Genomic DNA, 59,686 nt, shown 5'->3' with positions numbered 1-59,686 from the left:
TTTCCCGGCATCTAAAGCATAAATATTACACCACATCCGAGCACCAGGCTATCCAATCCATCAGGCGTCTGTTCTGCATTTGGAGCATCAATATTACAATACATCCGAGCACCGTAAACCTCCATGGAACAAGTATCCAAAGCTACCAAACAACCTAGCTGGTAGTTTTGAATGCTAATTGAAATGGGCATTGAAAGCCCCAGCTAATCACTATGCTACCCAATTTGCAGGCACAGGTCGATGCACTGTGGAACTCATGCATCAGACTCTTCTCACCGGAGACGAAGGACACAAGCTGGCCACAACTGGTGGAGGCAAAATCAGCATGAGCTTCACTGCTCATGCATCCTTGCTTGGACTGCAAAACAAAGAGTTAAATTCTCAAAAATATCTCATGGAAATGCAATACCAATATGCAAATGATACGCTGTCCTGAACTTCTCATGTCAGAATTCACAAAATTCAATTACACGTCTGAACATTCCCATTAACAGAGACTAAGTCTATCTCAATATAGCAGATTTCTCATGTGAACATAATTCTTCTTGTTCATTGATTCAACAACAATTCTTTTTTTTTTGAGATGGACAGTAGAGTGCATAGATCACAAGTTAAAGCAACCCGAAGTTCCGAACCTATGTATTGTTGGAGGTATGCCCTAGAAGCAATCATAGAGATGATGATATTCCATTTGTATTCATGATTTATATTGTGTTCCTTAAATATCCATTAAAGACTACTTGAATTGATTTGCAATTATGTGAATGTGTGTGAAACTCTTTACTTGTATGGTTATTCTAAAGTTGTCCCTAGTCGGAGTTCATGTGAGGACACACATGAATATTAGACTAGCACATGTATTAGTTGATGACTATATTTCACAAGTCATGGACATGGAGATGTTGAACTAATAATGTGGGCACATGTGGAGCATGTGCTAGGACTGACCCAACACAAGAAGTAGTTCTCTCTTTAAACAACATATACGCTTTGTCCTTAGACCTGAGATTGTCGCATGTATTCAAGATGTGGATCGACCTACTTAGGGGCTATCAAACGCTACGCCGTAACAGGGTAGTTATAAAGGTAGCTTTCGGGTTTGTCAAGAAGCATGCTATGAGACATGGTCAATCAAGATGGGATTTGCCCCTCTCTGATTGAGAGTGATATCTCTGGGCCCCTCGAGTGATCGGATCCGAAAATGCATGGCCATGCTACGTACGGTTAAGAGTTAACCTACAAATGGATTCCGAATCACAGGATCGAGAAAGAACGTCGGCTTGAAGCTAGACCAAATATCGTGAGGCAAAGGGAATAGCATGTATATTATGTTGTGATGGTTCGTCTGATATGATCTTCGTGTGCGTATAGGAGTTGGCACATCTTGCTGAGGCCGTTACCGACTATTGGGCCGAGTAGGAGTACTTGGGCCATGTCTATACGTATCCGAACCCATAGAGTCACACACTTAAGGGGCTGGAAGCCCAATTCGGATGTGATGCAAGTTGGATTAGGTTTAGAAGTACTAATGGGCCTCGGACCCAGAGGCCCATTAGGAACCTCTATAAATAGAGGGGTGGAGGCGCCCTAGGGTTTACACCTTTTTGGCGAAACACATCTGCCGCGCCTCCCACGTCCTCGCCTGTTGCAACTCGCGGATCTAGCAGTCCGGCTTGCGACGCTTCCTCCCTGCACGTGTGGATACCTTGGAGGTGTTGCGCCTGCAGCACTTGGACGAGCCACGACGAGTCGCCGACGAGCCACGACGAGCCGCGGCACGACGGAGATCTTGCTGTACGTGGACGAGCTGCTGAGGAGCTGCTGGACGTCGACGTGATCGACTACGTACGACTACGCTGATCCACTTCGCTGCATCGACGCGAATCTACATCTTCCGCACCAGTAGTGCGTCGAGTGGTAATCCCGTGATCCTTATACGGCAGTTTTCCTGGTTTACGCGGTAGAAAATTTTATTTTGCGCTAATGTAGCCTACCTCGTATCCCATCATGTATCACCAATACTTCACTAACCCAGCTGTACCAGTATGTGATACTTGCGTATCAAAGCCATGTATCGCTGTACTGGCAGTCTGGCACAATGGAAGTAACTTCATAAATGGGAAAATAACATAAAAAAGCCAACCTGGACCTTATCAAACGACAAAGGCAGTCACTTGCTAGCTTTCACACATTTATTATGTACATGTTTAATAGATCGCCTTTGGCTTAGAATTAGTGAACAAATAACATCTCTATTTTACTGCCTCAGCTGGCAAAATGGCATTGTAAAGAATGCAGTCGAGCATTCAATTTAAGAACACAAAAATTCTTTCAAACACAGTTAAACTTCCTCTATAGATGGTAAAAGCAAACTAAACAAGTAGCTGTTTCACTACTGCATTATTTAGGAAGTCAACCTTTTGACATAGACAATTGGACACAAAGACAATTATTTATCGAGTCTTTCCTGACTGAAATTCACTTTCCTATGCCTCTGCCGAAAGAAAACTCAGTTTATTATCATATAAGACAAATGAAGTCCAGATGTTGGGAACTGAAAAGGTAGCATATAACGAAGTCTGCAAACTACTATCCTGTCCCATTCCAAATTTAACTAATCTACACCTAGCTTGCATGACCCCAAGACATGTATTCAACGCAAGTAAAATGCTGCATGGAACTACCTATTCTGACCAGCGGCGTCTGCGCCGCCATCAGCGTCATCATTGTCATCTCCAGTCTCTTCCAGCGAACAGTTTCTTAGCAACTTTTTTGTTAGGGAATGAGCGAGACCTATAAGTTCGGAAATAAGGTTTTGCTTAACAATCAAGTGGCATAAGTAAAAATAGATTGCTGACAGTGTAGAAAGAATATATTGCGTATAATAGATGGATTGTATTGCATTGAGATCTCGGCCGGTATATATAGACTTGGGGGGCAAGGCTCCCCGGATACATATAGCAGTATACGATACATATATTTATAACTACCAAATATACTATAACATCCCCCGCAGTCACAGCGGGAGCACCGCAAACGGTGAGATCGGAGAAGAAGTCGAAGGCAAAAGCCGACGGACTTACATCCCCCTCAGTGATAACGTCGGTGCGATGCGGATGCTGCGACTGGAGAGAAAACTGGTGAGTAACTCATGCAGATGATAGCCCTTTGTGCCGATGTTGAGGTAGCCGACCATGAGGACGAGTAGTTGTGGTCGAGGATGCCGTGCGTAGAGTAGCCATGGTCGACATAGCTGTCGAGGTTGCCGAAGATGAGGGAGCCTCGCATGAAGCCGTGGGCACACGAGGAGGCACCGTGAGGATGGTGGTGCGTAGGGGAAGACGCTAAAGACGAAGACGGTGACATGTCAAGGCAATTGTAGAGGGGGTCGATGCCGAAGTCGATGTAGTCAAGCTATCGGGCGAGACATTCCCGGGTTTGCCAAGCCCGGGAATGCACCAGGGGCGATGGCACGCACCAACGTTGCCAATACCAGACGTGCAAGGGAGAGTGCACAACCAAGCGTCGTTGTCTGAGGAACCAGCAGAGAAGGCCTCCACGGCGGTCGCAGGCACAGAAAATGGCGAGGTAGAAGATGCCGATGCTGCCCGCGATTGTTGGAGTAGATGAACGAGGTGGAGATTAGACGGAGACACTAGCGACGAGGTGGTGCTGCACGTAGCGAGGAGGTAGACCCGGACGATCTGACGTACGGCCTGATGATCCGGATGACGCGGCGGCGGATCTCGAAGGAGACGGCGAAGAACTCGAACAGCCTGATGAAGACCATGCGTGCAAAATGCAACAACTCGTAGTCAACGACGAGGTCGTTATGTGGTCGGCGGCAGGTGAGGATGCAACGGCGAAGGAGACCACGGGTGGCGCCGCTGCTGCTCGAAGAGGCGATTCAACAGTAGCCCTCCATACTCGAGGAAGAGGCACGCAATACGACGACGAACGTCACGGGAGCTGGGTGGATCACGCACATCGGGTGATAAGACCGAGTATGCGCGAGGCGAGACGACGATGGGCGAAGTCGGCGGAGGCGTCCCGATCGGTGGAGGCAACGATGAGCCGACGGAGGTCGACATGAAGACGAAGCAGCGAGAAGGGCAGTGCACACGGGCATCCCCTAGGGCGCCGTCCATCTCGCCAAGCCACACAGTCGGAGACGGGGCAGGAGCTGGTGAAGTCAACGCCGATGTCGAAGTAAAGGTGAGAGTTCAACGGGCGGTGGGCGACGCAATCCCGATCAGGCAAAAGAAGAAGACACAGTAGCATCTCGTGTGTACCTATAGGTGTGCGTAGCACAGGCTCCTCATCCTCCTCTTATCTCTTTCCTTCTCTCACCAGTCACCACGGAACAGCATGCGAGAGAGGAATAAACAGAGGCTCAAGACGGTCGGTGGACGACGATAGGGTGGGCGGGGCGGATCCGCACCGGGGCGGCGGAGGATTCCGACGATCGGGCGTCGCGGGCGGCGATAGGGCTGGAATATTCGACTCTCAATGAGGAGATGAGAGGGAGGGGCACAGGAGCGACGGCCGCGCCCATGCCAAAGTGGAGGCGCGTGTTGCAAGCATCAGGGAGCGGCGGCGATGGGGAGAGGAGAGGGGCAGCGGCGCGGGAGGCGAGTTCGGCGCGGTGCGGGGCGACGGTGCGGGGAGGCTGGATCCACCGAGCAGGTAGGGTTGGCCACGGGAGTGGCGGCGGCACGGGAGGAGAGTGCTAGGGTTTGGGGTGTGGGTGGACTATGTTTGAATTTTAGATCTTCTCGGGGCTTTTTGCAAAACTGGCAGGGGATGCGGTGGGCGCTGGGCGTGCGATCCGGCGAGTGCGTTGATGCGCTGATCGACACAAACCGGGGCGGCTTTTAATCAAGCTGATAGCACAGAACAGCCAATTTCGTTTTCAGACTCTTGTGCAGGCACTGATCACACTCCCAGAGTCCCAGTTGTTTTGTTCAGTCAAACCAAGCGGGCACGAAAACTCGCGGGAAAAGAAAAGAATCCGGGTGTGAGATGGAGAAGAACCAAAAGAAAGGAACAAAGCGAAGCGCAGCAAGTTGCGTGGTTTGTTAGCGATAACGCATGGGATTAGCGTGTCTCGTCAGGGCCAAGGGCTGCGGCAGCCTTCCAAGTGGAGGAGCGGAGCGCCGGCGCGTGCGGGGCGGCTGGCTGGTGGCGCTCATCGTCCACAGCAATCGATTGGGAAAAGGCCAGGGTCGCGGTCACGACCAACACCACCACCTCGGCTCGGTGCCCCACCAATCCAATCGCCATTACCGTCCTGGTTAGGTTGGAAGTAAGTTGGGAGGGAGCTGGGTCCGCCCAATCACAAATGACTCTGCCACCACTACTTGAAACACTCCCGCAGGGTTTGCTGAGAGGGAAGGGCGGAAAAATCTCGGCCATGTTTAGTTACTCCCAACTTCCAACTTTGACACTATGCAAAAAGAAGATTCCCCATCACATCAAACTTGCGGTACATGCATGGAGTACTAAATGTAGATGAAATTAAAAACTAATTGCACAGTTTTGTTGTACTTTGCGAGACGAATCTTTTGAGCCTAATTAGTCAATATTTGGACAATAATTCACAAATACAAACGAAACGCTACAGTGTGCTACAGTGCTGTAACAGTAATTTGGCACCTCCCAAATTCCCCAACTAAACAATGCCCTCGTCTCCGTGGAAATTTCAAGGGCTTGCGCGGTTGCCGCATGACAGTTGACAGTGCTAGTACATGGAGAGAGCGAGGGGCATCTCACAGATTGTCAGGGTCTCAATGGACACTGGCGCAAAGCCAGGAGTGCTCCAAAGTATCTAAGAGCTAGGTGCTCGTTTTCACCAATAGCTCCGTTCAAGGCACAGAGGGTCAGAAGAAGCCATTACACCAGACGGGCGACAAAGCTTCAGAGTGTCGCCCAAAACGGCTCAATCAACCTGCCGCCGAGTTACTGTTCCATCGGTCCCTTCATGTTCATCTCCACTTCACAGCTCACACACATGAATACATGTGATCTAGCAAGACTGCAACATCAGCCTGATCCTTGCTTCCACACCTCGCTATCTCCACTCTGCTGCTCTCTTAACTAAGCGTATCATGTCGTTACAGGTGACAACACCATGTGATGTAGCCAAGGGTGCACGCAACATGCACCTGCCCCAATACATACAGTGCAAGGCGCCCTCTTGTTCCTCGGGCGATTGATCAGTCTCATCTTCTTTTTCCAGCACCAGGTTCACCTGCCTCTCAGGACCAGCCATCGCCATTGATGGATGGACCAAACAAGCTACACAGCTAGCTCAGAGAAAGAAAGAAGAAAGAAAAACTGCCTTTTTAGAAATGCTAGAAATTCAAGTTCTGCGCTGCTGCTGCGCCGCTGCTGTCTGCAGTAGAACCCTAACTGGAACCAGAGCTAATCCTAACCAGACCTAATCGAAACTACTAAACTCTAATTAACCCAAGGAACTACGACGACGACACTAGGAAGAGAAAAAGGGGGGAAATTCAGGTACGGTACAAGGCTATTACGGCCGGAAAAAATGTACAGCCACCGCTGGGTGGCCAGCCTCCTTGTTGTCAGGGAGGGGCAGCAACTAGAACGACGCGACGGCAGGCGCGGCGGTGGCGACCATGCCGCTCTCCTTCTTGCGGCGCATCTCGAGCACCTTGCGGTGGGAGTTGGAGTGGATGGTGCTCACGAAGGTGGGGCTGCATGCAGGGCGGTACTCCGGGAGCAGCCGCCCGGACTTGTAGCGGACGCCGCACGCATTGCACAGCGTCTTGGCGCCCTCGGGCCCCGCGCGCCACTGCGGGGTCTTCTGCACGCCGCAGTGGCTGCAGCGGCGGTCGCCCGGCGCCGGCTGCGACGCGACCGCGCCGGCGGCGGAGGGGTTGGGAGGGAGGTGCTTCGGCTTGCGCCCGCGCTTCTTGGGCTTGTGCTTGCTGCCCTTGCCGCCGCCGTGCTTGGACTTCTTCGACGCTGGCGCCGGCAGGAAGTGGTTGTAATAGCCCTCGGCCAGCTCCAGCCCGCTGCTGAACGGGGCCGAGTCCAGGAACAGGAACGGCGAGAACGAACCTGACGAGGAGCACGAGGAGGTGGTCGTGGTCGACGAGGACGAGGCCGAGTCGGACAAGAACGAGGCGCCCGAGAGCGACCACCCCGGTGCCCGCGACCGCTTGCTGCGCTTCGCCTTGACCGGCACCAGCGCCTCCGTTGACAGCGCGCAGATAGTCGGGGTCCGCAGCGGGCCGGGCGCCGGCGGCAGCGCACGGTACGCGCCGTCGTGCACATGCGGCTGCGGCACCCGCCGCTGCTGCGCCAGCGGGGGCCGCGCCGCCAGCGACGCCACCAGCGCCGCGGGTGGGTGCGGCTGCGGCGGCAGCTCGGAGAGCGAGTCGTCCATGATGCGGGAGACCCACTCCAACTCCTCGACGTCATGCGCCTGCGGGAACGCACAGCATGGCGGCATAAATTAATCAGCTTTGCCAAGGTAACGCGACGGAGAAGACTCGCGAAAGCCGCCGTCTTTCCGCGAATAGGAGGAGAAGCGGTCAAAGGTCCCCCCAGAAACTCACCGGAAGGTCAACCATCTCCGGCGGCGGCGGCGGGAGCTCGTACGTCACGACCGACAACGGCTGGGAGTCCCCGTTCGACTTCTCCTCGGCCGCCGCGGCCGGCGGCGGCGGCAGCGGCGCCTCTTCGTTGTCGGCGCCGTCCTTGTCAGGCTCGCCGAACTCCTCAAGGTCCAAAAGGTCCTCGACAGAGAACCCGTCTTTCTCAACAAGCGCCCCGGCGGCGGCTGCGGCCGCCGCGTCCTCCGCCGTCTCCTCCGGAGCGAAGCTATTATTACACTTCAGCGCGTCCGTCCTCCCGTCATCCTTCACCGCCGGGCCGGAAAAACACGCATACGCACACATCAAAACCACAAATTCCGAGTACCAGAACAACCAAGCAGCACGGTTCAACAAGCGTCCCCCCCCCCCCCCCCCCCCCCCTCTTTTATTCTCAAAAAAAGAAACAACAAAAACCACCCAGAGAATCTTTCTCCGCCTCCCTCAATCAATCATCCACCCGCAACCCAGCCGGCACCCTTCCTTACCAGGGGGCTATGGTGGTGCGCGAGGGAAGGCATGGCGGGCCCGCGCAGGAGAACGGGGACGGAGGAACCAGCCGGTGGTGCTGTGGCGGCGTCGGAGGCGTGGAGGAAAGGCGGGGAGGAGGAGGCGGAGACGTAGGGTGCAAAGAAGGAAGGGATGAGCGTTTGGTGGAGCATTGAATGGCTGCCGAAGTCCGTGGGCTCTCAACAAAGGGCGACGCGCCGTTTTCCCGCTCGGCCCCCTCCGGTTTCCCCAATTTTACACCGTCCTCGTCTCCTCCTCACCCCCTTGCTTGACCCTTTGGCGCTTTCCCCCCTCCGCTTTAATTTCCTCCCCCCACTGCAATATCTTATGGATTTTTCCGCGTTATTTTATTTCCACCCCACCTCGCTATCTGATACGGAGTGCTACCGCGTCCCCCTTTTGTATAGAGGCGGCCTCCACTTTCGAAAAGAAATGGAGCCAAAAACAAAGATGGAAAAGAGGGGGGGTGGAACGGCGCGTCGAGATGCGCGCTGACCCAGCGGACGGCCGGATGGCGTGCACGCGCCCGGGCCGAGGGCACGTGGTGGGTCCGGGGCCGGCCCGCCGCTGCGCTACGGATTTTTGGAGGTGGTGTAGGATGGAGGCTGGCGCGGCCTGGCGCCTTTTGAAGGTTGGGTGGGAAACGGGCAGAGAAGGGCTTCGAACTCGGCCCCGCGCCACGCAGGTTTCGCATGGGCTTCTGATTCTCAATTTGGGTCTGTACTGCTCGTGGATGCTGCGTGGACGTGCTTACGTAGTGTCAGTTTCATCTTCTTTCCTCACGAGATCGTTTTTTTTTTCTGAAGCCAATCCTTTTTTTGAAATAAATTCTGAAGCAAATCCTCACAAGATCTTCTCTAGCAACATTTTAAAATTGATTTTTTCTTTTTGGTTTTGTGTCGTTGCGTTTCAACGCTGCTGGTATTTTTTTTAAAATAATCAATGCTGCTGGTATGGGACGTGGACTGTGGAGTATCCTGTGGATACGGGCACGTATTCATGCAATGCGTAGGATTCTGGCGCCGTCCATCGATCTTGATCCGTGTCGATACGGAACGATATTGCACCGCCTCATACATGCGCCCTCCCTGGTGTGAAACTGTGAATCAATGCGTTCATTCCGGATTTGGAAGCGATTCGAGCCCCATTGATGGGTTCATCTCTTGCGAGCCCAGGGCCAAGGTCCAGGGATATCTGCCTGCCAGGAAGCCAAGCACGGGAATAGCATGTGCAGGTGATATAGACGTGGAAAGCCAGAATATGTTATTTCCTCGCTTGCGAAGCAAACTTGAGTTACTACTCCCTCACGTTCCAATCTACTACTCATTTTGGATTTTTAGATACGTAGCTTTTGTTATGTATCTAAATATATATTATATTTAAATACATAGCAAAAATTATGTATTTACAAAAATTAAAATGACTAATAATTTGGAACGGAAGAAGTAGAAAACCGATAAACAAAGTCGCGTACTTTAGTGATTCCTTGGCATTTTCTCGCGTCTTCTTTTACTACCAGGAGATATCGAGAATATGCCATGTTTTTTAGCCACACGGAATGGATGATATCATATTACTGTGTGCCGGTATTTTTTTTCAAAATTAAACGAAAATGCGAAATCCATGATTTTTATTCGACAACTGTTCCGAAAACGAGCTCGAAATGATTCCCCACCCCCCAACGCGGCAGCCCGGGTGGCTCCACATGACGAGCGTACGTGGAATCGCCAAAATTGACTGGGGTTTCTCCCTATCCAGGCGAAGTTACCGAAATGCACCGGGTCGAAAAAATCTGGGCGGCGCGGGCCACGGCGCGCCGGTTCCGCCCGCGCGGACGGGTGGCGAAACCGCAGTTGCCGCCCGCGGCGCATGGGCAGTTTCGGAAAGAGAAACCGGTGGCTTCCTGGCAAGGCCACCTCTCGCGGCGGGCGAAGCAGGAAGTGGGGCCCGGGGTCCGTGTGGTTACCGTGGCACGTCCCTTCCCTGGGGCGCCTCGTGATGCTGGCTCAGGGGACCCCTTGGCTCCTGGGACCACACGCCAGTGGATGATTGCAGGGGCAATGTTATATCCTCCGGACGCGGTTGCCGAGGTCGCCGGTGCCGAGTCGTCATCCGACCTGGCAGGCGGGCAGGACGTGGCGGCCGACGACTGGGTTGGGCGGCGTGGTGCATCGCCCAGGAGGGGGCACCAGTAGTCTCGTCAGTAGGGTGGGCTCCAGCCGCCGCGATTCGAAAGATGGACCCGGGTCCTAGTCCTGGGCCGGGCTCACCGCCCGACGACGCTTGGGCAGTTTCAAAGGCGAGGACGACGGGACAACCGCGCGTGCACCCGTGGGAATTTTTTTATTTTAGTCCTATTAAAACTAAAATTTTAAAAAAAAATCTACGATAAACTAAATTTTCAAAAAGTAGCCATTTTGATCATACCAAGTTCCATAACACGACTCGTAACTGAGTCGTACCACATGCAATAGCATGATCAAAATACCATGTTGAAGTAAATTTAACAGGCGCTGATGTGGCCTCACGAATCAAAGGCAGTGTCGCGTCAAAGGAGCTAATGTGACTGCTGATGCGTGACTAAGCTCCCAGCCTGCTAGCTTCTTCCGGGTGCAAAAAATTCAATTTAGTTAGCCTTATTTCCTCCTCTATTGTAATTAGGTGATGACCTTCGAAATTCTTCAAACTTAGCAGGTATAATATATAGAGTGTATATTTTTTATTTTAAGTGTTTGCACTTCAAAATATGACATAGAAAATGAAAGATTCAATTTCTAAATACGATAAGTGTTGTTGACACTTGTACTGCTTGATTCTCAAGTGCCATGCAATGATGCATGGAATATCTCCTGACCAAGACACGCAGGATAAGTTTATAACCAAGCTTAGCTTTTCATTTTGCCATCTCGTAGCGTTTGACTTATATAATGCGCTGCAATTTTCGTCCGGGATCAAGTTCTTTTTCTTGGTAGTGTCCAAAGTCTATATCGAGAATACACCCGTATTGGAAATCTCTCTCCTAAAATCCGTGCCAGCAATGCCACGGTGGTTGCCTGCGCCGACGTGCCTTTTTCGGTCGCACCCTTCACCCACGTATAATAAAGGTTCAGCTTCTGAGCTAAGAATGATGTAATAATTAACTTGGTTGTGTAGAATCGAAGTAGCCGGAAACTATTCCTTTTATCTAAAAATGTATAATAAATGTGTTTAACAAAAGAAAAAATGATTCATTTGCACTTGATGCTTAAAAGTGGATATATAAGAGTTATTATTTAAGTCTGCACCGCCTTGCTTAAATATGTGTTAACAAGATAGTTGAGTCAACCTAAGTACTACAATTATTAATGATATAAACAACCAAACATACATTTACGCGCCATCCACTAGGATTAGCCGACTTCGAGCTTCACGCAGTTCATAGGAAATTGAATCTTTCAATAGGCTAAGTGTCAATAACACTTATCCTATTTAGAAATTGAATCTTTCATTTACATCATATTTGGAGTACAAACACTTAAAATGGACCATATACACTCTATATATTATACTTGTTAAGTTTGAAGAATTTCGGAGGTCATTAGCTGTTAAAATACAGGAGGAAATAAGACTATCTAAATTGAATGTTTTGCACCCGGAAGAAGCTAGCAAGCTGGGAGCTAGTCACACCATGCATGGTGGCGTGACTAAAACAACAGTCACGCCAGCTCCTTTGGTGCGACTAGCCTTTGACTCGCGAGGCCACGTCAACACCACGTAATATTTTGATCACGTCATTGCATGTGGCGTGACTCAGTTATGAGTCGTGCCATCGAACTTGGCATGACAAAAAAAGATTACTTCTTGGAAATTTAGTTTGTCATGGATTATTTTTAAAATTTAGTTTTAAAAGGGTTAAAATAAAAAAAATCTCGAGGGTGCTGGTCCACGGACCGTTCGTAGACCAAGCGTCATCAATCTGCGTAGGGTTGCCCCCGGTGCAGGGCTGCAGTAAAAACGGCCATAAACGCCGCACGGCTGTTGGCGTGAAGACGAAGACTTTTGCCGTGCTGAGCCGCGGATGCGTCAGCGGACTGCGGTAGCGGCGTAGTACGTCAAATTTTATGCCTCGCCTATTGTTACTCGGGGGTATTTATCGTTGTTGCTGAGGTGTTTAGACCGGGTGCTAAATAAACGTGTGCAACTCCTTTTTTTTTTTACTGTAGGTGTAGAGTATACATCGTTCTTGTAATAATGTGGCAGTTTGATTTTAGGTTCATGCTTTGACATTACTTAGCGCATACAGCTCAGATGAAAAATTTACTAGAAAATTGAAAGGTTCTCTTAGGGTTCATTTGGCATAGCTCCAAAACCTTGGGCTCCTGAGGCCGGTCTCACTACCGGAAACAAGAAGTTTGCCGAGTGCCTGAGGCACTCGGTAAAGGTTCAAAAACTCTCGACAAAGAGTTCGCCGAGTGTTACACTCGGCGAACGACACTCGGCGAACTTTCCTACGGCAAACGGTGGAGTTGCTGAGTGTCGAACATCGGGCACTCGGCAAATGATTTGTCGAGTGTCAAAACGCACTCGGCAAACATTTTCGGAAAAAAAAAAACAGAAACAGCCGCCGGCCGCTGGCGCCGGCCACGGCCACCACCCCACCACCGGCCGCCACGCCCGCTGCCGCCCGCCACCACGCCGCCTCGCCCGCTGCCGGATCCACGCCAGATCCGGAGGGGAGAGAGCTGGGGGGCCGCCGGATCCGCGTCGGAGGGGAAGAAGGGGGCGCGAATCCGGCTGGAGGGGAGGGAGCCGGGGAATTAGAAGCCAGATCCGGAGGGGAAGAAGGGGCAGCGGCGGGCGGGGCCAGGCGCCGGGCGGCGGCGGGGGCGGGGGCCGGGGGCCGGGGCCGGGCGCCGGGTGGCGGCGGGGGGCGCCGGGCGGGAGAGAGGAAGAGGTGGGGGACGGGTGGGGGTTGGCGGAGGAATGAAGCAGATTCAAGGGGCCGGGTGCGGTGCGGGGACTAAGTCCTTAGCGGTTGGGGAAAAAAAGGTCACCGAGTGTCCTAGGTGTGACACTCGGTGAAGGGTTGTTGGCCAAGTGTCTAACCTAGGACACTCGGCAAAGTTATTTTAAAAAAAGTTTAAAAAATATCTAACAGTTTGAAAAAATTGTCAAAAATTTACATGAAATAATATATATTCTCTATTGACTATACAAAAAGTTTTGTAGTCAAATCAAAACTCGACCATCATTTTGACTCGAAATCTTATGCAATCCTTCTCAACGTTACTATTATTCTTCTAAAATCCTTCGGTTTGTAAACATCGTACATGACGAAATGTGCAAAATATTCTCAATTTTTTTCCACAACCTCCACATATGATATCATCACATCATGACAAATCTCATAATTTTCAGACTTTGCTTGTTTTTTTTATAATTTAAAAATACCACTGCCACACGTTCATGGTCGTGTTTCCTGAACAAGATGTTCGAAATTTCTTATCATTTCATGGGTCAGGTCTCAAATTGGGCCAAATAACATGAATATCATTTTTCTACTCATTTTATTCTATAATTTGAATCACTTGCGGTTCAAATTTGAATTATACCAAAAATTTTCTTGAAATACAATTAATTAAATAAATATAGCAAACAAATTAAAAAATATACTAAAATTTAACATTGAGTACCACATGTTGTATGTGGGGAGTAGGAAAAATTTCAAGGTGGAAAGAGGAAAAAAAATTATTTTTTTGCCGAGTGTCGAAAAAAACACTCGGCGAACCCCCTCTTTGCCGAGTGTTTTTTTTTGACACTCGGCAAAGCCCCCTCTTTTCCGAGTGTTTTTTTTGACACTCGGCAAAGAGGGTGGTTGGCCGAGTGTTTTTTTTGGACACTCGGCAAAGCCCCGATTTGCCGAGTGCTCGAAAAAAAAAACACTCGGCAAAAAAAATACACTCGGGAAATTTTAGCTTTCCCGTAGTGTCTGGCTTCAACGACTTCTAATTTATGTTGGTCACTAGCTTTACTATAATGCACTTTCAACTACCATACTTTTCAAATAAATTTAATATTTGCCCACCATAAGCAAAACATCGTAAGAGAAGATGACCAATTTTTCTGAACCTGAGACTCTAAATATTGGTCAAGCAACACTGATGTCAATCCAATTCCAGATAAGTGGCACCCGACTATCAGCTGGGACAGCCGAAAAATACATCCTTCTTTATAAAAAGGTGCTCGTGGGGTAGTGTATATACGTGTGCATATTCATTCATGGCTGAATGTGCATGCATGCATACACTTTGTTTCTATATTATTTTTTTTTAAAATACCTATTTGTACAATAGGATATCATGTTACTCCATAAAAAGGTCTATTTGATCTTCAAATACATGGTGAAAGGAACGGTGAAACTAGAGCAAAATCAAAGGCGGTGCGCCAATTTGCTATAGGTACAGCGATATTATCCATTTATCCGATTAGAGAACAGTTGGAGTGCACACGTCCGTTGGATGCACAATCAACGCTCCTGGATGCAAGCACTAGGTTATACGCTTTTTTTCATTTTAGCCCCCATTCTTTTCATGAATCTAACCCGCCGTCCAAAAGTGATGCACCTGACAATCAACGCTCCTGATGCAGGTACTGGGTTATGCGTTTTTCTTCATTTTAGCTCCCGTTCTTTTCACGAATCTGACCCGCCGTCCAAAAGTGATGTGCATCTCGGGACGTTGATTGTGCATCCAACGGATGCACCCGGCCCGGTGCACGCGAACTGTTCTCTACCCGATTTACATGGGAGACCATATCTCTCAATTGCCTTAAAACAGCAGCGTTGGATCGCAATGTATGATGCCCTTCTCTTCTTCTTCCTATGGCAAATCTCTTCTTCTTCCTATGACATATCCTCCAGCATGAAACAGAGAACCAATGTACGATGCTCTTCTGTTCTTCTTCCTATGACATATCTCCAACGTGAAACAGAGAGCTCTCCACTTCCTCCCTACCATAGCTCTCCATGGGCCTGTTCGCTTCAGCTTATAAGTCGGCTGAAAAGCTAAAACGGCTGATTTGTTGTGAGAGGAAAATACTATTTGGTGGCTGATAAACTAGCTAAATAAGCTGAAGCGAACAGGCCGCATGTCCTCGTCAGGACATCTATAGGTGCCGAGTTGCGGGCACTCGTTTTCGTTACTAATTTGGTTTGTCACCATCCAAGTATACCCACAACAGCTTTGCTCGCTGATCTGCCCGCCCAAAAGATCTTCGTTCTTGCAGGCTATTGCCGCAACAAGCTTGCGTACTTTGAAGTCTGAAATGACGACGGTTGAGCTGTGTAGAAATGGTTACAGTACATGTAGGACCAAAAACTTGCAGATAAATTGGTAATCATATAGTGCTACTGTGCTAGTGGGAAACGACCAAGTAGCACGAGAGTTGCCATGAATCCATGGTTTCAGGTTATCATGCAAGGAAGTCTTCTGAAGCTGACGTACTTTAGTACGATTAGTTACATGTCCGTTTAGTGTTTAATCGGCTGAAACTCTGAATAGCTAGGAAGCATTACCCCTGCATAACTGCTGTCTACTGCAAGTAATCTGCCCGGAATTGACGACCATAACCTCATCACGGACTCACGGCATCACGCCAACAGGACAAAATTGCTCCGGATGCGACCGATTACCTGACCACGGCAGACGTAAAGCAAGGAATTCACTCTACCCCAGATCAGGGAAGCGCTCAGAACCAACAATTAAACACACGACTCCAACAGAGGTGATAGTGCAAAAGACCCATGCTGCTAGGCAGGTGCAGTAAACACGGTCACACCCGGAAGGCCCTTTTCGCGCTCGAGATCGCCGTGACCAAGCGCAATCCTCGCCGTTTCTCTGATGTGTCGCGCAATAGCTCGGCCGCTATCCGCTGGCAGGGACCCAACCCAACCCAAGAGCGCCGGCCAGAACGATCGAAACGGATGGGTGGTGGTGCGCATGTTGATGGTGGGAGAGCGTGAATGTGATGATCCACTCATCCAAAAACATGCAGCAACAAAGCCAAAAGAAGACACCCCAAAAGGCCGCCGAGCTTTTCCCCCTCCCCACTCGGGCGTGTAGGCCTTTGACGCCTTGTTGCTCGCAAGGCACGTTATCTTCTTCCTAGTGGAGGAGATGGGGGTAGCGGCATCGAGTAGTGACAGTTCATGGTGGATCCTTCGCGCTGTCCTGATTCCTGAACGTGAACTGTGCTGCGTTGCACGGATGGAGTTGATGGGGCGATCGGTGGTGCCATCGAAATCTTGAAGCGTGACCCGACGTTCACATGGAGCAAAGAGGTCTTGGGATCGTAGCATCGAACTGTGGCAGGATGTAAAAAGGAAATCTTGTCCTCGACCACGATAAGGAATTAAGGATACATTTTGAGATCAATGGGGGCAGACCTCGAAGCCGCCATAAGCGCTTCATTGTCAAACGGCAACATTTGCAAATAGTTCATTTGAAAGTGCGAGCGCCTGTGCTAAATCAAAGATTCAAAATCAGGTTAACAGATCCGACCAGGAAACAACAGAATTTGCATTATACAGTGAGCCCTGTCTCCGCTTACATCACGCTGTCTTTAAACATAGATGAAGCACTGTAAACTTTAGATTAGCTGTTCCCCCCTTACGACAGGCTGAGAACGGCAGCAGCATCCATAATCTGGATTGCAAACATTGTTTGGTTACAGCAGAATACAACGATCAGGTAACTTATTCCTGTATGAAGTCGGTGTAAGGATGGAAACTGGGAGACAGCGCTTATAGCCACACGGAATGAATCCACACTTCTCATTGCAAACTGAAAAACGCCACATAGGATCTCATACACAGATTGATGATCATGCCTGGACCTCATTCGATGTAATGTACATATTGCATAACGTTGCACTCACAAACTGAACAAAGGAAAGAAGAGACTGAAACCACCATATATATATTTTTCAAAGTCTGCACATTTCAATCGAGTAACACACACGGGATATTTCAAGTGAAGGCTGCGGGTAACACAGTAGGGCCATTTCAGGCGATAGCTGCGGGGTAACTGGCAGCTTCTTTCTTTTCTTTACAGGTACTTGACGAGAAGCCAAACAATGACCGCGAGGATCACAATGGCAATGACCGACAACAGCAGGCACATGCATGAGCAGCCACCTTTGGTGCGCTTGTTCAGAATTGCAAGCCTCTTTTGCACGCGCTGAATGAGAGAAATTGTGTCAGTGTTCCATTCATGCAAACTTGAGAAAACTAAATATCAAATTGCAGCAAATATTCAAGTGGTAAAACAATAGTAACTATTTAAATCAAGGATAAATGATAACCTGAAGACGCGAGTTTGTAACATCAACATGATCTTCAAGGTCATCCTGCAAGCAAGAAGAAAACAAGTTACCATCAGGTGTTACAAACAAAAATGAAAATGGTTGTCAGGCGGCACTAACTATCAATCTTGTGTGCAGGGTAAGTTCTTCATTGACTGCTAATGCAATGTGTTTTGTGCTCAGCACTGTCTCTTCCAGCTTCTCAAGGCCCTCATCTTGCTCTGCAAAATGTTATGATTGAACAGTCAAATAAATAAGACACCATAAAATGGTTCTTAAACCCACAAATAGCTGTCATTTCCAAGAAAACTAGACATATACCAACCAATGTGAAATGCAAATGGTGAGAAAAATCAGTGCTACATAATCCCATGCAAACAGCTTATTATATGCCATTATTAGAAGTCCATTGAACTAACCACAGTAAACCAAAACTTTGTTATACCTTTCATAATTTGTCTCTGAAGGCCAACAATTCCTTGGTTATCTAACCCAGCAACTCTGCTCATATCGTCTGCCTTTTTACTCTGACCAAGAAGATCCTCCCTAAATTGGATAAAAAGGCACATATTTCACATATTATTTCTAACAACAAATTATAATAATATTTGCCTGAAGAATGAATAAAATAAAGTATCAGGATTTTGTTCAAAAAGAAAAAAGAAAGATAACAGAAGATATTCTTATAAAGATCATTGCAAACGTGGCGGACCTGTTAGCAAAGTTCGACATGTTGAAACTTGTCGCCATTTGTTTTGCTTTAGACTTCAAATTTGAAAGCATGTCTTGGCGCTTATGCATTTCCTTGTCAGTGCTGCAAAAGTCAAAAACAAATTTAAAGTGGGAACTTTTGATAGTACGCATAATTCTGATCAGGCCTGTCTAGACATTGATTTATGAAATTCTTTGTTAAGGAAATAATATCCTTTAGTGACATGGATATCCTATAATGAATTCTCCCTCACGATGTACAGACAAAACTTGTATTTATAAAAATATTGTCCACACTGTCATAGGAATAAGCAGAGTAAAAAGATCATGTTTTCCTCATAAACAGGAAACTCATGTACATAACCAATATGGTACTCTCTTCCGTGATAATTGATCTATACTATAGCAATGTGCAATTGTACATAGTGCATATGCCAAATAATTCAATTTTAGTAGTGTCTTGCATAGCAAGCTTCATGCCCAAAATGTAACACTTCAACAGTTATATTTATCGGTTCACTTATTTGTGGCATAGTTTAGTGATCGATCATTCATGTACAAATTGCATATCTGGTCTCCCACCACATATTTAAAGCACAAGTTGTGAATGGATAATATAAAGATTATAAGCTACTTCCTCTGTCCCAAATTATAGGTCGTTTTGGCTTTTTTAGATTCATAGATTTTGTTATGCACTTAGATATAGCTTATGTCTACATGCATAATAATATCTATGAATCTAGAAAAGCCAAAATGACCTATAATTTGGGACGGGGGGAGTAGTAAGCTACTGTTAACATCATCACCCTTCATTTATAGCACCATTGTTAAAACTTTGATTCTAAAAAGATGTCAAGCATGGAATTGACAGAACTGATCAAAGGTATAAACAAGTTTTCTAATATCCAATAGGTATATGTGTCATTGCTAAGTATCAGACTTGAGAAAAAGAAACATGGCATCATTGCTAGCACTCCACCCATCTTCAGTATCACATAATTACAGAAGTAGTACCAACAGAACATACATTGACTTTGGAGGAATTCTGGTCAGCAATGACTCCAAGCTATCCAGCCTAGTCCCAAGAATAGTTATTTTTCTCCGGATGGCTGAAGTATGCCGCATAATTTCTGGGCCTGATTGTGGAAGAGACCCTCTATCGGCAATCATGGAACTGATGTCATCAGCAAGCCTGGATGCTTCATTGTACTCTTTCACCCATGGGTCCGAAGATGATGCCATTGCTGGTTAGTTTTAAACAACAGAAAAAAAGAGTGAAATTATGATAAATATATAAGAACAAACTACACAATATCATGATCTATTATCAGACATCCATAGTAATAAACTCTTGCTACATAGAGCTCTTTCATATACGAGGTTTTCCTGTCTACCAATGCCATTTTATGTGTACAGCAAGGTAAACAAAAGGATTTGCATACGTAGAAGAAATTTGCTGGCTTGGAGCTACCAAATACTATAAATCTGCAACACTTGATTATTTTCCCCCATCATGGCAACTGCAATATTGGCATTAAATAGAGCTTGAAATGGGATAAAATACTGCAAGGAACCACTTAGGAGCAACATGAGTCCTCAAGTTTAGAATGGCCGTGCAGAACTTTTTGCCTGCCTCGGCTGCAATCAACCGCGATGGGGAAGGCTCTTGCTACCCTGATTGCTAGCCATGGGTTCATAGGCAGTTTCTAATTCCTGACCCAAACCGCAGTTCCTACAAGGTATGTACAGATACGGGCAACAGATAATGGCTTGTAGCAGGAACAAAACTGCAACAAGCTAGTTTCCTTCACAGCAAATTAGCAATCGGTCCTGCTGCACCATGTTACTAATTTCGTAGAAGGCTTGCGCTGAACGGAGAAAGACCTACGGAAAATGGTACGTATCTATGGACAACAAGAAATGCTCGAATCCGGCCACTACTCCAAAAATCCCCCACACCCCTCTCTTCCCCCACAGCGGATTCGCGCGTACCCATCCCACACAATCACCAAGGAAACCCTGCCTCCGTTGACCCCCCCGAACACCCTACCGAGATCCCTAATCGGTGCACGGAACTGCAAGAAACGGGCGCCAATCGGGAGGAAATGAGGCGGGGAAGAAGGATCGGGGCGCGAATCGGTGAACCTGTTTGATCCGGACGCGCGAATCGGGGGACTGGGGATCGGAATCGGGCCTCGTCCGCGTCGCCTCCCCTCTCGCCTTTCCCCCGCGTCTTGTTGTTTTCTGCGTGTCTTTGACGAAGCTGTGGCGAGGAAGAAAGAGGCAATAATTGGGCTTTTTTCTATTGAGGAAAAATAAAGACGGGACGCCGTCGGGTGCACGTACCTGGCGCGGGTAAGGAGGTCGGCGGAGCCCGCCGCGGCGGAGGGTGGGACGGTCGGCGTGGACTCAGGAGCGGGAGGCTCCGGCGCCGGGGAGCGGGTGGGACTCAGGCGCGGGAGGCGGCGCCGCCAGGAGAGGAACGGGAGGTCACTGGTGAGCGAGAGGGGGGAAAGAAACGGGGGGTCGAGAGGTGAAAACCGCGGTTGGCTCGTTCTTGACGTTGACGGTGTCGTTCGGCGATTTTCTCCGCACGGAATTGTTTGACACGTCACAAGTGAGGGAACATTGCTATGAATCCAGCGAGCTACTGAAAATAAAAAAAAAACTACTACTCCCTCCCTTATAAATTATAGGTTGTTTTAGTTTTTTAATTCATAAATATTATTATATATGTCTAAGTGCATAATAATACCTATGAACCTAGGAAAGTTAAAACGATCTACAATTTGGAATTGAGGGAAACTGTATAACATGTGAAAGTCTGTTAAGTATTATGGTTTTAAAATTATTAGACCTAAATTAGATATAGAAATTTAACATTTCAAAAGCTATATTCAACATTTTTTTAGAATAGATTAACATTTAGGAGCAATAGATTTAACATTTTTCAAAAAGGTACATCAACATTTAAAAAAACTAATTTCAATATTTTCACAACCTATTTCATCATTTTAGAAAATTGGATTCAACGCTTACCAAGACCTAGATCAATATTTTGAAGCAAACAAATTCATTGCTTCTTCTCCCATGACGGCGATAGAGCCGGCGGCGGGCGCGGTGTGGCAGAGACAATGGGCACGGCATAGGCGGTGTACAACGGCGGCTACATCGGAGGTAGCTGCGAACCTAGAGTCGGATCAAACGGCTATGAGATCCCAACACGAATCTCAAACACCAGAAGCCCAAAAACAAACGAGCTTTTGGAAGTTACCGTATATAGCAAACCCGCAAAATCTAAGCCAGCTCGTTCTAGAACGATGGTGCTTACCGAGCTTGGTTCGTCCATTAATTCTATAGCTAATAAAAACATTATTGCCATTTTGTAGTTCACGTTTCGTTCTGCTTGTGAGCTAGCTCAGAACGGGATCTTGACAACTTTAGTTTGAAGGTTTGGACTGTCTTATCCTTGTTGGGCTTGGTTCGTCCATTAATTCCGTAGCTTATGAAAGTCAGTTCGAATTTGTATGCATCTAGATATATTTAGGTGCATACAAATATTTTATGAATTTAAAAAGCCAAAACGACATATAACTTGGGATGAAGGAAGTATGATTGATTCGTGGATATGTCCAGCCATGCACTATGGATCAACAGAGCTGGCTGGGGTTGGTGGAAATGGGTGATATTTTCTTTATCCCTATCCAGGTTGTTTGCATGATGCGGGTATGGTCCAACCACCAGTGCGGGAAACCAAGACAGTTTTGTATCCTGTGATCATGCCAAATTCAGATAACCAATCAGTTTCAAAATGTATTTGAACGATTTTGTGCTAAACGTTCCAAAACGTTTTTAATCAATATACACAAGTTGCATGCGGAAAATGGCCATGTCGTAACTGTGCCGAAAAGGATAAATTGACTTGGCACTACTATTGGTTTTAAGAGTGAGATTTTTCAAGTTTGTTTTTTAGAGGACACTGAACTAGGTTTAGGCTTCTTCCAGTAATATCAATTCAGTTTGCTTATAGTAACGGAAGAGAGAAGGGGAAGAGAGAGAGTACTATCTCTTCTTTAAGAGCTCATAGAGAAAAAATGAAATGCACACTTTATTGATAAAAAATATGTTGTGGAACTCAAGATACTTTAAGCAATATGTTATTAGACAAACTATTAGAGAGTTAATCTTTTTACTATCTCATATAAGTTTTATACGAGGTGGACAAGCTTTGCACAAGCTCAACCATTGGAGGAGGCTTCGTTGTCAGCTCGACGAAATTTCACGGGCCGGAGAATCTTCTGGTCTGCCGTAGCTGATTTTGGGCCGGAAACTAGGAGAGCCCACACGTTTTACGAAGCCTGGCTATAAAAGATGTGCCATCAACACATTCCTTCCACTGGAATCAAGTGAGTGAACCGCTCTACAAATTCTCCCACGAGGCCAGACCGCCGAGCAGTGTCAAAGCCCATTAAACCCTTCGCCAATTGCCACCCACCATGCCAGCTCTCCGCTCCCCGGCCCCGCTCGCCCGCGTCGACCTCCCCGCCGGCGATGTCGACCCGGACTACCTCTACTTCCTCGACCACATCCGCGTCGACGGCGACTCGTACGTCCTCGAACTCCCGCCCAACGGCGCCTCCCAGCCGTCGGTCCTCAAGTATGAGGCCCCGCTCGGCAGCTCCTCCGACGGCGAGTGCGTCTCCGATCCCTCCCCGGGCCGCCTCAGCACCAACCGCGGCTCTGAGGAGAGGGACTCGTCGGCGTCCTTGGAGGGGAGGCCCGCGTGGTACGATTCTCTCCATGACGTCGACGAGGACTACCACCTTTTCCTGCAGCACACGCGCCTGGTGGATGGGCAATTGGTTCTCGAGATCGGGGGCGTCGTCGTCAACTACGATCAGCCGATTGCGGCGGGGCCTCAGGGGGAGAAGGATAAGCAGCGGGGGATAGAGACGGCCGTTCCTTCCCCGGGGAAAGGGGTCGGTATTGGGGCAGGGAGGGATGAGGATGAAGTGGTCTCCAGTGCTCCGGCGACAGCTGTTCCGGAGCAGTACGCGTGCGATTGGCGTGCGGATCCATCACCAGGGCGTGAGGTGAAGGAGAAGGATGCCGGAGACGAGGGCCTGTTAGATGCAGCGGATGCAGGCACGATGAAGGGCGTGTATTGGGAGGCGAGCTCAAGCGATGGCCGTCGTGCCAGACGCCGTACAAACTCGGTGAGAAATTCTGATACTTCCAAATTCATGTCTCTGTTACTACTGCTGCCTGTAAATAGAACAAGGAGCACCTGTAAGCTCCCAGTGCGCAAAAGAATTTCTTCTTGTGTACATCCGTGCTTGTTCTCAGTGGACAGCGCCACAGCCGTGTCAGATAAGATTCTAAAAATATTCCAGTAACGTGCGCCTTTTTCAGCTACTGTCAGAATGTGGATAGAATGTTTCATAGAGTACAAGTTATACATATTGATTTCTGTATTGTTCTAAAAGATGAATGTGTGAGGTATCAGTTACGTTGCCTTTGATTGGTTCTTCCTTCCTCTCCATTTGTTACAGGGGGAAAAGGTAGAACAGGAACTAGGTATTATATGGCCAACCCATATTACCCGAAGGCCAGATTCAGATTTCAAGCGTAGATTGATCGAGGCCCTTACTAAGCCAGTTGCTCGGAAAGAGTATTATAGATTGTTTGACACCGTTACTATCCGTACTCCATTAATGAAGCTGCGGCAGATCCGCAATGAAACGAAATTCTATCCTACAGAAGCAATGGGCAGTTCATATTTGGATCACTACCCAGGTAAAATGTTGCATCGCTTGCATACTTTCTGTTCATGGATGCTGTCTTCTCATTGCCATTGCTTTTTCCTTCAGGAACTACTTACATTTTCACTGTTGAAATATTCTGACAAAAACTAAACTGCAACCACTTGCAGTAAAGTGGATTTCTCGTATGATGTCCTGTGTTGGGTCTTATCTGTATTCCTGTAATACATGTTCAGTTTTGTCCTATTCTTTTCAACTCTGCTATTGTCCATGGTTGTTATTCTTTTTGTTTCTACGATGAATATCTATTTTTATTTATGTCAACGACATTCAGTCATTTTGTTTGTCTACTCCCTTTTTTGCATCATATATATAGTGCATTACTCCCCTGTTCAATTGATACATGACTGAAACATCTTATTGATGATACTTGATCTTTGGTTTTTGACATAGTCTTTTTTGAGGCCATACCTTGACAAAGTTGGCTATTCCTTTAGAATTTGTAAGGTCAACAGCAGGAGTTCAATGTTGAATATTCAACAACTGTCATCACTGGAGCATTCAACTTCAATGTCAATTATTGAAGTCTATAGTTGTCTGTGCGCAATATGTCTATGGATTGTTGAGCAATATAAAAATTGCGTTATATACAACATTTCAAACACCAGATTCAGTTTATTGTTGAGCACACAGTTGATCAATGGCTCATTTCTGTTTTGCGATTGATTCATTTGAACGTTGAGTTCATATGCTGATATCAGTGTCATGACAGGAATGGTCTATAAACTCGCACAGTAGAATCATTTTCTTGGATAAGAATATATTTTATTTAACATCTGAAGTTTTTCTGTCCTTTTGGTGACTAAACTATTTTTGGCACCACTGTGTAGTAACAACAGAACCAACTGCTTGTAATTGTTTTGGTCATTTGGTGACAATATGTTTTGTTTTTGTTTGAGAAAGAGTTCTGCTTATTCTTGAACTGGTCAGATTTGCTTGCGATTGTAGTACTAGTTAACACATTTTCTTTGTTTTACTTCAGATCTGGCTGAACAAATTATGAACAGTGGACGTTGCAATGGTCTAGCTCTGATGCGTGGGTTTCTTTTCTGGTTGCAGGTAACCTTGTAGTATTTCTTGTATTTCTTAATAATTATTTGGGCAGTTGTTTTCATCTTTTTTCTCTTTGCTGAAAACAGTTGTCATATATCAAATCCTTATGTTTCCACCCACTTGAAGTTCCAGTAAAATTGCCCAACCCGAAAACTGTGGTACCCTATAGCGAACTACTTATTATTTACTTGCACATTGCACACAATTAAAGTGTATATACTTTTTGGGTAGAGTCATGCCTTTTTTTTTTGTTGAAATAGATAATTTTCTGTCCTGCAAGGCTGCAAGTCAGTATAGCCCATTAGAAGATCTGGTTAAGCAGGACTGATGTCAATCGCAGCGAAATAAGTTTGTTTGCAGCATCAATATATACTGTCTTCTTACTGCCAAGCCATTGCATATCTAAGCAGCATTGTTATTTTTCAAGCTGGATCTGTAAATTCTGAGCTCTACATCATTCTTCTGCAGAACAATGCTCATGACGATCAGTTCAAGCCATGGGTAGATGATTCCAAAGCTCGAGAGGTTATTCCTGTGGTGGACTGAGCTCGCACCGACTATGTGGCGATACCCTTGGTTTGTTTGATTTCGCTCCATGGTTATAATAAACTCTGCGGTTGTGACAAATTGTCCTCGCCCGAGACCGTGCGGACTTGTATAAGTGAGAGAGAGGGGGGGGGGGGGGGGGGGGGGGGGGGGGGGGTCCTCAATCCTGGAATACCGTGTGATGGCAAGCGCATGTATCGTTCAGCTACTGGGTGAATAAACAGTTCCCTATTGAAATAAAACATTCTATCAGCTATTGGATTAACAAACAGTTCCCTATTGAAATAATAAGCATTCTATCCTACGTGATTAGGTTTGTGATGTGACCCCTTTTCCCCACACTGGAATTAGGACTTCGTCTAACTGAGGTGTTGATGTACATGTACCTGATCTCCCTGCCATTGAGCAGTTTACGGTTGTGATTCTGAAAACAGGATCCAGAACAAACCGATTAAATCTGGAGCCCCTCTCGTATGACTGCAGAATTGCAGGAATCTGTCCAGGGTTTCTAGTTAACAGATGATCATCACTCCCAGTCCACCACACTTCTTCTGCAGCACCCTCAACGCTCCCTTGTGCTGCTTGACCGCCAGGCGCAATGGCAGATCGCGGCAGCGAGCCACCGTGCCTTCCCTGAATCTGAGGCCATGTTTAGCTCACTCCAAAATCCCAACTTTGACCTTATGTAAAAAGAAGATTTCCCATCACATCAAACTTGCGGTACATGCATGGAGTACTGAATGTAGACGAAATCAAAAACTAATTGCACAATTTTGTTGTACTTTGCGAGACAAATCTTTTGAGTCTAATTGGTCAATATTTGGACAATAATTCACAAATACAAACGAAAACGCTACAGTGTTGCTACAGTAATTTTGGCACCCCAAAGTTGGGCAACTAAACAAGGCCTGAATCAGAAGATGTGCCGGACATTTGTTGGCTTGTTGCCGCCGTTACCCTCACCACCTTCAAGAACCTCAACTCGAAGAAATGAGTTTCTAAGACCGGAAAACCCAGACGTTTTATCCCGAATTGGGAACTTTCAACTACATTGGACTTGTAGCTAGACAATTTCAACATCCAAGCGAGGCGCCTTGAGAACTTTTTGCATGCAAAATCGTAAATACCAATCAGACATGGCTGCCTGGCTGGTGTGCAGTGTAGTGGTGGCTGTGGTGCAAAAGCCGACGTTAATGGTCGCCTCAGAACCTTGGCACTAGTGAGAGCAGAGGAGTTGCTATCCTGGAGGTGAAATGGTGTTACGGTGAATAGACGAGGGAATGGAATAATGAGATCAGTAGATGACGAGACGGACGGATAGCGAATCGAAGCAGAAGCAGAAGACGCTTCTTGCCCTTTTTCCTTGCACATGCATGGTGACAGAAGGCTATTATAACAACCAAAGGATTCGGGTGTCTACATGGTATATATACCATAAGAGGATTCCAATTTCTCAATATTTTGGAAAGTATTGGAATCCAATTTTTAACGCGAATAGAATTTCCCGTAGGAGTAGAATTATTGAAAAAATCAAAATATGGAAGCCTTTCTATTTAGCAACACAAAAGTTAAGATTAAGGTTGAGGGTTACCTGCCCGCCTTGGCGGTGATGATGAGCGACGGGTAGGATGATATAGTAGCATCCCTCTCCGAGGTGATGAAGGATGGTGGTTGTATAGTGTCGATGGTGGAGGCATCAAGCACTCGGCGACTCGGTCAAATTAGTGAGGGGTCGATGGATCCGTGATGGTAGCATTGTCGAGGTTGAGAAGGGCAACAGATCCGCTAATGGGGAGCTGCCAAAGTCAAGAGGGGCGGTAGATCAGACGATGGTGACATCGCTAAAATCGAGATCCGCCGCCGATGGTGGTGATGCGGGAGTCAAGAAGGGCGGTGGATCCGACGATGGTGGTGATACGGGAGTCAAGAATGGCGGCGGATCCGACGATGGTGGCGGTGTCAGAGTCGAGAGGGGTGGCGGATCCGACGATGGTGGTGGTACCGGAGTTGAGGTGGGTTGCGGTGCCAGAGTCGAGAGGGGTCGGGGATCTAGCGATGGTGGGGGCGCCGGAAGCCGAGAGGGGTGGCGGATCCATTGATGGTGGCGGTGCCAGAGTCAAGAGGGGCGGCAGATCCGATGATGGTGGCGGTGCTAGAGTTGAGAGGGGTGGCGGATCCGGCGATGGTGGCGGAGTCAAGTAGGGTGGCAGATCCGACGATGGTGGTGGTGCCGGAGTCACGAGGGGTGGCCGATCTGATAATGGTGGCATTGTCCGAGTTGAGAGTGGTGGTGGATCCAATGAGAGGCGGCAGATCGGTGATGATTGTATTGATAGAATTGAGATGGGCGGAGGGAAGCGGGGAAGCTTAGATCTAGATGTAGGAGGAGGTGGAGGGACAAGGGTGAGTCTTTTGGTGTTGGAGCCAACATCGGCTTGGTGAAGTTTAGGGATAAGGTGGTGCACAACGTTGAAGAATATTAAAAGCGGATGAGCCGGGAAGGCGGGGATGAAGGAAGAGATGGGTGCGGGTGGTGTTAGTTCAATACATATGGACATAAAAAAGGGATCTCGTATTAGGACTTCTCTCACAAGCAAGCGTTAAGCTAGTGGAATCAATATTTTAAAATATCCACGCTAGCGTGGTTCGTAAGCTAAGTTCGCACGTCTCTCGATACTCACCCATCTCATAGCACAAGCTTCGAGCTATCCTACTGCGCTGCTCATTTTTCTCTTTCTTCCACTCGAGGTAGCAACTATCTTATGGTATTGGAGACACTTTTATTACTAATCGGAAGGTATGTAGGATCCTAAAATTATTTATGTTTACACAACACTACTATAGTTTGTTAGGAGGGAAGGGACTGGTTCATAATGGCTAGTATCTAATATCTATCTTGGCACTATTTTTCCATTTTCGATCATAATTAATGATGTACAAAGTCCTATATCACATACTTAAGGGTACGTTTGTTTCGAAGACAATACGGGATGGGATGATCCTGTCTCTGTTTTCTAGGATGGGATCGTCCCATCTCATGCTGGGATGGGATGGTCCTATCTCTATTTTTTAAAATGGGATCGTCACATCTCATGCTTAGTTGAATGTGATGGGTCCATCTTAATTTTTGTTTGGTTGGAAGATTGAGCGTGAGGAATGGATGTTTTATTTTAACATCATTAGCAGCGGAGCCCATCTATCTGTCGTGACCCTATCTGTCATTCTCCTTTTTTTTCCTCTTTATTATTTTCCTCCCAGCCTTATCTCCTCCGTTGTTGAGCAGCTGCCCGCCATTGTTGAGCTCGAGCCGCTCGCTCTGCACGTCGAGCTCGGCCGTGCCGCGCCAAGCCGGGCTGCCCCGCCGGCGACCTTGCCTCCACCGCCCCCAGGACAGGCTCTGCGCCGCCCCTGATCGCCTTGCCAGTCGCGGAGCTCATCCGCACGCCGTCCCTGGGGAGCTCATCCCGCCGACGCCTGCCTCATCCCATCGAGCGCCGCCCTCCTTCGACTCGCTAGGTGCCGGAACTTCATCGCGTGCGGGACAACGGAAGAGAGACGGCTTGCGTCCGCTCGTGGGAGTCAATCCCGAATCTGAAGGGAATATTCCTCATCAGGGATGGATCCCTCCCACCTATCTCTGTCCCCGACGCGGAAAATGGAACGACCCATCCCTCTTGTCCTCGCATCCAAAGGAATCTAAGGTTTCGTTTAGCAGGGATTAAACTTTAACCCTATCACATCGGATATTCGGATAAGGATTAAATATGAGCTAATTATAAAAATAATAGCAAAACCTCTAAGCTAAATCGCGAGAGGAATCTATTAAGTCTAATTAATCCATCATTAGCGAATGGTTACTGTAGCACCACATTATCAAATCATGGACTAATTAGACTTAGGGCCTGTTTGGGAAGGGGTGTTAAAGTTTAACAGGGTGTTAAACCCTCAAATAAGGTGTTAAACTTTAATACATGTGGCGTGTTTGGATGGGTTGTTAAAGTTTAACACCTTTGTTGGAAAAGGATTGCATTACCCCTCAATAATGCTCTTAAATGTTGTCTAATAAGTGGAGAGAGGAGGAGAGAGAGGGGGCAACCAGGGAATAAGTGGGGAGGGGGACCATTTTTAACACCTTTAGCAAAATTTAACACCCCCTCCATGTGTTTATGAAAAGAGAGGTGTTAAATTTTAACACTACTCTTTTAACACAAGTGTTTGACAGCCATTTTGTTAAAAAGGTGTTAAATGGGGGTGTTAAATCCCAAATAGGCCCTTAATAGATCCATCTTGTGATTTAGCTTAGGGATTGTACAATTAATTTTATAATTAATCTATGTTTAATACTTCTAATTAGTGTCAACCGATGCTTAAATGCAATAGAACATGTGCATTTTCACGATGGAGTGGACAAGAGAATATGGTCGTGCGCAGGATGGAATCAACAAGCCAAAACAATCTGAGCATTTCTCGTACACGAGACTTTTCTTCTTCCGCCACGTCAGATTAATACAGTGCTGACATAGTGCGCGGACATCCTTCAAGCTTCAAGAACCCGGCGTCCCGGCGCAACCTTGTACCACGTGCAGAAGCAGAACACTCACTCAAAAGGTCCCACCATATAAGAGACACGGACACAGTCAGTCACACTCCCACCGCGTCTCCCCACCTTCCCAACCAACCAGGCCACGGCCGAAAACCCCCGATCATGCCGCCGCCGGGCAAACCCTACATCGCCTCCGGCGCCGCCGGCTTGTCCGCGCGCGAGGCCGACGAGGTCGACCGCGACTACGACTTCTTCCTCGACCACGTCCGCCTGGACGGCCACGGCTACGCGCTCTACATCCCTTCCAAGGACGGCGTCTCCCCTCCCGAGGTGATCAGGTACGAGCAACCCCTCGACGGCAGCAATGTCGGGGCCCCCGTCGTCGGCCCTGAAGGCGGGGGCCGAGGAGGCCCTCCCCCGTCGGAGGAGGGCCCGTGGGCCGCGCGTGATCCCCCGCGCGCGGCCCCGTACGGCGCCGCTCACCCTCGCGCCGGCGTCAAGCGCAAGGCCCCAGACGCGACCCCCAGCGCCGAGGCCCGGAGCGGCGGGGTCCCCATGGAAGAGGACGCGCCGACGCCGGCGCCGCAACCCGCGTGGTACGACTCCCAAGCTGGCATCGACGAGCAGTACCGCTTCTTCCTCCGGCACCTTCGTAAGGTGAACGAACGCGAAGCGGTGCTCAAAGTGGGGAATTTAAGGATCCCTTTCGGGCACGAGCCGCCTGCAAACAATAGCTACGCCGAGGAGGAGGACGACGCTGAGGAGGATGAAGATGAGTTAATTCCTGCGTCAGGGCAGTCAGGGGAGGACGGTGCTGGTACGGATGAAGAGGAGGAGGTGTTCGCAGAGAAAGAGGCGGGGGTTGATTTGGATTTGCAGGTCGTGAACGTCTCTGATTCTGAGGTATCTGCGCTATTTCCATCACTTGTGAATTGGTATTATGTCGGTTCCATGCCTCTGAGTCTCTGACGCACCCGATCCCAACCCTTTTTGGCTCGTCATGTTTGTAACGCGTCTGGCTTAAAGGTGAAGGAGGAGGAGGTGAGCGAAGATGAAGAGGACGACGAGGACTCGCAAGAGGAAGAGGTCGACGAAGAAGATGAGGAGTGGGAGGTGGAGGGGGAGGACTCTGAGGTGGGGCCTGGATCAGATTTGCAGGTTGTCAATATTCTGGATTTTGAGGTAACACCATGCCATTCCCATCTCTTGTGAAATGTTGTCATGTCTCAAGGAAGCAGGTTTCCTTGTGCCCGACGCCACTGATTCCATATCATTCTTTTCTTGTCGCATCTATGTTGTGCCTGGCCTAATAGATAAAGGATGAAATGGAGGAAGAAGATGAGTTGAGTGCCCCAGTCAAGGGAATAACAGAGTCACAGCCATTGAACAGGGAAGCAAGCTCAAGCAAGGGACATGCAGCCATACCTCGCAATGCTTTGGTGAGACATTACAGTACATGTAATTATAATTATCATTTGATTCCTTACATGCTATAGTTTTTACCAGTGCGCATTGTTTGTTAAATGGATGAACGGCCATGATTCCTAGGCTCCTAGCATATATATGGTATGTGCTTGTCCAGCATTTCAAATAGGGGTACATGAATGTAAATCCCTTTGATTTACTCATTCCCAGAGCAAACCCCCCCCCCCCCCCCCCCCCCCCCCCCCCGGGTACAAATAAGGGGGTCAATGTGCAAAGAAATTTCCTGGTTCATACTTGTGCATGTCCTTAGCTGTCAAATAGGAATGTTTCCCTTTTGTCATCTTTATCCATAAATTGGTTGCTCTTATGACTTATTTACAATATATAATTTGTCGCAATAGTTTTACCTTTTAGATAACTGTGATACCGCAGTATTACTGCTTCAATGCATGGTAGATTTTAAGGCTAGCAAATAATTTATTGCTTACTATCCTTCCTTTAGCCCTGTAGCTTAACCCACAATTTAAGGTTGCAATCCATGCTGGTGTAGTAATTCTTGAACAATTGGGTGCTCCTAACAGTTCATGAATCAGAGAACTATGTAATTTCAGAGGTTCTAACGTCATCTATAAAGAATGTGATTTTCGACCTGACTACTGTGTCTTGAATCATCATCCCAAAAATACCTTTGTCATCTAAAGAGGCATACCTTTGTCATTCTGAACTTTTGGAAATTGGTTTCCTGTGCCCTGCATTCTTTATCCTCCTACCAAAACCACTATGATTAGAGCACGCCTCTTTGGTCTTGTTTCAAAAAGTATCGTCACTACCAATTTGAAGCAACCCGTTGGTGAACTCATTAGGCTACAACATACATAACAGGTAGGCAAAACTCTTGGCAATAATGTTGTGTCAAGTGGACAATCTAACTCAAAAACTTGTCCAACAACTTGGTGGATACCATTCACATCAATTTGAGCTGCAAAACCAGCACCGTTTGGCCATGAGTCTTGCCAGGGCTTACAGGAGGGGCTTGGCTATTTTCTCGGGATATATGATGGATAATGTTGGAATATTTTGTATTCATGTCTGCATTTGGTGTGAGATACATACTATTGTCCATATTAGTTCTAATAGAGTTACTTCTATACATGTATTGGTTGTTATATGGTGGTTTTGCTGATGTGGCCACCTGGGGCTGGCTGAATTACCACATCAGCATCCATCTAGGCATCCTAGCGGACCTATTCACTTGATTGACTTGGTCCACGTCCTTCATGCCTTAGCCTTGCCATCAATACCCACTCCAATGAGGGTTTGTCCAGGCACGGCCGGTGTAGCCATTCCTTTCAGGGTGTAGTAGCAGCTTTTGTGCGGGACAAGCATATTAGCTGTGCACGCTTACGCAGCCTCGCTTTGGGTCCTGCCGCTACTGATGACCAGCACTATCGGGAGTGCTAACAATGTCTTCACTCAATTCATCTGGCGTTAGTGAGGAATACTTGGGTGGACAAATAGGGTGGTTTTTACCACATTTTGGCTTTTCTGTCTTTGTTTCCTTTTATGACATTGTGATCTTAGCTATCAGCATTTGTTAGACTACATCTCTCAGGGTAGAGTTGCTTGCTAGCTCTTTCTATTTTCGTTGATTGAAATTGTAGTCTGGTGTTCTAATCAATTATAAATGTATTCTTGTGTGTATACCATGTATGTTAACAGTTAATCTAGATTGCCATTAAAAACCTAATTCCATGCAGGTCTTAGGACTTTGATACTTATTGCATGAGCTCGGTGGAAAGGAATAAATTACAAACTCTATAATTGTGTTGTATCATCTAATACCTTTCAGACCGTTTTCACTTTTTGTAATATTGATCTTCAAATATTTCTTTTGGTTCAATTAAAAAATCTTATTTTTTATCCATTGAATGGATTAATTTAGAGGATATGTCTTGTAATGCAGTTAGTACGTTTGTTCTTATCTCATGATCTTTTTTCACTTTCTTTTAAGATTAGGCCAAAGCTATGTGTCATGCAGTATTCTTGTTTCTGCTAATGTTTACTCACAGGAACTTCAAGGCGTTATATGGCCCCCACATATCACTGAGAGGCCAAATTCAGATTTCAAAAAGAAGTTGATGCAGATTCTCATGAAACCATATAAACAGGAAGAATATGATAGGTACTTTTCCATGGCTACTAATCGAACTCCAGTTGTCAAGGAGCGAAGGACCCGTCATAGTGTGGTGTACTACCCCTGGAAGCATGAGTTGGGCAAGTCATACTTTGATAGTTACCCAGGTATGCTTTTATATCGCATACACTGTATCTTCAGTGTCATCTTTTGTTCTTTGGCCTTTGCTTTTGTTTTATTCTTGTTGTTTTCCTTATGTAGAATCTTTATAATGCTTATTACATATCTCCTTGCTAGAGCAAATTTGTTGTATGATGTGTACTGTGTCAAGAATCAAGATTGTTCGTGTTACACTTCATGAAGCATGTATGTACCATTGTAATTGTTGTTTTCATTTTGAACATTGAGACCCCTGAGTGCTGTGCTGGTTTGTATCTACATGTTTTATGCCCTTGTTAAATTAGCATATGCCCAAAATATCTTATTGATGGTTTGCTTTAATCTCTAATTGTAGTTGTGGAAATATTCTTTCCATGGCACGCCTGGAATTCTTAATTTGTAAACACAAACAATAGCAGTTTGAAAGGGAAAAGAGTTAATTGTGTTACTTTAACAGTTGTCATTGGCTCATTGCACTATACTGGAATTTTGGAGTTCTAATGCCTCAGTTTCTGTTATCATCTGAGTGCAACATATCTGTGAAACTTGAAGCACTTACAATTTTGTTCTGATGTTTTCAAATGTGTGAAATGGTTTCTTATGCAATGCCACAAATTGTAAAAGTCGAGAAAGAATGCCATTTTTCTCCAGCTTCCCTGATTTGCATGCGAATATAGTACTAACTGACACCTCTTTGTTATGAATTTCAGATCTTGCTGAGCAGTTCAAACTCCAAGACAATAACTATCCCAATCGCTTGGCTCTTTTGCGTGGGTTTTTCTTCTGGTTAGAGGTAACAGCATACAATTTCTTTGTTGATAATAATATGGGCAAGCACACATCTAAAACTCATAGTTCCACAATTAAAAACAAAACAAAACTCATAGTTCTATCTCTTGTTAAAGCAAGTACCGATTGAGTAGCAGAAATGCTCTCTTGGTAGAATTAAAAGAAAATATTTTTTTTCAGTGGAGCCACAAAGTACAGTTACAATCAGGCTAGGAATGATATCAATAATGGATTCATGACTATTCGGTTTATTTGCACCATTACTCTGTACTATCTTCTTACTTATATCCAGTGCATGCTACTCGGAAACAGAATAGCATGGGTGCAGTCTGCAGCGTTTCCTAAGTTTGGTTACTTATTCTTTCTCTGTATGCTATTGTAGAATGTTGGGCGAGAAGACCAATTCAGGCCATGGAGAGATGACTTCAAAAGATACCGAGTTGTCTCATTCACATGAGAGGGCTGCTATCCCCTCTGGTTCAGAATGGAAGTCGTTTCTCGATTTAGCGTGGTCGCCAGTGTGCAACTTTTGGCTGGTAATACTCGTGGAGTCATCGGTAACATCTACCAGTATTAGCTCTAGAAACTATGGAAAAACTATGGCGTTCTGGAAACCAGTATCCAATCACAGTGCCCTACAAACAGAGTTGGCGTTTAGACAGGCGTGTGTCCTTATTTTGCCCCAGCCTCTATTAACGTGGGTATAACTGCAAAAGTATACATATTGCTCAGCGACTGAATGGAGAAACCATTCTCTCTCAGTGCTGGGTTCATTCTATTTTGCTTCGGGGATCTGGCTGCTGTTGAACTTGATCCGAGGCTTGCCCATGCTGAAGTTGAGGACTCTGGACCTCATGTTGTACTTGAGCAACCCGTCGTACAGCAGCTTGCGGATGTAGTGCTCAAGGTCAGACCCAATCAGCCGAAGCGTGTACTCTGACAGCTCGGCCCCCTGTTTCAATCAAAGCAGAAACGAATCAGGTTACTTCAACGAGCCTCGCTGAGACATCTTTTGGCAGGTTCCAGGGCTCCGGTTCCTTCCAAAACTGGGGAGGAGCCGGAGAAGTCACTTTTCTTTTAGTCCTGGTTTCTCAGGACAAACGGTTTCGGCATGCGTGGCTCCACGCGTGGAGCTGTTTTTATAGGGCTCCAGCAGCTCCAGCAGGAGCTACAGGAGAAGTCGAAACCGGATTACTATCAAAGGGACAACTATCCTCATATTCAGCAATAGTATTTTTTTGGCCATGTTATGTTTGTTCAAACATGACGAAATTCAATTTATCTGTTATCGTCTTATCGAGACATGTAGGCAGTGAGAGCAGAGCAATGGGTGAGGCAGTTTACCTCGTAGTGATCGACGAGGTCCTGGAACTCGTTGAAGACCATCTGGCAGGTCTCGTCGGTCCAGGCGAACTCGTCCTGGGGGTCGAGCATGAGCGTGAGCTTGTCCATCTGCGTCTGGTCGAACGCGTTGGTCTCCGGGTCGATGTAGGCCGCGTAGATGCGGACGTGCCGCGTCGTGCTGCTCAGCCACTGCCCGCCGTACTCCCGGCTCATGTTCTTGCTCTCCGCCAGCGGCTGACGCGGCAGCGACTGCGCGTCCCCCTTCCGCGCCTTCGCCGGCTCGTCCGACCCCTGCGCCGGCGGCACGCCCGCCGCCTCGGCCTCGACCTCCTTCACCTGTTGCTCCGGCTGGGCGCGCGCCGGAGGGAACCTGACGCGCCCCGCCGTCTTGGCGCCCGCGAACCGGCGCCCTTGCGCTTGCGGGGCTAGCTTGGCAGGGGACAGGAACGCCGTGGTCGCCATGCTGTGGCCTCTCTGGTCTCTGCTTCTTCGCGCCTGCTTGGCTCTTTTGTTTTCTTTGGTCTGTGCGTGCAGCAGCTGCCGTGCGTTGCAGGCTTGCAGCCACAAGCGTCTTACCTCGCGTGGCTTGTGCCGCCTATCGCTTGAGTGGATAAGGGCTGTTTCTGCCACACGACAATTGGGCCAAGCAGGTTTCGTGTCTGACGGATAACTGGACCAGCATTGCGTGTGTCATTCCTTTCAAGGGAAAAAGCATCGTGTGACATTTTTAAAGGAGACCCTGCATGTGGTGCATGCTTAATTGCTTTTAGTAGTAGCGATCCACTTTTTATCGTGAACCAGTCATTCGCAGCGTTGTTCTTTTGTTACGAAGGAATCAGCACTTTCTGATTTTTTTTAATTACCATATTGCACTCTATTTCTGAATCTGTTATTTTTCTTTTTTTTTTTACCATATAAGAGGATTACTCTCCAGATTCATACTTTAAGATAGTATATATTTTTTTCAACACAATCAAATAAGGCATGCGTGTTTATATTTTTTTATATTTTGCAACAAGTCAGAGATCATTTTTTTTAACATAGCCATCACATTCCAGAATTTGAAATATCTTTATATATTTCATATCAAAATAAAAGATGATACATTGATCATGTCAAGCCATCTACATATCATTGCACAGATCCTACATGGACGCTTGATCTTGTCAACAAAAAATCTCTGTACATCTGTGATTACTACAAAGTACAAACTATAATATCAAACATTTACACTTTGGACTAATCAAGAACGTGACTTCCAACTAGGTGGTGATCTCGATCTCGTCGAGGAGCTCTTTGGGCAGTTGGATATTTCTCTCTTTCTCTTCCTCTGCAGCTTCCAAAAGGCTCTAGCAGCGTGATCCAATCAACATGAGGAAATAAACTCACATATACTCTAATGCCCATATGCATTACCAGCCCACCACGACTCACTGCATTGGCGAAATCAACTAGATCTTCACAGTCCACTCTCCTTATGCTCAAGAAAAAATTCAGTCACCAAGAGGGCCATAACCTGAAGCATCAAAACGAGAACATAAAATTCAGAGTAAAAATAATATCGATTGACTAGACATCGGTGTATTTTAAGTGAACCTGTAACATCCTGAGGGGCTCGTTGATTAGCCTTTGCTTCATTTTTCACTAGTCCCAGATCCTGCAAAACCAGCATCTTTCATCTTGATTCAAGAAGTGCACAGGTTATATCTAACTGATTGCAAAGGGAGCAAGCAACTGGTAAGGGAGAAGTGGATTGATGCGAGACTTACGTCTGAAGCAAAGAATCGAACTGATCCAGGCTACTGCACACAAGATTGGAACCGTGATTGAGGCTGCTGCATACAAGATTGGAACCGTGATTGACAGGACCTTTCGGCGGCCCGCGGAGGCTAGAGATGCCTGCAGTAAGGAGATGGTGGCGTCGAAGCGGACAGGAAAAAGAAGAAGCGAGAGAGACGGATGGAGAGGGTACGGGCACGAGTGGTGGCCCCTCGCGGACGAGGGGGACGGTGGCGGATGACGGAGGGCGGCGGCGGTGGCTGGCGGGCTCGACCAAAAGTCCACGAGTGGATAAAGGGTGCGTTTCTACGCTGGAAGCCAAGTTGCGGCGTGGCCGGTGTTCATCGCGCATGGAGCCGGCTGGCGTTTATCGGAGGAAGCCGACTGCGAGCCTTTCCCAGGTGGAAGATCCCTCAAGCAGCCACGCAAGCAGCCACGCGTCGTAAATCCAGGAACGGGCCGCACGGAGTGACTCTACGGACTGTCCCCCACCCAATTTTTTTCCCACTGCAAAAGCCGTAGATCCGCAACAGCTTTTTTACTTACGTGACGATCGCGTCGCATGGAAGGCAAAGCGAAAGCTGCGTCTGCACGGGCTTTAGCTTTCCCGGGAGGGAATCTTCTGTTCAAAAGTCAGCAGTAAATAATTCAGCTTAGAAGACGCGTGAACCGGAAATCTCCCTCTTCTTGTATATACATTATGGACACTTGAATTCGGGCAACAAATGTACAGCGAAAGCTACAGCAGCGTACAGAACTTTCTCTAGTTACAACTTACAACTCACAAATCCAATGAATGAATCAAACAATAATCCTGCTAAGCTTCCAAGGAGTACCACGAACAACGAACTAGCCATCATGCACCGGCAGCAGCAGACTGGGAACGCCGGCGCCTGCACCGGCGAGGGGTACCACGGGGAGCTTCTCGCAGTCGCAGATCTCGATGACGTTGCCGTCGGGGTCGTGGAAGAAGAGCTGCTCCACCACCGTCTCCCCGTCCCGCACCCACGCCGCGACGAACTCCAGCTCCATGTCCGCCAGCCTCGCCTTCATGAGCCCCATGTCCGTGCACTGCGTGACATCGGCAAATGTCAACAACCTGTTAGCTGTCGACTGACGAGGGCGCTGAAATTGTACTGAAAGTAACTGCGAAGGTCACCTGAAAGGAGATGTGGTTGCCCTTGGGGTTGATCGCCGGCGGCCTCGCCGCCGCCGGTGCGTTGGAATCCGAGCCACGTTGCAGCAGGTGTATCCCCATGCCATACTTGTGCAGCCTGCAATAATGTTTTGCCTTGCCCAAATAAACATCAAACAAGCATTCATTTCCATCGGCAGGTAGCAGGGCAACAGTACGAAATGGCTGCTCACCATGCTCCTCCGAAGTCGAGGGACGCCGGGCGTTTGACGAGCTCGAAGCCGAGCACGCGCTGGTAGAAGCCGACGGACTCCTCGACGGAGGCGCACTGGAACGAGACGTGGTTCAGGCGGACGAGAGGGACGGCAGGGCCTGCTGCAGGCTCCTCAACAGGGATGCACTCCATGGCCATGGTTTTGTGACAGAATTTCGTTTCAAGTGGTTTTATGGGAGAGAATTTCGTTTCGAATGGTTTTATGGGACAACTACGAAGAATTGATGACACTTCTGGTTCAGGTCAGGAGGCAGAAAAAGGCCATGTATATATAGGCGCATGCGTACGTCTTACCGTGACGCGGAATCAAGTGATGGTGCTGCGTGCCACTTGCTGGCTTGCAACCACAATTAACACGTCTAATTAAGCTAGCCTTGCAAGAAATGGCCAGCAAATTCAGGATTTCAGGGATCTAGATGCCGTGAGATTTTGACCTCCACGTAGGATCGGTAGTTTGATGCCAATCCACTTACTCGTCCACCGACCTGCCTCTTGCTGACTTGCTTCGTCATGCGATTTGCCTGACCCGTGATGCCCTGATCTGGCGATGTCTATGCTTGGCTGCTTCTCCATTACTAAGCTCCTATTTGCTGTGAAGCAGCAGTACTTGTTCTCTTCAGAGGCAACTTATAGTAATCCTACGTCATTAGCCTCTAGAAAATGGCAACCTGTTCTGTTACTATCTTCTGCACACCGGTTCAGGATTGGGATGCCGACTGGACTAATTTCGTTTCAGATCCGCTACGCGTTCTGGAACCCGAAGAAGGAATTTCGAGGACGTCGAGTCGTCGACCCCACTCTGGAGCAAACTGCTGCAAACGCAGGCTCTTTCTTTTCGACGAACCACACGTACTAGTCTCTAGAACAAACCGTTTCTACGTATGCACGCATACGCGAGATAGATGTCATGTTCCGATGTCTCAAGTATTGCACTGTTGAGCATTCAGTTCCGTGACGACAATAATTGTTTTAGGCTGACTACAGATAAGAGTCAAGATCCATGTCAATTATCGTGAAACACACTAGAAAAAAAGAAACTCAGAAAAGAAAAGAACAATATCCGACCGTGTATTTTGTTACGGACGGCATTAGTCGTTGGATCTAATTTCTAATTTTGCACCTCGCCCTATAAAAAGTAAACTAAAGTAAGGCCCTACCTATACATCTAAATTATCCATTCTTGCCATTATAAATAAACACCTAAATTTATCTATATTACCCACATGTCTTGCCCAGCTTTGTCATTATTGAAAATAACACAAAGTGACCCCTAAATTGGTAGCAGGACATTTTACACAAGTTCAGTCGCGAGTCACAGCAATTGACCTCATCCCGACCAGCAAAGTATCAGGATCACTTCGCACAAAACAGAACCGACCATTTCTCGAGCAACTTTTTAAACACTAGAAATGAATTGGGAATTTCTGAAGTCGAGGGCACGCGCAGACACGGTATTCTGGATCACATCAAGCGTATTTGGTAATCTGGAGTACGAGGTGGCTGGCACTGCCCGCTAGGGGCATGCTCATTATAGCCTAGCTGATGTAGCGGTGTAACCAAGTTTGTTTGGTTGGCAGGCTGGTTGGAGATAGCGTGCATGCGACATGGGCCCGGGCTAACTATCTCTTTGAGAGAATGTTTGCCTAGATCATAAGTGAGATGTGATCTTAGTCAATATCATCATATCCACGGGGAAACTTGTATAGGGGCTCAGATAAAGGTTGAAAATCCTAACTATCTAATATTGGTGGACTACGAAGTTGCATATGAAACATGACAACAGCACATAAAAGATGAAAACTCTGAAGAATGAAATGGCATGCAAAATAAAGACTAAAGCAACCAAAGGAACAACCAAATACCGTAATTCAAATGCCACCTCTTCCTTGTCAACACCTGATCGTCACATTGAGAATCATATATATGAATGCATTTATACATAACCACAAATGGACAATCACATGAATTAGATGAATATGAATTGCAACACATGAGAGTGATCATGAAGTCATGAACATTCAATTGGAACATGAACAATGACATGGATAGTGAATCCAAGCTGCTCTGTGAAGGTGCCCCATGCAAATCGACCATCATCACCGATAATTGATCTACCCAACCCGACTTATTTCCCCTTCGATCCACAAATATTACATAAACAATCACAATCATAAGCTCCAATCATACCTAGACGCTGATGCCATTTGCCTCCAACATCACAAGACCCTAGCAACTACTAGATCTGTACATCTACATTATTGGATCGTCTACAACAAGGAAGAAGGCGAGTCGGAGGTTGAAGAAGAGGAAGACAAGTAGGACTATTGGGCAGGAGCATATTAACCCCATCTGCATAAGGATGAAGAAGACTTCGAGCATCACCAACGAGGCGATGAAGAGGAAGATGATGAGCAACATCAATACCATAGGCAAAGAAGACCTTTACCACTGCTCAGCACCCGTGTTGGAGCTAAAGTAGAACATAAACATGGACTCGAAGAGGAAGCCCACACACACTGCTGCTGCCAACGCCACTCGAGCCCCTCGATGCCGCCTCTGGAGGTGGAGAGATGGAATAGAGGTGCGAACGTCTGAGTGGGGATATGAGTAAAGAGTAGTGAGGAGAGGAGGCGGTGTTGGCATTCCCTCTTATGCCATTGTGATTGGGAAGTAACTCTCTAGCAGTTTCACCTCTTCCGCGTGAGCTTGCCAGCGGTAGTCCAAAAGTGTTAATTTTTTAGATGCTTTTGCATGGCATGGTCCTACCTCAAGAGAAACAGTCGATTGGATATTTTTTTTGTTTCTAGGTGCAGATGTTGGGTGCTTTAAGCACCTTACAGGTTGCTGCATCCTGCAACCTAGCTCCCACCTCATCGTCCCATATTTTACCTATGAGAGTATATCCACTAATCATTGGAATCCAACTAAATGCAGTAGTATTTTATTCAAAAGGACATAATCAGGTCTAAATATACTGAAGGCAGCAATTTTTTATTTAAAAGGACATAATCGGGTCTAAGTATACTGAAGGCAGCAATTTTTAATTTAAAAGGATATAATCGGGTCTAAGTATAATAGTATATCTATATGCAGATTTTCATTTGCACCCTTATACCTTTCATATATTACGTAACAAATAAGGTCTCAATCAATCACATATTCATATGTGCTAGCGGTTAGGTAGCCCTTTAGGTTTCATCTGGGAAAGTTTGCAATGGCTTCGGATTCAATTTTTTATAAAAATTGAGACACTATAGCTTGAAGCTATTTTGCAAATCATGGAAAAATGAACTAGGATGACGTCCGTCTTTTTTCTTCACCAACTTTGTTTTACGGGTGAAGCCGTTTTGAAAGAAATCTTCCTAAATAGCCTCTTAATCATTCACGTTTAATCATTGGAGGACACATGACACGACAAATTTTCTCGTAGACACCTAGACACTAACATTTAACAACAATCCAAGTGATCAAACACATGGGAGTGATCTCTCCAGGCCCAAAACACAGGTATCCCAATGTTCCGGCGCTACGAACAGGGTAAGTGGTTGTTTTTCTTCTGGTTTCTGAATCGCGATCGATTAAGACCTCGTCTGTTATCGCCTCAACTGCGTGCGCCCGTCCGTGGCTACGGACAAAACCGCGCGCCTGGGTGGGGCTCCTCCTTTGTCCTTGCCGGCCCGGATTCAATTCGCTTGAGCGGTAGAAAACACGCGGCTCTCGTCGGCCTGACCTGACGACGCAGTTTTCCGTAAGTACTCTGTATAGAGTATATACCCAGAGACAGAGAGTGACGCTTCTTTCATCCCGTCGTCCGCTCGATCGTCGCGTGGCTGAAGAAAGAAGAGTCTGTGACCACTGCCCACAGTCCACGCACCTGCGATTCTTCAAAGAAACAGCGAGAGCGCGAGTCGTTGAGAGCACGTACTTACGTGCACTGTGCTTGTGGTTTGTTGGTAGTTCTGTCCTGCTCCTGCATACGCGCGTTGCTTTGAAATATGCAGCGGCTGTGCCGACGGATTCATTCAAAGCCTTCTGTCGTGAGGCGGAACATCTCTATATACAGTACAGTCCCCGCTTGCCGAGTAGTTGCTGCCAGCCGTAGCCCCCATCCTGTTTATATAGCGCAGCGCGATAGGGGCCTACCACCCAATGCTAGGGTGGGCGCCCCCGATCAGAGCGCGGATCAGGGTCCTGATGGGCTTTTAGACCCATTGGGGAGGAGATCAATCTAACAGTTGTATCGTAAGTACTACGTGCGGTTTGGAATACACATCAAGCGTTCGTACAAAGAATAAAGTTCAATGACGAAGGTTGTTGCACGGACAGTGTTTAGTTGTGTTCTTCGAGAGGGATGTAGTGCAGTAGTACAACTTTTGCATTATTAGTGTCCGGTGGACGGTGGTACGACCTAGCTGGACTCGCTGCAGTGATTTTGTTAGGAAAGCAGGCAGTAGCTGGCAGGCCAAGAGCGGAATGGTGATCACCCAAAAAGGTTGGTCAGTGGCCAGTGCTCGCATGACCAACTCCGTGGTAGCTGCAGCAAGTTGATTTCACCTTGATGAATAGTCTGTGTCATGGTAAAAGCTGTATTGGTGCTCATGGGATGGCCGGCTTCTGCACGAAACGGCTCAGGCACGTGTGTGTTCAGTTGTTCGTAATCGTAGTGGTGGTAAATTTAGATTTAAATTTTAGACTTACTTTACATAATAGATTGAATGATCTTTTTTTGCGAGGAACAGATCAAATAGATCAAATGGCTATAATAATTAGAGTGCACTGAATTGATTGTTCTAGAATTCATCTATCTTTTCTAACATGACATATGAACGTGGAGACTCCATTAGTGATAAGGACGTGAGTTACATTAGAATAAACATGCACTTGTATGACGTCGACATCGTGAAGACACTTTCCGAGAAACTTATCAACATTGTCACTGCTCTTCCCCTAAATTTATCATATACTTCTTCCTCTTCCTTATCTTTTCTCTACTCTTCATCTAGCTCCAATGGGTAGGGGGCTTGAGCCCCCTCATCCATGTTTGTCTCTGATGGTCGATAGAGGGCGTGGCAACGGTGACAACTGCTCTGTTGCGGTGTTGACTCTAGTGACCCATCCTACAGATGTCATATTGATCCCAATGGGTACGGATCACCTTCTTAAATTTGCGGATGCATTCAACACTATTTATGTTGTTTTCTCCTTGCTTGAAGAAGAACACAACTAGCATTAGCGCACGCATATACAACCATCTTATCTTATTATTACTAACTGAAATCTCACTTTAATCAACACAAAACATATTGTCATTAGTTAAAAATACCTTAAAAAACACACCGGCACATGATTCTAAATTACTTATTTATGCTATTACTAATGTAGTTTATGCTATTACTAATATAGAAATACTACTATATGTGTCATCATGTATATGTGCAATCAATAATTTAGTGCTCCCGTTTAATTCGAGATAACCGGTAGCACCATCTATCCTTGTCGCACAAATCAATCACCTTTTTACCGTGTGTCAAAATCACAGAGGCTCAAAAGAGCAAGCAGCAGCTAGCAAGTAGTAGTACTTGATGTTTGCTCGCGATATGGTCGACACTCGACTTTGATTAGAGTTGAAGGTAAGCATGCGCGCTCTCGGCATCAATCAGCACCGTCTCTTTTCCTCTCCTCCCAGGGCCTTAGCTTTGGACATCACACACACAGAGGACTACAGGAGGACAGCGCACAAGAATCAAACGCTAACGCATCGCAAAACTTTATTGCATTGCAAGCTGCAACAACATGTCTACTTGTCTATGTACCAGAATTCACAATTCTGGCGCAGCATCGTGGATTCCATTCCGGATGCAGGAATCGCAGCTCGCCAAAGAAGCAGGCCGAGCCTACCGAATCTCAAATGAACTGGGAATTTTTAAAATCCCTTGGAGCGCGCACACACTGATCTAGATAGTAGACTCCGCTGGTGCTGGTTGCTGGACCACCATGGCTCACTGAAGGAAAGAATTCCCCTCACATGTTTTTACTGCCAAAGTACGCCCCACTGGACCCCGGCCGAAAAGGACAGGAATTTCTTGATCTGGAACGAGGACGGGACTGCGTCAAGTACCTAGATCCAACTTCTAAATTACACCCCTTATCTCTCTCGGAATAGCAAATAAGCCCACCAAGTACGTGCAATGGCCTCCTCTTTCGTTCAGTGACAAGAGAAACAGACTTTCAACCATCGAAGTGCTCAAACACAGAATTATCCTTTTTTTCCGCGAGGAAATTGAGCGCTCCCGTGCAATCTCCTCCGGTTCCGGCTACCTCAGTAGGAAGAGAACGCCGTTGTCTAGTACTCTAGTAGCCGATCGAAACGACCGGGAGAAGTGGCCGCTTTCTGACATGTGATGGATCGAAGGGCTTGTTGCCTCAGCTGTTACCCGCGCCGCGCCGCAGCGCCGGCCGCGGCCACCGACAGTGCTTCGCTTCGCTCCGAGCGGCAGAAAACACGCGGCACCCGTCGGCGTGACGCACGTCCCCCCGCACGATTCTGACGATGCGCCGGTGAGCTTTTTGCATCACCTGACGTTTCTTTCCCGCTCGTCGCGCTCACGAAGGACATGGTGACGTACGCGCGCTGCCTACGCGGCACGGGGCATGGACCATGCACGATGCACCCGCCAACGAAGACGACTCCTCGAGAAAAATTGTAAAAGGACCCGGGAGTTGGGGATCGAGGGGAAGGGGAGTCCCCAATTCCCCCATGCTGCTGCTGCAGTTCTGCTCCGCGTTCTGCCAGTTGCACTGCTTCGAAATGGGCAGCCGCTGGCTAGCGTGGCGAGGACCAATTCAAAGGCTTTTATGTCGCGCCACGGGACGGGACTGCCTTTTGCTGCGAACGGCCCACTGTTGCCTGTTGGCTTTTACGAATAGTAGCATTCCAACCTACACACTGTACGTGACATATTTACTAGTTAATTGCGCTTTGGTACGCAGCTCTTTTCTCTTGGAAATAAAGTTTCTGGCCCAGCTAGCTTGCACGGATAGACTCGTGGGCTGTACACTTGTACTATACTTGTATGCTTCGAAAGAGAGATAAAGCTTCAGTGACCACTGTGTGTTTGCACCTTGCGAAAAGACAGGCAGGATGGCCAAAATTGTTACAAATGTTAAATCTAGACCCTTTGCCCCCCCCAAAAAAACTACTGCACTTCAGACTTCTCCCCGTTGAGATTGATGGTTAGTTTGTCAGTTAGGTGAGGGATCTTGCCTGCGCCAGTTTTTCCACGCCTAGAACGGAACGATTGCTGACAACCTGCCATCACATGCATCAGGAGATCGAGTTTAATTCGAGACAACTCGCACACGAGAGAACGTAGAGCGCGAGATACAAGTGCGTGACACCTCGAGTAAAACCCAAGTAACCTCAGGGCTCAGGGAAGCTCCCAACAAACAGGATTTGCTTTACCACCAAGGCATTGTAACCGCCAGTCCCATCAGCGTGAATCTTCACCCTTTTCCCAACAAAAAAAAAACCATTTCTCTAATGCAGGATCGTGCATCGCTCATCCCACTAATCAAGTCGGTCGGATTATCCTATTCTAATTTCTATCCACTAGCCGCAAATCTGCTTCGGCAAGGCGCCTGCACTGTCCAACTGGGGCAGAACGGGAGCCGCCGCAACCGACTGCACCGCGCGAGCCGCCGCAATACGGTTGCGAGGCGAGGGCCTGCACGCAAAACGTGCGGCGAAGGCGGTAGAAAAACAGAAGGAATCAACGGTCCCCTCCTCTCCGTGCGGTGTGGGTGTGTGGGGTAAAAGCAAGCAGGCGAGGAAAAGGAGGCCAGGGCCCGGGGGGAAGAAAAGGCTAGCCACCGTCCTGTGTGATCCTCCCAACTCCCAAGCGGACACGACCACCAGATCGTGGGGGAGGAGGAGGGTGGTGGTGGTCGTCGCCTGATCGCCTTCGGGTGCCTTGGCTTGCTTCCCCTCCGCTCGCTGCTCCAACCGCCAGTGCGCCAAATCTCTTCCCAATTCTCACTCCGCAGCCGAAGCAGTGCTCGTGCTCTGGCCGCCATGGCCTTCACAGCCGCCGAGCTCAGCCCCGGCGCCGTGTGGCCATCTCCAGGCCTGGTAAATTTCACTCCTCCCTCTTGTTACCAGCTCCCGCGTCGCTGTCGCTTGAGCATTACAGCTTCGCCGTGGAGACTGCGATCTACTCTAGCTTGGTGCCACGGTGATGATTGGTGACTGGTGAGGCGCGGGTAAATTATGAGCAGTAGGGAGATTGTCTTGTCATGTGATCCTGCTCCCCGTCGGTGGGATCGTAGAAAAAAAAAAGGTCTCCATGACTCTACCGGCGTCCTCGGGAAGCAGGAAGGGTCAACATTGCCATGAGTGGCTACGCTGGTAGATTCGGGGCGCCCCTCCCTCCTCGTCTTCCCCGGCCTAATCAGTGTGATTCCGATGTAGAAGTAGGCGACACGCTAACCACCATCCTAATCAGCTGCAGCAGCCAGCAGCAGCGCGCGGCGGGGGACCCGCGAGGAGTGCCCTCCCGCCTCCCTCGCTCCGCTACCTACTAGAGCAACTACCCGCTCGACAGCTTCGCTAGCTAGCTCCTCTCCTCCTTCCAGATCACCAGAGTAGGGCGGGCGGGGGTGCTCGGTTTCCCCTGTTCGTTGCTTTCGTTGGCTTTGTTGTTTGTTTTCGATGTGGGTGCGCTTGCCTATAATGCTGTGGTCTTGGCAGATGGTGTAGGGGCAGGGGAAGGGGGCAGAGGAGGGGGGTGAGAGAGGAGACGAAGGAGAGAGAGATGGGGGCGATTGGAGGCGACGCGCCGGTGCAGTGGGACAAGGTTGATGGGGCCGAGGTGGCCAATGGAGGCGGCGGAGGCGGTGCGGGGAGGCTGGAGAAGATACTGGTCTCGGTGAGGCTGAGGCCGCTCAGCGACAAGGAGATTGCAAGGGGGGACCCGGCCGAGTGGGAGTGCATCAACGACACTACCATCATCTCCCGGAGCACATTCCCAGACCGGCCTACTGCTCCGACTGCATATTCATTTGGTTTGTGGTTCTCAAATCTGTTCCCCATTGTTATTACCAAATTACAGTGCTATTCGTTATTTTGGTCTTCCTGTATGCATGCTTCCCTGCAAGTTTTCCTCAGAAATTGGCTGTCCAATACATTCTCATGCCAATTTTCAGTTGCATTTCGAGGAAGGCATTGCTCGGAATTTTGAATATCTGTTCTGGACTCCATTCCCAGATCATCAGTTGTTTATTGCTATATATACTCCTTGACTAAGCTGATTATGGAGTAATGATCTGACAATGAACAACTTGGAGCCACTCTTTCAGTGCAGCAAGAATGTCAAGCTACCATAAAGAAACTCACCTGAAATCAAACTGACTTCAGTTTAGAAATAAACTTGGGTGATCTTATTCTAGTGCACAGATTTTCATCTTGCTATTTACAGATTGCCATTGAGGCTTTACTTTGCTCATTGCACAAGTATGCACTGCAAAATTCTCTTACTTTCCAGCTATGTTGTTGTGTGCAGCTTCTTTGACACAATTCTGTTCCTTTGCAGACAGGGTATTCCGTACTGACTGCAATACCAAAGAGGTATACAATGAAGGGGCCAAGGCAGTTGCCCTCTCTGTAGTTAGTGGCATTAACTGTAAGTCTATGCTGCCTATCTTACTCTGACTCATTTGAATCCAAAGCATTCTATGAACTCACTAAAATGTGATTTCTTTTCCCCCTTTATTTGCCTGCAATAGCAAGTGTTTTTGCATATGGTCAAACGAGTAGTGGAAAGACATACACCATGAATGGAATAACGGAATATACAGCAGCAGATATCTATGATTACATTGCCAAGGTAACCAAAGAATCCTTCCTATTGTTTTATTCGTAACAGAGCTTGAAATTGTACTGTTTTGGCTTGTCAACTGATAAGCGTGCCTTTTTCTTGCAGCATGAGGAGAGAGCATTTGTATTGAAATTTTCAGCAATTGAAATATATAATGAAGTTGTAAGGGATCTTCTTAGTGCAGAAAGCACATCTCTTAGGCTTTGGGATGATGCGGAGGTCAGAGCAAAACTTACCTTTATTTAAGAGAGAGTAAAAGCATCCTGCTGTGCCCATGCACTGATAATAGTTTGATTTTGCTTATTCTACAGAAGGGAACATATGTAGAAAACCTTACTGAGGTTGTCTTGAGGGACTCGGACCACCTTAAAGAACTTATTTCTGTGTGTGAAGGTGGGTACTGTTTGTACTTTATTTAATGTCTAATTGGTGATTACTGTCGTCTCAGTGTACTTTGTGTGCTTGTACCAGCTCAAAGGAGAACTGGAGAGACGTACTTAAACGAAAACAGCTCCAGATCACATCAAATACTTAAGCTGGTTTGTCTTCTGCTTGATTGCATGTTGAAATAAAAGGAAAAAAGCCTTGACAGATTTGTGTAAAAACAGTTGCTGCCTAATTTCATCACTTATGACTTGTTTTGATTCTTTCAGACTATTGAAAGTTCTGCTCGTGAGTTCTTGGGTAAGGACAAGTCAACTACACTTGTCGCTAGTGTGGTAAGAACTAATATTTTGCTCATATTTCTTTCATGTCATAAAATGAGAAGTGTAAGCATTTTTGTTGACTGCAGAACTTTGTTGATTTGGCTGGAAGTGAACGTGCATCTCAGGCATTATCAGCTGGTACTAGGCTGAAGGAAGGTTGCCATATTAATAGAAGTCTACTTACCCTTGGAACTGTCATACGGAAACTAAGGTTACAACCTTAACTTGATATTTTGCATAGTATTGAGTTCCAGTTTAGTAAGCTCATAGGATGGAACCCTTGTTTATTTCTTCGGAGCATTGTAGCATAACCTATTTTCGCTTATGCAGCAAGGTAAGAAATGGGCATATACCATACCGAGATTCAAAGCTCACACGCATATTACAGCCTTCTCTGGGAGGCAATGCAAGAACAGCAATTATTTGTACAATGAGCCCAGCCCGAAGCCATATGGAGCAGTCAAGAAATACTCTGTTGTTTGCAAGCTGTGCAAAGGAAGTGGTCACAAATGCCCAGGTCAACGTGGTTATGTCTGATAAAGCGCTAGTTAAGCAATTGCAAAAAGAACTTGCGAGGTTGGAGAGTGAATTGCGATGCCCAGCTTCATATTCCGGTCTTGAAGCATTGGTGAAGGAAAAAGATAGCCAAATCCGGAAGGTTACTGCTACTTCTGACTACTCTTTTTTCCTGTACTCATCTCAGCATTTCTTTGTACATGAAGGAACTTAAGAGCCATAGTGAACTATGCACGTGGCATACGTCGTTTATCATTCCAGTTGTTTTCAGTGACAAAGTAGGACTTCCTTAACATGACGTGAAGGTTTCATGTGTTCTTCTTTGCAGATGGAGAAAGAAATTAAGGAATTGAAGTCACAACGTGATCTCGCTCAATCTAGACTGCAAGATTTGCTCCAGGTTGTTGGAGATAACCATGGTTCGAAGCACCCCGTGGTACATGCACTTTATTGCATTCTACCATAGCTCATTAGTCCTAACTGTTGCTTAATAACAAAATATATTTTTATCTCTGTACAAATGTAGGCTTCTGGAAGAAACTTTACTTTTGATGTTCCTCAGCCATGTGAGGATGAGCAATCAACAACATCAGAAGTTGTCAGCAGTGGCCAAAATTTTAGATTTCAAGGACGCCAGATAGCACAAAGAGATTATAGGCCACAGCAATCTGAAAATAATGCACAGTTTGCTACCTCTCTTAGCTATTCAGTGTGCAGTCCTCCATTCAGTGGGATGCCCCCAACTAATGGCAGAGATGATAACTCTCAAATATCTAATGAAGATTCAGAGGATCTTTGCAAAGAAGTAAGGTGTATAGAGACAAATGAAACAGAAGAAAATGAATGTTTAGAGTCATTGGCTGTGGGAAGCAATAGTCTGCAAGATTCGAATGTGGGTTCTAGTATGCATGGGAACAATGATCCAAATCCATCTGTGTATTCTAGACAGAATGATGTATCTCCTATTACCCTTGAACAACATCTGGAGAATGTCAAAAAACCATTTGCCAATCTTGTCATGGATCTGGGATCCTCTACACGTAACTCGTCAAGCTCAAGAGTAATTGGCAGAAGCAGGAGCTGTAGGTCTTTGATGGGTTCTACTCTTTTCGAAGACTTGGAGAAGGAAGATTGCACCCCTCCAAGCAGAAGTTTCATGGACCACCCAGGGAGACCTGAAGGGTGTCAAAGAAGGGTATCTGCACTGAACTATGATGCAGAAAGTGAAACTTTATCAAGGGCAGGGTCAATGCTTTCTGAAATTACCACTGCGAGGGATGGACTCAAGCCAAACGGCTCTGTTGCTGGTGACACGGAATTTGCTGGCATAGGTGAATTTGTTGCGGAGCTAAAAGAAATGGCCCAGGTTCAGTATCAAAAGCAACGTGGTGATCAGGTGCGGAACTGGAAATGTTTTGGTGCTCATGCCGGCACAGCTCATTATACTATTTCAACTTACATAAACTTCAGCACACAGTTATTGTGCTACAGTTTTAAATTGGCCCTCATGATCTTGCTTTCCATAATTTGATTTCAACTCATTGGAATAATGTGATGTGCCAAATTTCATTTACCACTTCTATTTTGTTATGATTGTCAGGCTGAGAATGGAGAATTAGCAGAAGGGACGATAAGGAGCGTGGGACTGGATCCGATCATGGATGCCTTGCAATCACCTTCGCGTTGGCCATTGGAATTCGAGAAGAAACAGCAAGAGATCATTGACCTGTGGCATGGATGCAACGTTTCCTTGGTCCACAGGACTTACTTCTTCTTGCTGTTTAAAGGGGACCCAGCCGACGCCATCTACATGGAAGTAGAGCTTAGGAGGCTATCATTCCTCAAAGATACCTACTCCAATGGAAGCATGGGACGAAATGTGGTGGCAGGCAGCCTGAACACTTCCCTGGTTTCAAGGTAACTCATCTTCACCATGCTTCGCACAACTTTGCTTCGTCGCGTCACTCGAACTCAATGACCTCCTATGCACTTGTGCAGTGCAAAGAAGCTGCAACGGGAGAGGGAGATGCTCTGCCGTCAGATGCAGAAGCGGCTGACGATCCAGGAACGGGAGAGCATGTACACCAAGTGGGGAATCTCGCTGTCCTCCAAGAGGAGACGACTGCAGGTGGCTCGGCGCCTCTGGACCGAGACCAAGGACCTGGAGCATGTGAGGGAGAGTGCGTCCCTCGTCGCCAGACTGATCGGGCTCCTGGAGCCGGGGAAGGCCCTGAGGGAGATGTTTGGACTCAGCTTCGCGCCGCAGCAGTTCACCCGGAGATCGCACAATAGCTGGCGATATGGCCGTTCTCTCGACTGATCGAACTCAAAAAACTGCAGCTGACAAAAATGTTCCCTTTTTCCGTTGTCCCTTTTTTTTTCTTTTGTGTAGTAGATTGTTACTGCTCTGTTGGAAATAGAAATTCGTGAGTCGTGCCATGGATCGCGAGGAAATTTCGTAGCATCTCTTTGCGCACACTGCCCTAGCTCGCGCACTCAGGACTCAGCCTGTCTTGGCGCACGACGGGACAGACTGATGCTTGTGTAAATGCCACAAAATTTCAAACAGTCCATGGCGGAATGTACAAAACTGTAGCTATAGGTGGGCTGTTTCAGAAGCCCATCAAGTAGGTACTCTTGGGCTGTGTTGTTCATGACGTCCGTGCTGCAGCAGCTGTCTCCCAAATGGAGTTGCCTAAGCCATCTCTCATTACAGTTCTGGCCAAATATCGAGTGGAGATGAAATCTGCTGAAATTTTTGGAAAAACGAAAGAGGTACTATTTAGCGAGTTTAAAATTCAAGATACGGCCGTAGCCGATGAAGCATTCTACATCAATGTTGTCATAACCTTTGAGAACTTGATTCCAAAAGAACGTTTGAGAACTTCCAAGTTTGATTTTTCTTTTATACATAAATTACAATTAATCAGTATCTTTACCGGATATATGCTATCCGGACATGTGAACAGTGTCTGATAATTCTGTTGCATACTTGCAATACATGTTGACCGAGAGCGTTCCCCTCCCTGAATCTCTAAAAAAAAATTGGTGATACGAGTCTCCAGAATTCTAACATGTCCCACCGGGTGCTCATCGTTGATCCACCCACGTGAGCAGTGAGCTGTTCTGAACTTGACAACTTGTTGTGACTTCCCGGATCAGATAAGGACGCGGTAAATGGGCATAGAACATGACTTCACTGGAATGTTGTCCGAACAAGTAATGTTTCAGAATGGTTGGTAAGGAATTGTATAATGCCGGATGACAAAGAAGGGGATCAGCATTGAACTTGGCCTTGGGGTGTCGATTAAGGGCGGTGGAAGGAACACTGTGCTAGTCGTCTGGTATTATATGCACAAGTGCACTGCATTTTCGTCGCTCCAGCTCATTGTTTCTTGCAGGCACAAGTGAACGATCAATTCGATCATGACGCAGTCAAGCAGGGCACTCCAAAGTCGTCCTATCGACTAGGCAGTTTTGTTTCAGGCGCCGACGGGTAGTTTCAGGGTCGTTGATCTTGTATTCATGTTCTTAAACGCTTGCTGATGGATAAACTTCTTGTCCACCGGCTGAGTCATATGCATTTGCTTTCTTGCAAGTTATTCATGAGATGCTGTATCGGTTGGGCAGCAATCATCAATCATAACTTTGTTTTTGTCAAAGATATACTCCTAAGTCCTAGCCATGCAGGAGAGATAATCTCCTTGCTGAAAGGAAGATGATAGATTAAAAAACAAGGTAGGGATGGCCAATCCTTCATTATTAAAAAAGAATACAGAAGTTGTGCTGAAGAGAAAAATTAGGCGGTGGCAGAATGTACGGAGCATCCCACAAAAGGCATAAAAGCATCCTAGTTTGATCTACATCAACTCTTTGTATAACCAAACAACGTAGAAAAGGAGCACCAAAAAAGAATGCACGGCACCTCCGTCTTACGCAAATGAAGAGGCAGGCGCAATTCTCTAATCACAAGCCAACCATCTTATCTTCGCTTATTAAAGAAAATAGTATCTTCTTCTTTCTTGGAGAACAATAGTGGGTCTTTTAAAGAACAAATAGTACATCTGTTTCAAGTTCATGTTGAGTTTAGTTAATACCCCCTCCGATCGCAAACATACCTTGCTAGGATATCAAAATGACACTTTGACTGAAAATATTTATAAAAACGTATTATTCCAAAGATAAGTAATTTCGTAATACAAAAATGTTTTCACTAGAAACCATTTTTTTGTGCTGCCAGCCTATATTATTTTATTATTAATGGTGAAAGTTAATAATGTTTACTTAGAATAAATCTTAATAGATTTATATTAGAGAGGTACTAGTAATATCTCCTCAAACGATTTAAACTTATATATAAGCAAAAGAAGAATTAAACCACCATATGCCCCTTTGTTTTTCGTCAGAATCCTGTCTAACCCATAAAACAAGAAGAAAAAAAGGAACACAAATAAAAGGCGAAATTAGTTGACACGCTCATCGGTCCGCAGGACTGGAATCAAAGGACCACTCTACTAACCCAGAAGTGAAACCTCCACATCAATCACTTTCTACTACTATTAAAAAGGATTTAACTAATGATGATTGGCAGCTTAGAATTTTGAATTTCGCATTTATCAGCGCATAAAGTCCCTGGTTTCGTCTTCACCGCCATAATAATCACATGATGACGACACCAACAGCGACGTATTAACCCAAACCCAGCGCCGAAGGCCGCCGAACCCGCGACCTTAATCCTCCCTTCGGATAAACAACTCCCCCTTTCCCTCTCCCCACCCAAATCCCCAGCTCCTCCAACCTCTCCCCTTCTTTCCTGTCAGCGGCGACGGATCCATCGATCGGTTCGATCCAGACACCCTCCCAGGCCTCCGGTTTCGATCGCCAGCGGATCGGATTTATGCAGTCTTACTGCCGCGAGCGCCAGCCATGCCGCGCGGCAGCAGCTTGGGCAAGAGCTTGAACGAGGGGGAGGAGCCGGGCGGCGCTCGGGCGGTTCGGGTTCGGCGTTGCCGGCAATGTCCGGGATGTCCGACTCCGCGGGCGGCGGGCGCAGCGGCGCGGAGCTGATGGTCGAGCAGTTCCACCTCAAGGTGCTCCACGCCGTCCTCGCCGTGCGAACGCCGCGCCCGCTCGCCGCCGCCGCGGCGCCGTCGGCGGCGTCGTTCCGCCGGAGGGACAGGTGGTTCCACCTCCCGCTGCACGATCCGCCGCCGCCTCCCGAGGCGGCCGACCGCCTGGAGCCGCTGGCGCCCGGGGAGCCGCTCGTGTTGGACGTCCTCCTGTCCCCCGCCGGCGGTGGAGCGGGAGCGAGAGCGGGAGGGGAGGTGGTGGAGAGGTGGACGGTGGCGTGCGAGCCCTGGCCGGACGCCGCGGTCGGCGAGGAGGTGGCTGTGAACCGCGCGTACAAGCACTGCTTCACGCTGCTCAGGTCGGTGTACGCAGTACTACGCGTCCTCCCTGCGTACCGCGTCTTCCGCCTCCTCTGCGCCAACCACTCCTACAACTACGAGATGGTCCACCGCGTCGACACCTTCGCCGAGCCCTTCTGGCGCGATCAGGAGGCAGCCATGCGCTCCCACCGCTTCGTCCCCGTCGAGACCCAGCTCGGCCGCCTCGTGGTCTCCGTCCAGTACCTCCCCAGCCTTGCCGCCTTCAACCTCGAGATCACCTCTCTTTCTATAATCCCCGACTACGTCGGCAGCCCGGCCGCGGAGCCCATGCGCGCCTTCCCGGCCTCGCTCACCGAAGCCACGGGCTCCGCCTTCCCACCGTCCAATCAGCTGCAGCGCCCGCACAGCTGGGCTCCGCCTGTGTTCTGCCCGCACTCGCCGGCACAGCAGGCCATGTTCTCGCCGCCACCAGTGATTTACGCCTCACCGACGCCCTCGCCTCCCCACTTTCCAGGTGGGTATCTGCAATCGCGTCGTCTCTTTAGGGGGGAGTCTGCGCCAGTGCCAATACCACAAGGGGGCGAGAGGAGGAGCCCTGTGCACCGCCAGAACACGCTGCCACCGCCTTCTCCGAGAAGAGGAGAGATGGGGACAGCAGGTGCTCAGGAGTCTCCATCAGAGAGTGGCCGGTTGATTGGGAAGTTGGAAGGACTTCGGATAGCTGATCCCCATTCAACCTTGTCACCCAGACATAAGGTGATTCATGACTATGCTTCTACTGTTCTACATATGCTCAGCTGTATTGATACTTCTGTGTGAACTTTGATTCTTCAGAGTTCAAAATTGAATATATCTGACCAGGAGAGCTTTGAAACTGACACTAAATTCATCTTGGATACCTGAAGTCCGGAACTAGAATTATCTGTTTAATGTGTTGCAGTCTGTCGTCTGGCTAATGGATTAATTGTTAGCTTATAATCATTGTTCTTTAGTTGCTACCTTTAGCTTAATAGGTTCATATTTGACACCCTCATTGCATCAGTTCATTTTCTAGAGCAAGGTGGATATGTAGACAATGATATATAAAAGTTGTTAAGAGCCGAAGTATCACAATTTCAACTATTTACACGAGCCAACTCAACTTCGAACCTAATATTTAGCTCTACATTTCTTGCTAAATTATGTTTACCAAACTTCGCTCTGTTAATGTGTTTGATGAAAGTTTTCATGTCACATACAAAGATGAATTTAGCTCTGTTACTCTTCTATTGAACCAATAACCTATAACAAGATGCTCAATTTAACTCTTTTTCTATGCGTGTTGCGGAAAATTTGCTTTGGATTGTGAACAGGTACCACTGGTCCTTGCTGAGAGTAAAGTACTTGTTAAAAATCATTCGGTAATGTTAGTTGAAGTATGAAGAAATGGTTAATGATCTGGTGATTTTCTGAGTACACTCAAAATCAGTTTTGGATGATAGTCTGGTTTCTGGATCTCCCTTTTCTATTTTCCGAGTAGTTTGTCTGTCTTTTACTTTTTTCTGTAGTGTCTTGCCTTAAATTTATTCTCTTCAGTCTACTGAATTTTAATTACAAATGAAATGGCTCCACCAGCTTGAGATCCAAATGTATAATGTTATTATATTAACTAAGTTTATCTGTTGCTCTCCATTGACACTGCTTGGTGATATGCAGGGAAAGGAGAATAAAGATGAATCTGGCAGGTTCTCTGCGCTCTCCTCATGTGATTCCCCTCGGCAAGATGATTCGGATGATTATCCTTTTTTCTGCGATGATGTTGACACACCAGTCTCCCAACCTGGGTATGTTTAAAGTAACATCTTTTCTGTACCATTTTGCTATTGTGTTTTCACCAATTAACCCTAGTGGCTTTATCTGGTCCAGACTAAAAGAGCATACATTCCAGAATTAAATACGACACCTTTTGTGTTCTCAGTAGGCAGTACCACAGTAGCACTGTGACAACTTCCCTGCATATAGGTAGGTCGACTACTGTCATTTGGTAGTGCACTAGTGCATTGGGGAAAGGAATTTCATGGACTATTCTTTGTCTGTAGAAATTACAACAGAAACAAGTCCAGGCTTCTGTAGAAACTACAGCATTGAGCAAATTTAACCAGCCACTCATGGATCTAGCTGTTAAATAATGTTTTGTTATATTCTTGCATATGTGCAAGCTAGGAGCTTGTTTATGCAGATACATGAATGATCATGTCAAAATTGTGTACATGATGAATTTGGTGTTTACAATGAGGATTTAAAGACCTTGGTATGAACAAACCGCCTGCAGTATTAGTGTACAGAATAAAGTGTTGGAAATCACTAGCCTTGAGTAGTAGAACAATTAATTGGCAATCAGTTTGCTGTACCTGTGACAGACCCATCCTAGATGGCCTTGAACCCAAGTGGCGCGACCACAGTCACACCACAAGGGCAGGTAGGAGAACGGAGACTGATAACAGATTGAATTATTGCTTCATGAACATGTTAGGCTGAATAGAGCTTTGCACGGCCCCTAAAACCAAATGTGATCCTATCTCTTAACTGACAGCAAGGGCTGATCTTATCTCCAATTGATATCTAATATAATGTTACCACTTACTGTGACCGATTCTCTTGACTAACAACTCAACTAATGATAAGGAGGCCTGAAACTCTGGTTAATGCAGGGAGCTGTCAAAAGGGACTGCCTGATGCTATCAAACTGATCATGTCAAAATTCTCTTGATATCTGATATATCTTTGTATGTCTGTTTGCCTGTTCAATCAACATAACTAGTTTATCCAATTTGTTATTCAAGCCATATATACTATAATCCATTGACAAAATTACTTTGGTTTTGACTGACCACCTCTTAGCGATATTAATTGCATTGTTTCAGTTTCTTAGGAATATAATTTTATCTCTTGTGGACTATACAGGAGCAGTGATGGGAAGGAAAAAGGTGATCAGGCAGGTCCTTCGTCCCATAAATCTCAAGATGCACAAGTCGGTTCTCTAGTCAACCTGCTGAGAAATGCCCGCCCGCTGCGAGATCCTTGCTATTCCTTACAAACATCAAGGGCTGAGTCCAGTGAAGCAGCCTCAGCAAGCTCCGTCACACCCCGTAGGACATCTGACGCGCTCGAGGAGCTCCAGTCCTTCAAAGAGATAAGGGAGCGACTGCTGTCCCGGAGCAGCGCAAAACATCAAGAGCCACCAGGGAAACCATAGTCATTCTTTCCTTCGTTTCTCTTAACATCACCGCTGAGAAGAGACCCCAAACCACAATACAGGATGCATGGTGAGCTAAGGAAACTTTTGTTGAGGTGCTCATGTATATATGACTGCTGAAATTGATGCTTTTGGTTGAAGATAAGGCACCAGCTTCAACTTATTTCAGCTAAAGAATTACTCACTCACCATTCTTAACGAGTGAGGGCCATGATCCGCTGCTGTTCATACTCTTTTGTGCATATGGGAAGTTAAGCCGATACACGTAGGTGAGAGGGAGCCTGTGATGGATGAACGATGTGCTCTAGTGTGTGCGCGTGTGTAAATTATGTAAACTGCTCGGAACCAAGTGTTCAGTAGACACCGATCTTTGAAGAAGCCCTTCAGAAGACTAGTTTTTCTTTGCTCTTTCTGTTTGAACTCGAAAGTTATGGATTGCTGTCTGCAGTAGGAAAAGAGAATTAGATATATCTGGTGTTGTGTTTTGGTGTTGTTTTATCTTGTCTTTTACCCCCCTATCTTAATGCAATGACAGTTCAAGAAAATATAATCCTTTTTGCCGCTGGTTTTTCAGTCCAGATTTGGTCAAAACAAGGCGAGGATTCTCCAAAGAGGAGCTCGGATTTATTTTATTTGTACCTATCTGTTCTGTTGCACAGGCCCTAGAGACAGTTTCTCGCCGGTTTGAAATGTTGCTGACGCTGTCTGACTGTCTGTTGTCATGTGGATACCGGTAGCGGTAGGAGGCGGCCTGACCGGCGGTCTTGGTCAGAGTTTCCCG

The 59,686-nt window shown here is 47.0% G+C and overlaps 8 protein-coding genes across 8 annotated transcripts; 4 read left to right on the top strand and 4 right to left on the bottom strand.

Moving 5' to 3' along the window:
- Window positions 1-6,323: 6,323 nt before the first annotated feature.
- LOC117865089 (uncharacterized) lies at window positions 6,324-8,425 on the bottom strand. The gene is made up of 3 exons (XM_034749171.2): window positions 8,111-8,425; window positions 7,587-7,889; window positions 6,324-7,453 (listed from the first exon to the last, which is right to left on the bottom strand). The coding sequence occupies exons 1-3, from the start codon at window positions 8,282-8,284 to the stop codon at window positions 6,605-6,607; spliced, it is 1,326 nt and encodes a 441-aa protein (XP_034605062.1). The 5' UTR covers window positions 8,285-8,425; the 3' UTR covers window positions 6,324-6,604.
- Window positions 8,426-16,911: 8,486 nt separating this feature from the next.
- Window positions 16,912-20,690, bottom strand: LOC117865280 (syntaxin-52). Its single transcript, XM_034749436.2, has 8 exons — window positions 20,529-20,690; window positions 20,328-20,445; window positions 19,210-19,426; window positions 18,184-18,285; window positions 17,917-18,017; window positions 17,592-17,692; window positions 17,472-17,516; window positions 16,912-17,347 (listed from the first exon to the last, which is right to left on the bottom strand). Exons 3-8 carry the CDS (start codon window positions 19,422-19,424, stop codon window positions 17,216-17,218), a joined length of 696 nt encoding a protein of 231 aa, XP_034605327.1. The 5' UTR covers window positions 19,425-19,426; window positions 20,328-20,445; window positions 20,529-20,690; the 3' UTR covers window positions 16,912-17,215.
- A 1,887-nt stretch (window positions 20,691-22,577) lies between these two features.
- Window positions 22,578-25,929, top strand: LOC117865955 (uncharacterized). Its single transcript, XM_034750232.2, has 4 exons — window positions 22,578-23,398; window positions 23,735-23,978; window positions 24,987-25,063; window positions 25,526-25,929. The coding sequence occupies exons 1-4, from the start codon at window positions 22,679-22,681 to the stop codon at window positions 25,601-25,603; spliced, it is 1,119 nt and encodes a 372-aa protein (XP_034606123.1). The 5' UTR covers window positions 22,578-22,678; the 3' UTR covers window positions 25,604-25,929.
- Window positions 25,930-30,195: 4,266 nt separating this feature from the next.
- Window positions 30,196-35,431, top strand: LOC117864459 (uncharacterized). The gene is made up of 6 exons (XM_034748573.2): window positions 30,196-31,049; window positions 31,173-31,328; window positions 31,460-31,585; window positions 33,641-33,872; window positions 34,575-34,657; window positions 35,036-35,431. Exons 1-6 carry the CDS (start codon window positions 30,309-30,311, stop codon window positions 35,108-35,110), a joined length of 1,413 nt encoding a protein of 470 aa, XP_034604464.1. The 5' UTR covers window positions 30,196-30,308; the 3' UTR covers window positions 35,111-35,431.
- LOC117864460 (NAD(P)H-quinone oxidoreductase subunit M, chloroplastic) lies at window positions 35,259-36,602 on the bottom strand. Its single transcript, XM_034748574.2, has 2 exons — window positions 35,998-36,602; window positions 35,259-35,605 (listed from the first exon to the last, which is right to left on the bottom strand). Exons 1-2 carry the CDS (start codon window positions 36,457-36,459, stop codon window positions 35,429-35,431), a joined length of 639 nt encoding a protein of 212 aa, XP_034604465.1. The 5' UTR covers window positions 36,460-36,602; the 3' UTR covers window positions 35,259-35,428.
- A 1,839-nt stretch (window positions 36,603-38,441) lies between these two features.
- Window positions 38,442-39,450, bottom strand: LOC117863182 (glyoxylase I 4). The gene is made up of 3 exons (XM_034746792.1): window positions 39,145-39,450; window positions 38,936-39,050; window positions 38,442-38,847 (listed from the first exon to the last, which is right to left on the bottom strand). The coding sequence occupies exons 1-3, from the start codon at window positions 39,321-39,323 to the stop codon at window positions 38,626-38,628; spliced, it is 516 nt and encodes a 171-aa protein (XP_034602683.1). The 5' UTR covers window positions 39,324-39,450; the 3' UTR covers window positions 38,442-38,625.
- A 7,523-nt stretch (window positions 39,451-46,973) lies between these two features.
- Window positions 46,974-52,719, top strand: LOC117863912 (kinesin-like protein KIN-7F). Its single transcript, XM_034747816.2, is given in 16 exon segments — window positions 46,974-47,313; window positions 47,932-48,245; window positions 48,773-48,862; window positions 48,966-49,066; window positions 49,163-49,276; window positions 49,369-49,450; window positions 49,529-49,596; window positions 49,711-49,776; window positions 49,851-49,975; window positions 50,095-50,149; window positions 50,152-50,220; window positions 50,222-50,422; window positions 50,609-50,716; window positions 50,807-51,676; window positions 51,881-52,197; window positions 52,279-52,719. Coding segments are annotated over 15 exon segments (2,838 nt in total). The 5' UTR covers window positions 46,974-47,313; window positions 47,932-47,995; the 3' UTR covers window positions 52,601-52,719.
- A 2,278-nt stretch (window positions 52,720-54,997) lies between these two features.
- LOC117864197 (autophagy-related protein 13a) lies at window positions 54,998-59,483 on the top strand. The gene is made up of 3 exons (XM_034748219.2): window positions 54,998-56,426; window positions 57,366-57,493; window positions 58,614-59,483. The coding sequence occupies exons 1-3, from the start codon at window positions 55,296-55,298 to the stop codon at window positions 58,903-58,905; spliced, it is 1,551 nt and encodes a 516-aa protein (XP_034604110.1). The 5' UTR covers window positions 54,998-55,295; the 3' UTR covers window positions 58,906-59,483.
- The last annotated feature ends 203 nt before the right edge of the window (window positions 59,484-59,686 follow it).

The sequence above is a fragment of the Setaria viridis genome, chromosome 7, assembly GCF_005286985.2.
Source record: "Setaria viridis chromosome 7, Setaria_viridis_v4.0, whole genome shotgun sequence".
NCBI lineage: Eukaryota > Viridiplantae > Streptophyta > Magnoliopsida > Poales > Poaceae > Setaria > Setaria viridis.
This window is presented reverse-complemented; position numbering and strand designations above follow the sequence as displayed.

Excerpts from the sequence above, each read along its gene's own strand:
- LOC117865089 (XM_034749171.2), bottom strand. The coding sequence starts at position 8,284 with ATGCTCCACCAAACGCTCATCCCTTCCTTCTTTGCACCCTACGTCTCC. Across the intron at positions 7,890-8,110 it reads CGCACCACCATAGCCCCCTG|GATGACGGGAGGACGGACGC; the intron begins GTAAGGAAGGGT and ends CCGGCGGTGAAG. Across the intron at positions 7,454-7,586 it reads CGGAGATGGTTGACCTTCCG|GCGCATGACGTCGAGGAGTT; the intron begins GTGAGTTTCTGG and ends GCGTTCCCGCAG.
- LOC117865955 (XM_034750232.2), top strand. The coding sequence starts at position 22,679 with ATGCCAGCTCTCCGCTCCCCGGCCCCGCTCGCCCGCGTCGACCTCCCC. Across the intron at positions 23,399-23,734 it reads CCAGACGCCGTACAAACTCG|GGGGAAAAGGTAGAACAGGA; the intron begins GTGAGAAATTCT and ends CATTTGTTACAG. Across the intron at positions 23,979-24,986 it reads ATATTTGGATCACTACCCAG|ATCTGGCTGAACAAATTATG; the intron begins GTAAAATGTTGC and ends GTTTTACTTCAG.
- LOC117864197 (XM_034748219.2), top strand. The coding sequence starts at position 55,296 with ATGTCCGGGATGTCCGACTCCGCGGGCGGCGGGCGCAGCGGCGCGGAG. Across the intron at positions 56,427-57,365 it reads CCTTGTCACCCAGACATAAG|GGAAAGGAGAATAAAGATGA; the intron begins GTGATTCATGAC and ends GGTGATATGCAG. Across the intron at positions 57,494-58,613 it reads ACACCAGTCTCCCAACCTGG|GAGCAGTGATGGGAAGGAAA; the intron begins GTATGTTTAAAG and ends TGGACTATACAG.
- LOC117864460 (XM_034748574.2), bottom strand. The coding sequence starts at position 36,459 with ATGGCGACCACGGCGTTCCTGTCCCCTGCCAAGCTAGCCCCGCAAGCG. Across the intron at positions 35,606-35,997 it reads ACCTCGTCGATCACTACGAG|GGGGCCGAGCTGTCAGAGTA; the intron begins GTAAACTGCCTC and ends TGATTGAAACAG.
- LOC117863182 (XM_034746792.1), bottom strand. The coding sequence starts at position 39,323 with ATGGCCATGGAGTGCATCCCTGTTGAGGAGCCTGCAGCAGGCCCTGCC. Across the intron at positions 39,051-39,144 it reads CTCGACTTCGGAGGAGCATG|GCTGCACAAGTATGGCATGG; the intron begins GTGAGCAGCCAT and ends ACATTATTGCAG. Across the intron at positions 38,848-38,935 it reads GCAACCACATCTCCTTTCAG|TGCACGGACATGGGGCTCAT; the intron begins GTGACCTTCGCA and ends GATGTCACGCAG.
- LOC117865280 (XM_034749436.2), bottom strand. The coding sequence starts at position 19,424 with ATGGCATCATCTTCGGACCCATGGGTGAAAGAGTACAATGAAGCATCC. Across the intron at positions 17,693-17,916 it reads TCAGAGACAAATTATGAAAG|AGCAAGATGAGGGCCTTGAG; the intron begins GTATAACAAAGT and ends AACATTTTGCAG. Across the intron at positions 17,348-17,471 it reads TTACAAACTCGCGTCTTCAG|CGCGTGCAAAAGAGGCTTGC; the intron begins GTTATCATTTAT and ends TCTCTCATTCAG.
- LOC117864459 (XM_034748573.2), top strand. The coding sequence starts at position 30,309 with ATGCCGCCGCCGGGCAAACCCTACATCGCCTCCGGCGCCGCCGGCTTG. Across the intron at positions 31,050-31,172 it reads TGAACGTCTCTGATTCTGAG|GTGAAGGAGGAGGAGGTGAG; the intron begins GTATCTGCGCTA and ends TCTGGCTTAAAG. Across the intron at positions 31,329-31,459 it reads TCAATATTCTGGATTTTGAG|ATAAAGGATGAAATGGAGGA; the intron begins GTAACACCATGC and ends CTGGCCTAATAG.